Below are 72,089 nucleotides of genomic sequence, written 5' to 3'. Positions count from 1 at the left end.
GGAAAAAATTATAAACAGAATATATATTTGATATTTTTGTGAAATTGAAATTTTAGTCCTTATTATAAGAGTGAATATTTTAATTTAAATTAGTTATAAGAGGGTTACCAAAGGTGTATCTGTTCTGTAAGAATTTGTGACGGACAATTTAGAGATTATGGTTCTATGTGTTGTGTAGATTATACACCTTACATAGTTTCGATGATGACAAAAGAGAAAACTAAGTTAATCATAAACATCATCAATATAAAAGATAGAAGTTATCAAATAGCAAAGCTGGTCAAGTTACAATGTTGAGTGCAAAAATAAGTCAGACAAATTCAAAGATTAGCATCAAGGGAGCTGAAGTTATGAAAGCTCACCCAGTCTCGTGTCTTATTGTTTTATTCCATTTTGATCAGTGGTGTGTAAAATAAGTAAGGGTAATTATTGAAATACTAAGGCAATGCATGCACACACACAAACACTAAAAGTTGTTTTCAAATTTCCATCTATTTCAAAATCTGGTGAAAACTGCTTATGGCATTTACATAATCAATTAAAAAATATGTTTTGCCCAATTAGAAAAGCAAAGTTTGATGCCCATTCAACCAGAACTTGAATTTAATTAATTAAGAATAAATATAACCTCCTAAACAATTAGAAATCCTATGAATCAATTAGAATATGCTCATGGCTTAAGTATTTCCTTTTTTGCTAGGTTTAATTGATTAGTGTCGCATGCTAATCGATTAGAGAACGGCCACAACCCACAGATTATTTCCTTTTTGAGCCACATCTCTTCCTATATAAATGAATCTTATGATCACTTATAAAGGGTGAACTTTCTGATTTACAACTCTCTTACCAGAAAACTATTTTTATTCAATATACATTCCTTTAGTGTCGAGAGAGAAAAAGACGTATATTAACAGTTGTGTATTTCTATTGTTGTGATGGAATTGTAATTTGAGAGCATATTTCTATTGTATCCTTGTAATTGACTTTGAAGTTTCAAGCTAAACATGGTATAAAAAAACTTGGTGTAATAAAGGTTGTTAGGCTGATCCTGGTGTAAAAGATCAAGCAGTTATAGAGAAAATCTCATGAGGAAACTCCTAGGGTCTGGATTAGGCCGTGTGATTTAAGTCCAAACCAATATAAATTCCATATGTGATCTTTTCATCTATATCCTTTATTTTTTAGTATTTTATTTTTCGCTGATTAATCTCTTATTCTTCTCATTTATTAAAATCAATCAACCTTAAAATCAACCGTCTTGTGATTTTTTTATTAAAAAAATCAAATAACACAGTTAACCTCCCTTTTATGTTTCAAGTCTCTTGGTCATCACAAATGAATCACTTAGCCAATGAGATATCGCAAAAGTGACTAATTTTATAATAAGAGTAAATATGGTTGTTCATTTTCATCTTGAATTTGATTAAACATGCATCGTATTTTAAAGGATGAGTATGCAGGTGGATAATATATCTGAATTAGGGCAGTGGAGGCTCGTGGGTTATTTCTAACTGGATCTTAGAGTAGTTTTGAATCTATGACGTGTGGCTTTGAACTCTAAAGTGGCTTGTGCTGATCTTACAATGTTAGGGCATACTTATAAAGTTGGCCAATCCTGACTAGTCACTTGACAATATCATATGCTTTAAGAGTGCATAATGTTAAAGTCAATTAGTGAGGTGTCACTTTAATAATCATGTTAAACATGTACTGCTAATCCTTTCTAGATTAGTTAGATGGTACCACATTCATATGAAGTAGAGGTGAAGGTTTATTGCATTGATATTACTTTTCTTGGATTTGTACATTATAGAATTTTGTTTGGTATTTGGATTGTATGCCCTTGTGTTTAATTTATACCCATTCATGTTATTATCCTATTTACATGAAGTAAGATGTGTTTCAACCTTTCTTTTCCGATTTCTCTATGTACGAATTAATATGCATATTATACTCAAGCTGAGATTGAGGAGTAGTACTAGAGTTATATATTTTCCATGATATGTATGAAAGAATGTATTTTATTTCTCAAACACGGAGTACACACAACAAATAATTTAAATGCAACTTAAAATAAACACACAATGCACAATTTCCAAATACTCTCTTATACTTATTTACTCGATAAAACCCTATGTGTAATTTCTTATTAGGTTTATAGAAAACACACAAGATTTTAGATTAAGATCATAATTTTCTACTAAATAGGAAGAAGAAGTTCCAGACCGATCCTATGAATAAAAAACAATAGTGAAGTATTTGTGTCATTCTGTGTTTGTAAAAAAGGGTTCAGGCACCACCAAAAACTATCCATAACATTATACCAGAAAGATAACACATCTAATGTTCATAAATTTAGAAGTAATTGTTAGAGGATAGGCTACATTCTATAGGGTGTGTGACATTCTGGTATTCAGATCTCAGATGTCTTAAGAGATGTTGAGACATTGATCTCTGAATAACATACAATGGCCAAATAAGCATGATTTAAAACAATACTGGAGAGTAACTGAACACACGGGATTGTTAACCCAATTCGTTGTAGAATAACACCTACTTTGGGCACTACCAAGCCAGAAAGGAAATCCACTATTAGCAGTATCAATTCGAAGCTAAGCAACCTCCGATTTAAAACTTCTCACTTAATCCCTACCCAGTGCAACTTCTACCTAAGAACTTACTAGATAAGAGAAACCCCTCTCACTTCCAATCATCGTAGTGATGTCTCACAATAACAATCCCAGTTACTAATATTGACGACCCTTTACCTCAATCTTCAATTACAAGCAATACTAGATTAAGAACTTCTCAATTAAGAATAATACTTGATCTTGCCTAAAAGCTTCGATAAATAACAATAGCTTGAGAACCAAGAAACACACACTTAGATCAATGTATCAACGATACCTAAGTGACATACAAACCTTCAATACTTAACAACTTATGAATGAATGACAGAACTTACAACTAAAAAAAGCCATTCTCTTCTATCAAGAATGATATTAGAGAGGCTCACAATTAGCACACAAACCCTAACCTATTACACCGTAAGTCCTGCTCTTCAATTAGGTTAGTTGTCTTTTATTTAAAGCACACATCTGGTCTGAATTTGGGCTTCAAAATATAGCAAGGAGACTGCTAAAAATCTGCACAAGATTCTCCATAAAAATAGGTCTTCAATCATTAGTTTCCTAAATATTCTCCATATTTAGAAACTATGAGTACATCTTAAAAACTTATAGAATCTTTAATCTTTTATCCTTTAATTAAATGCCACATTGGATTGCTTAATATTCCCAGAATATTCTACGTCTGTAACAACCCAACCAGATTCCAAAAGCCCAACTATGCACACAGCCACGATGTTAGATAATTTTTCATAGGACATCTGTCTCGACATGTTTCTTGAGTTGCAGTTGATAAAACATTCTGTTCAACATAAATTTGCTGCAAGTTGAAACATCCTATTTAACATGTTGCTGTTTAATTTGTTTTACTAAAATTAATGCCAATCATACAATCAGAGAATTACCAATCTCCCCCTTTGGAAAATTTTGGCAAAAACAAATTTACATATCACAATACGGATTTCAGCATAAAAATCAGAAGTCCAACAATGATCCAGCAGTCCTCATGCACTCCTCAAATAAAACTCTTAACTTGAGACTTTAGCAGCAGACCTAAATTCTAGAGAGTCAGTCTTCTTCCCAATCATATGAAGGTTGTCAAGACTTCATGTTTGACATCTTTGCACAGCATTCCAAACATCTCCATTTTAGCACACACCACAGTCCAACAACCTCAAGAAAGGAGTAGAAAGTCCTGAAGTCATTTGATGTACATGAGGAAGAAGATAATAGACACTCCCCCTCAACCCAAGAACCAATTCTTGCCACTGATGGATAACTCTTCCAGAGGGAATAAGAGTCCCATTAAGCGGCATAAGAAACCCCCTAAGCAGCAACCAAACACCAACCCAGGTAACTTAGAACACACGGCACAGCTGTGTTCATAACTCAGATCACAAGACACAAAACAAGCATGACTCAGGATGGAACATCCTATTCGACATCTTTGTAAACCCAGAAACCCAACTGTAAGAAGAATAACATACTTCAGACTTAGCAACTGAATGACATATTCCTCCCCCTTCTTAGCCAAAAATTGACAAAAAATCCATCACAGACCCATACCCAGACAATACTCACCCAAACACAGACGAAAGCCATAATCTTGTTTGGAAAATAAACAACACAAAATAAGAGAAGTGAAGGAATAACCTCTTTAAATAACTAAGAAGTTACTTAGGAATTAACGATTCTTCGACTGTGACGATGGTCTTGGTCAATGAGAACGCTATTTCAGGAAGATAATAACATAAATAAATATGCACCGTCCAAGTCAGTTTTGAATGGATTTATTGACTCAGATTGGTTCTTCTGAAACGCTAGTTCCAATCAATGCGTATGCACAAACACGTTTTACACACCCTTTTGACGTGTTCTTAATTGCACCGTCTAGAACATTCCCTTGATGTTATTGAATGGAATAAGTCCTAAACAATGTCCTGAAATCCTATCAGACATTGTCTTCCTTCTTCTATTCTCAATACTTCTTCAGTCATTAGTAAATGATGGTTCATAGAGCTATCACGTGATCTGAAGTGAATTCACAATGCCTTTTACTGGACACCAAGTACACTCTTCTTAGTCAGAATAAGTGACACATACCAAAATATTAAGACATCATGTGTAACATCTCCAGTAAAACAATATGAACTCAATTTAGTTCTACTTAACACTTCAGAAAAAATAAATTCTCCCATTCAAAATAATTTCCTTCAAGATACCCCTAAACCACATGTGAATACATGACACAGTCAACTTCCTTCACATGACTAGAACCATCACGCCCTTGTCAAGAGTGCAAACAAGATTACATTTAGCAGTCCTATGTCACGACATGTCATCTAACATCATAACCTTCATAATCTTCGCAAGCTTCATAAGGTCTGCACTATATCAGCAACATTCCAAGGACAAGTACTTAACTCCCCCTATCATGTTCAAACAAGGCTCAAGCTGAAAATGAACATTTGAGCACCAAATGAAATCACATGATGAGCTTCACATTCTCATAGAGGAGAACTACAACTTCGCACGCCTGTGTTTACCCAGAAATATGGTAAACAATCGCTAGTTTCCTTTTTAAAGGTTACTTTTGCGGAATCAACTAGAATATTCCAAGACTGATTGCTTTGATTTGTCTATTATGTGTATCTGGTCTGTATTAAATGCAGTAATAACCTTAAAGTAAAAGTACACACTGAAGTTTAAGACTTTAAAATAAATGAAAACGATAAAATGCAGTAAATGTGCACTGAAAGTAATGCATAATGTAAAATGATTGCATAAATTAAATTGGTACGCATACATACATTCCAAAGTTGCACTCGTCACTCATTTTTGCACAGAGATTTGAGTTTACTTGTGTTTTTGTAGAAAATGCGGACCCTAAACTGTTCATCTGGATCTTGCTTAAATAGTAAAAATAAAATAACTACTACTAACGGTCGACTGATTATTAGCCAACACGTGTCCTCGACATGCAGCATCTTCGTCTGTGAGGCTTCCACGCGTCTTTAGAAACTGCTGAAAAATTGTCTGAAACTGCTTCCTTTGACTTCTGATGTCTTCCGACTTCAAAACTATACTTGGCAAAATGTCTAAGTTTTCTGCATACTTTAGTCGATCATGCATGGCAAATTTTCCAATTTTAGTCGAACCACCCCTGGCAATGATGGCATTTTGTAGTCGAACAGTAGTCTCGACTAAGAAAGTTTCTTAATCAGGCTGCTTTGCCTTAGACTATTTAATAATCTCATATATCTTAGAGATTATTTGCCATTATTTAACAAGTCGAAATCCTAGGGTAACAAATTGCCCCCCAAGCGACTTCTTTCGACTGATTTTTCAAAAGAGAAAGATGGCGTTTCATTTTCCTCGTAGGTTTCGACTTCTGTTATCTTTTAACGCCATGATTAATTTACGCATCCCTAGACACTAATTATTACCTAAATCCTAGGTAGTGGGCTATAACTGCTCTCCACTTTCTTGTACCAGTTTCCAAAGCGTCTTTGACGTGACCTTTGATTCAACAACTTCCTTTCCACACGATTTTACTGACGTCATTATAGCCCATATATATATGTGAGCTTCTTCTCCTTTTTCCTTTCTTCTCTTTTTTTCTGTCCTTCACAAGCATTTTCAGAGCTTTCTTCTTCTCTAACCTTTAAACGCTTGTTTTCCTCTTTTCTTCAGCACATTAACAATGGCTGCGAACACCACAACCAACACAAACACGACAGTCTATGCCACAGGCTCCAACCCTTTAGGGGCCATTATCTCTCGTGAAGAAGAAGAGAAAGGGTTAGATTTCGTCCCTCAACCCAAACTCACAGAGGCTAAAGCCATTATCTGGCAGAATCAAATGTTGATTCCTTTCCAGATTACTGATAAGTTGATGGCTTTCTCAGGGCCTCTTCCAGATCATCGTTCTCACCCAGCACAAATCACAGGTTTCTTCCCTTCGTTTCCAACCACGATGCCTGTAGCATTTGATAAACCACGCCCTCTCGTCCTGAAGTTTATGGATCCTTCAGTGAGGGTTTTTCGTTCGACCCCAACTCCTGGCAACAAGGAGTATCTGGCTTGGCTCAACAAGGTTCAAGCGAAAAAACAACAAAGATGGGAGGAATTAGGTATCTTCGACGCCATCCAATTGTCCAGAACTGGTCATAAGATTTGTCCTCCTATGTTGCTTGCTTCGTTGTTCTTCTGGGAAGGTTCGACTAACACTTTTCATCTTCCTTGTGGGATGATGACTCCCACTCTCTTCGACGTGGCTGCCATCACAGGGCTTTCGCCCTTGGGTGAGATCTTCGACCCAACTCTCCCAACGGAGATGAACTTCAACTTCACCAATGCTACTATCACCAAATATATGCAGGGTCACTATGACAAGTCCACTGAGGAAGTTTCTGACGAAGAACATGTTGCTTTCCTCACTTACTGGCTTTCGTATTACTTGTTTTGCCCAGGGTCGGTCCAGATAGCTAAAGCTTATATACCCCTGGCTATCCAGATCCATGAAGGTCGAAAGGTTTCCTTGGGTGAGCTTTTACTTGCTTATCTTTACCATAGTTTGGGTATAGCGTCTCTAAGAATCAAACGCCTTCATGAAACCCCAAAGCATCTTTCTCTGTCAGGACCTTACTGGCTTTTACAACATTGGTTGAGTGCCACTTTCGAGTCACATATTGGTTATACTGTTTCTAGGTCCATTATAGAAGTCATGTATGACCGGAGGGTCGAAGGCATCAAACTTGCCTCTCAAACTCCTCAAGATGAGTCTAACAGGCCCAACCTACTCAAATATGTGAAGGTGTTTTCTGAATGTAAAACATTCATAGCTTCCATGGCTCCTTTCTCAAACTGGTGTTTTGGACCAACTTGGTTTAAAGCCATTTTCCCTGGAAACACTCAAACCCTTCGAGCTCAATTGAATGCCATTTGGGCTGCATTCTTGACTCCAACACTCCTCTCTTATTGCATTGAGTCGACAGGTAAATGTTATGGGTTTGTGGGTTATCAACCAAATCTGGTCTCTCGACAATTTGGTTTGAGCCAAATGCTGCCAAAAAGCCTGTACACCCATGATGCTGACATCTGTTACTCGTGTCGACCGTTCACAGCTCGTCAACACCTCGACTGCTTAAAATTCCATAATAAACAATCCTTGGAACACCCCACCTTTACTTTCCAAAATTCTTACTTCACAACTAAGGAATTTGGTGAGTGGTGGTCTGAATATTACCAACTGTATGATGGAGACTCTTTTGTCAAGAAACTGAATACTGCGTTCGACGTGCTGGAGGATCAACTTACTATAAGTAAGCATTTTACATCTAACCTCGTTTTCTTTATTACCATTTGCAATGTTCTAATTTCAATTTTAGACCTTTCAGGGCCTGGTCCTACCACTCAAGTCGGAGTCCCTGCTCCTAAACCAGGTCGAAAACGTCCCAGTATGTCGAACACCACCACAACCAAGAAAATCAAAGCTGTAAGAAAGGTACTACTTTTAACCTTCATCTTTTATCAATACTCATTCATTAATTGTTTATTCTATCTTTAGTTGGTAGTTCCTGAGGATTCAGACGAAACCACATCTCCACTAAATCAGGAGAGTGAAATTTTCTCACGACCTCCTCTTCCAACTCCAACAAAGAAACGAAAGGGTGTTAAAAACATTCCTAAAGTTGTCGTCCAACCACAAACAATTCCAACCACAACCCCTTCTTCGTCTCAAATTCTTGAGGTATAACTTAGTATAATCTTCTAGTGTATTTCTCTTACCAGATTATTTTCTAACAATTTTCTTTTGAACAGAATGCACCAACTGTCGACCACACTCAAGAGAAGATCGTCGAGGTTGCTGAAAAGATTACTGAGGCTGCTCCTGACTCCAACCTTTTTAGCCCTCAAAGGACTAACGCTTTTGGAAGCACCACTGATTCAGCTAATACTCCAGGTCGAAGTCGAATGGAGCCCCAAGATAATCCCATCATCGACCAAGCTCAACCTGCAATTAAAAATGTTGAAGTTGCTGACCATGCCTCTCGTCCAGAGCACAATACTATTTCTCAGTCCAAACAACATCTTACTGTTGATGACACTAACTCCAACAGTTCTCTTAGTCGGGAGGAGATTCTGGACTTGAAAAAGACTAATCCTCTAGAGGCTCTCCTTCGACTTCAAAAACTGAGGCCAAGTTCTCTTGACATTCCTGTTCAGTCGACTAATCCTAATGCTGAAGTCGACACTTCCCTTGTCGATGCTATGTGCCAACTACGAGCCCACTTGAATGAACCTGAGTTTCTTACTGTCCTTGAGAGCTCTGAACATCTTGGTGGAGAAATTCGCAAGTTACTGGACTCACTCATTAAAGCTTCTCTTCCAGCAGTCGTTGCTTAATTCTTCTTTGACTTTGAGGCGTACTTCGACCAGCTCTGGAGAGACCTCATCACCAAGAAAAACATTACTCGACAAGCAAAGAACAAAGAGCGCGAAATGGAGAGGGAGTGGGATGCCAGTGCAGCCTCGACTAAGAAGGTTGAAGAGTTCTAGGAAAAAACTTTAAAGTTTTCTGACAAGGAGGGAGAAATCAACCACAAAATTGCTGATTATAAGGCCCAAATTGATGCTCTCAACAAAAAAATTCAAGATCTTGAACAAGAGAAAATCACTTTGGCTCAAACTGAGAAGATTCCTTCGCCTGAAACTATTAATCAAGAGATTTTGAAGGGTCTTGGCCATGGTGAAAATGCTCTCAAACTGGAAAGTAACATTCGACAACTTAGACAAGGCTTGTCTCGACTTGACTCTAAGATTGACTTTGAGTCAGCCAAGCTAGCCTATTTTAGGAACAACTTTCCTACTTTGTAATTTTTTGTTTTTGACTGACTGTCCACGTACTTTATAATGGACTTTTTGTAATGACTGGCCAAATTTTCAGCCATTTTAATATAATCTTTTGGTTTTATTCTATTATGCGAATTTCTTGAAGTATAGGTTTATATTTTTTCAAATATTTACCATTTATCCTCAAGATTCGACCATCTGAATTCAGTTCTTCAATTTCATATGCGTTGTTTGAAAACACTTGCAAAATTTTAAACGGCCCTACCCAACTTGGGGACCATTTACCCAATAATTTATTCCTTTGATCCATGGGTAAAATAACTTTCCACACATAATCACCTACCACAAATGTTTTCTCTTTTACTTTCTTATTGTAAGCTTTCGCCACTTTTTGCTTTTGTCTTATTAACCTATCCAACGCCATTAGTCGTTCTTCGTCTAACTCTACTAATTCATCTAACATCATACTCCAGTATTCATCTGTCGAAAGTTCGCTTTGTCGTTGAATTCTAGCCGACTGTAGATGAATTTCTGCAGGCAACACAGCATCATGCCCAAAAGTCAAACAAAATGGGGTAGTATTTATTGCTTCCTTTGGTGACGTTCGACAGGCCCAAAGGATTTGGTCGAGTTTTTGATGCCAATTTCACGGCTTTTTCCCTACATGCTTTTTTATTAAGTTTATAATAACTTTATTAGCAGCTTCGACTTGACCATTAGCCTGAGCATAATAAGGAGTGGATGTTAGCAATTTAAATCCTGGCTCTGCTGCAAAAGCTTGCATCTTTTGACCAGTAAAGACTGATCCCTGATCAGTGGTGATAGTCTCTGGAATCCCATATCTGTAAATAATATGTTTCTGTATGAAACTAATCACTGCTTCTTGATCAGCACTAACCAATGGAATTGCTTCTATCCATTTAGTAAAATAATCTATTCCTACTAAAATGAATTTTTGTTGTTTAGAAGATGCAGGTTTGATTTCTCCTATTAAATCCAAAGCCCACCCTCTAAAAGGCCAATGTTTGACAATGGCATGCAACTCACTAGCTGGAACATGTTGAATACCTGAAAACTTCAGGCATTCTTGGCACCCTCTTGCGTATTAAATACAATCTTTTAACATTGTCGGCCAATATAAACCTTGTCTAAACAACAACCACTTCATTTTATGGCCTGACTGATGAGCTCCACAAACACCACTATGCACTTCTGACACGGCCAAATATGCTTCGGCTTCACTTAAGCACTTCAACAATACACCTTCAGCCGTTTTCTTGTATAATTCATTTCCCAATATCACATAGTTTAAAGCTCTGTATTTGATCTTTCGATCAGTTCCTCCGACTGGATTATTTAGGTATTGGACTAATGGGTTTCTCCAATCAAAAACTGTCATATTGTCGATGGCAAAAATTTCCAAGGCATACAAATCTTCACTTTTAATTTTGTCTTCTACCCCCCCCCCCCCAAGTTTTGGTGTCACTTGTCCAACACTACATGAGTTTCCTTCTCTTTGATATCGACCATATCTTCTAACTTACTTTTGGAAACTCTATACCCAGAAGCAATCTGTGCCAATTCATTAGCAATATAATTATTAGATCTCGGTACATGCAAAATCTCAACATATTCAAATTTCTCTAACAAGCGTACCACTATTGCATAGTACACTATTAGATTTTCTTTGATGCATTTATACTCTTTCTTGATTTGTCGAATTACCAGCTCAGAATCACCTCGAATTTCAACTCGCTTTGCCCCCAAGTCTATTAGGGCTTTCAAACCGGTTATCAAAGCTTCATATTCGACTTCGTTATTAGAACATACATCTTTCATTCTATAGTGGAACTTGGTTGGAAGTCCTTCAGGAGAAATAATCAAGACTCCAATGCCTGATCCATTTTTATGACTAGAACCATCAAAGAACAACTTCCAGTTAGATTGATCGACCAGATTTGCTGATAGTTCAACTAACCCATGTTCGACTATGAAATCGGCCACGATTTGTCCTTTCATAGCTTTTAAAGGAACATATGTTAAGGAGAATTTAGTTAGCGCCAAGGCCCATTTACCAATTCGACTATGCAAAATTGGTTTAGACAACATATGTTTAATAACATCAAAATGAGAGGACACATACACATCAACAGGCTTTATATATTGCTTAAGTTTATTACATGAGAAGTACAAGCATAAACATAATTTTTCAATATCATTATACCTAGTTTCAGCATCCACTAAGGTTCGACTTAGATAATATATAGCTCTTTCGACGCCATTATCATCCTCTTGGGCTAACATATTCCCAATTGTCGAACCTGATGCAACTATGTACAACTTCATACTTTTTGTCCTATTGGGGGGTAACAAAATAGGAGGCTTAGTCAGATAAGCTTTTATTTGGTCGAATGCCTGTTGATGTTCTTGCTCCCATTTGAATTGATCTTGATTCTTGAGCTTCACAAGTGGTGAAAAGATCTTCGTTTTACCACTTAAATTTAAAATAAATCTCCTCAAGAAATTAATCTTCCCCAACAATGACTGGAGTTGTTTCTTTGTTTCTGGCGCCTTCAGCTCCAAGATTGCTTTCGTCTTGTTCTGGTTTATCTCAATACCTTTCTTGTGAACCACGAAACCCAGGAAATCCCCAGCATGTACACCAAAAGCACATTTTAAAGGATTCATTTTGAGTCCATATTTCCTCATTCTTTCAAAAGACTGTCGAAGATGGTCTAAGTGACCATTCTCAGAATTAGATTTTATTACAATATCATCAATATAAACTTGCATAAATTTGTTAATAAAATCATGAAACATGGAATTCATAGCTCGTTGGTACGTAGCTCCAACATTTTTCAAACCAAAAGGCATTACTACCCATTCATAAGTACCTAAAGCACCTGGGCATCGAAACACCGTCTTAGGTACATCTTCGTCAGCTATAAAAATTTGGTTATAACCTGAATATCCATCTAATAAGCTGAGATATTCAAATCCGGCTGCGGAATCGACTAACATCTCAGCAACAGGCATGGGATATTCATCTTTAGGGGTAGCACTATTTAAATCTCTGAAATCTATGCATATACGAAGGCTACCATTTTTCTTTATGACAGACACTATATTAGCTAACCATTCGACGTACCTCGCAGTTCGAATAAACTTGCTTCTCAGCAATCTTTCAATTTCTATTTTGATTTTTTCCATAACCTCCGGCACAAATCTTCTAGGAAGTTGCTTGATAGGTTTCTTTCCTAGGTTCAAAGGCAATTGATGTTCTACCACACTTCGACTTAAACCAGTCATTTCATTGTAATCCCATGCAAAACAATCTTTATATTCTTTCAAAAGTCGAATCAACTTGGTCTTGAGATCACTTGTAAGTTTTGTACTTACATACGTAGGTCTTTTAGTGACTCTGTCATACCCCAAAATTTGCCCTCATATATTTGCAAATGTCAGTTTATTTCAAATAATTGGCATAGCCCAGTTGGTAAGAATTTGAGGGTAAAAAGTACACGAGTGAGAGGTCTCGAGTTTGAATCCCGCTTACTAACATTTTTCCATTTTATTTCTAACTTTATTTTATTAGTATTTTAAACAAAAAATCACAAAAATAATATTTTTATTATTTTATTATTAATTTTCGTTTTTTAATTAGGTATTTTTAAAAAATATTTATTTTTTACTTTTCATCAATTTTATGCCATTTTAGTCCAAAATTTCTAAAAAAAGAAAATTTAAAATGTTGATTTGTTATTTCAAGCATTTTTAATAGGCAATCAAACAATTTTGATGTGATTGATAAAATATGGTAAGAAATCAAAACCAAATTATATTTGATTTAATTTTTCTGATTATATTTGATTAATTGCTTTATTTACTTGACCTAATTTTTTGTGTATAAATAAGTACTACTTCTAACACTTAGAGGAGGACGAATCCTAACCTAGACTGTTCAGAATACACTAACTTGTTCCTTCCCCTAAACCACTTTTCATTCACAGAGAAAACCTTCTCACCAATTTTATCACCAACAATTCCTAACCTTTTTCTAACTGTATTTCACTTTCACATACAAACATGCCATTCACCATCATCCGTTAAACATTAACGTACCAGGCCTTAACACAACAAAAACCAAACTCAGTAACTTGCAGTTGCAGATTCCAAACCCCTTCGTCATTGAGCGGATTGTGTGTGATTCGATACACATGTTCATCATCAACTCAGAAACTCGCCGAATCCAGCAACGCTACCAAGGGATCAAAGAAACAAAAACAACCATCAGGTTTCATTGTTACAATATTCTACTCAACTCTTAATCTATGCACAGTCAAATTTGTTTTGCAGAGAAGGAGAAAAGAATAAAGCTCCGACGAGGATGCCACTCGAAGCCGCCGGAGAGTCAACACAAAGACACATAGCCAACGACGCTCCGATCTCAGCCACGGCCTCCCTCTACGGATCCGCATCCTTCGACCTTCAATCCAACTTCACAACATTCAACCGCCTCAGTTCGTCCATTCTACGCAACATCAGATTTGAGCTTGCTCCATCAAAACGACAACGCACACCCAGAGTCAGAAACGAGAAGAAGCTAAAACAATAAGGAGCGAAAACTAATCTGAAATCGAACTTACCAGAAGAATTCCGATACGGTACTTTTAGAACTCCTTGTGCTTGATTTTTCTATGCTTGATCGTCTTCATTTGTGTGTTTCCAATTTCTTTGTTGCTGCTTGAAGAGTTTAGTTTTTCATTGTCCATTTTATTTTATTGAGATGAGATGTATGGAGAACTCAAGTTGAGATTTAAGAATGGTTTGATTCTGGAAACAGCAAGAGAGAGAGACCGAGTGAAAAGAAATTGAGTTGGGGGCAGTGCGTATTCCCAGTTTGGGTTTTGGTTTGATTTTAAATTAATTTTTCCATTCTTCTTTTCTTATTTATGTTAGAAGTTAGTAAACAAAAACAAAAAAAATTAATTAATATAAAGATGGTGGAGCGTACAGCTCACCATGTTTCTCTTTTCTTTTTTTTTAAAATTATTTAATTGGTTTTTTCTATCTTTAATTTTATTGATATAAAAAAAAGGGATATTTAATTATATGTTTGTTAGGACTCTCATAAAAAAATCAAAATATTTGTTAATTTTCAATGTTTTTTTTATAACTTATGTGTTAATTTTAGAGTTTTTATTTATTTGTTTTATCATGATTTATTCATATTTTTTGCCATTTGTACTAATATTTTATTTTGTTTGCGAGGTACTACCATCGTGAGTTCAAACATTCATAGCGCATGCATGTATGGATTAATCAAAGATCCTCCGACTACGCGCCACATCAAAAGAACGAAGCTAAGTTCTAAACCCTTCTTTTATTATTATTGTTATTAGTTTTTTTTATTTTGATTAGGGTTTAATTTCCTCGTCAATAGAACTCCTCCTACACTTATATTGTTGTCAATTCTCTGATGATCAGATTCAATGCTTAAGGCTCGAGGTTTCCCGCTAACCATATCAGATCAAATTCGAAGCTAAGTTCTTATTCATATTTAATTTCTCTTTGACATTTTTTATTAAGTTAGGGTTAACTCTAATTCTCACCGAATTAGCCATACACTCACCCTCTTCTGTTTATTCTTCCTTTCCAATTTTCAGGGTTTGATGACCGCCGAAGCTACGAGTTTGGTAACCCTAAAACCCTAACCTTGATATGTTTCTTTGTTTATTATTACTTATGTCAAACCCTATTAAGGGATCCGCTGGTTACAATTTCCCTCCCCCATATCTGTTTTGATTATATTGTTTAAATGCGTGGTTAGTAATCCTAGGGAGTGCAACCTTTGAATTGAACATAGAATCACTAAATTTACAAGATAATATATTTGAATATAATCACATGATTGGTGCACACACGCACACTTTTGGGTAACCTCTCTGTTGCCCTGTTGCCTGTTGCCTTGTTGCCTGTTCCTGTTGCCTTGTATTTTGTGCAGAATAGCCAGTCCCTCGAATACGAGGATACCTCAGCCATGTTGCCTCGATTAAAGGTCATGGTCCCTAATGATGCTGCCTTCGATACACTAACATGACCTCGACCCTCGAAAGTTGCCTACGGAAAAGGCTGAGGTATCTTCTGGTTGCCTACGAAAAAAGGCTATTCTGATCCTTCCTCTTAGACTACCTGCCTCTTTATGGCATGGGTCAGTCTTTGAGCGAATGATAATTCGATGACCCTTCTACCTCCAAACGAAAGGCTTCCTGCCCTCTTATGGCAAGGATTGACCCTTTCATTCTGAAAGGCTAAAAAGAGACCTATCATCTGAGTTTAAGGTAATTGCCCCTAATTGCCTTGCCATGCTCTATTTTCTATATTCTTTCTCAAAATTCTTCAAAAACTGGCTACGCTCATTTTACGAGCTAAAGTCCATCTTTTCCTCTTTCATCTACATTTTCTGAAAACGAGCGAGCAAAGCAATTAAGAGCCCATGGAAAACCATGGATGCAAAGGGTGCCTTACACCTTCCCTTTGCATAAATTACCCCCCGAACTCAGATTTCTTTAAAAGGTTTTTTTTCTGTTTCTTTTAGCCTTTCCGATTTAGTTTGGATAAAATAAAAGTCAGTGGCGACTCATGCTTAACCGCGACATTTCGATTATAAAAAGTCAGTTCACCATATTACAGAACTGGCGACTCTGCTGGGGATAAATTTCGATAAAAGAGGGGTTACCTTAAAAGTTTAGGAATCACTTAAATGTTTTCTATTGTTTGCTTTGTTTGCTTTACTTTTGCAGGGCTGTTTTGGGTATTCTGTTGTGTGAAAGATCCTAACCCGGATCTGAGTACCTTAGGTAAATGGCATGAGATCAATGAGACTGCACATCGTATACTGATGTGGTTGATCTGATGGCCATCGTTAGTGTGACACATTGGTTTGTCCTGGTGTTCCTTGGGATCCGACCTGAGGAAATGCTTGGCTGCCGCGTGGTGTCATTAAGCACTAATTCGCCCTTAGAACCTTAGTCGAACTTGACTTTGGCCTTTTAGAAAGTAGCGAGATGGCTGGCTTTGGTTCCGACTGAAGTTGGTTGATACTCGAAGCTACACTCATATGGACTGGACTTTCAGGACCTTTTCGGTTGGCGATTCGATTGCCAAACTGAGATAAGCGCCTTCGAGAAAGGTCAATGATATGAGCTCCCTAGAACCCGATCTTTATATAGGACAAGTTTGAACCAACTAAACTTCAGGGGGAGGGTACATACCTCTGGACCACGTGCAAGCCTAATGTTGAAAGTATTTGTGGGTAAATATTTTCGGTAATATATCGTATCCACAGGGATTGGTTAATATCACTGCCGTTCTATAGTTGTTTATTTTGAGTTAAGAAATTTGGTTTGGCTTGTTTTATATCAAAAGCAAATAATAAAATAAAAGCAAGTAAAGGACTTTGTGTTAACAATTAAAGAAAGATGTTGAGTCTTTAGGGTTCATCAACCTAATCCTATACAATTATCAATTAATTCTCAATAGAACAATCCTTTGAATCATTATCTTCACTTATCCTCAAATAAGATTCCATGTCTGCAAATCAAATTAGATAACTTTTACCGGTATGAGATTCGATCTCTCCAAATCACAATAACGATAATAGTAATTACGAACGATAATTATGAAAACCCAATTACAATTCCATCTCTGCAAATTGCAATTGAATCAATATAGTAACCTAAGGCAAAAGTTAAATCCTTTCTTTCGATCAAAGATTCAACAATGATGTAAATTAAAAGCAAGGTTTCTTATTGATAATAAATTCAAACAACTGTTCACAGGAATTAATCAATGGTAATGTATATTCATAGGTTAACTACTACCTTAGACTCAACAAGAGGGATTTAGCTCTCCATAGACATGAAGAACACACAAGAATCAATGGAGGAATTCATCTTCATCAATAGAATGTCTTCGATTGGTAAAGAATCCACCTTCAATTGTTGTTCTCAGCTTCAGAATCAGATGGCTCTCCTAATTTCGCTCCCACAAAGTATATCTCACCACTTGGAAAACTAGGGCTTTAAAACAGATCTTTTGGGCTTTTAACGCCGAGGCCGCGGCGCGGCAACGGGCTGGCGCGGCGCGCCCCTCAAACAGAAGTGTTTTCGCGGCGCGCCTAGGAACTCTCGCGGCGCGCCCTTTGTACTTTCCATCTTTTTCTTCAGCCTTTGAGACTTCCAGCTTTCTTTCCTCCTCATGTTCTTTTTAAGTTCTTATTCAGCTCAAAACCTGCAACAATAACACCCACAAGTGATTCGATTTGCTTTACGCACGAACTAAACTTATTCAGTTCAATTCTTAATAAAAACCTATGGATTCATCACATTTTTGCATTGGTTTAGAGAAGAAATCACTTACATTAACACATGAATTTACCATTAATTTACTCCTAACAAACTCTCCCCAACTTAGAGTTTTGTTTGTCCCTAAACAAAATTACTTACCTCCAGCAAAGTTTACCGACAATCAAGCAACAAGTTTTTCAAAAAGTTTTTCTCAAGTGGTTCAATCCAGTAACTAAGTCAAATACTCCTCTTCTACCTGCAAACTCAGAATATACACATGAAACAAACGTTGAAAGCAAATTACCTCCAGAAGTTCAAAACACTACACAATTGTAATTGAATCAGCACTAATCACTCTCATCAAAAAGTATGATGAATAAAAGAGGGGTTAAACACTCATCCAAACAATTAAATCAACAAAGATCCATATCATACGTTCACCAAATTGCTCGCATCAAGTCTTGTGGAATCTGAGAATCAAAAGGTCTTTCTATGGTTGTAATGTGGTTTAGATTCAAAGAAAAGAAGATAATCAAGGGTTGTTCCTAATATAGGGAAGCATCCAATTCATAACTTATTTCTTTTTCTCTAAAACTCTACTTCCTTTACCTGTCCATCTTTTTTCATTCGTAGCTTGGTTTTTCTTTTTCACTTTTTTTCAGCAACCGTTATATTCTAACGTTGTTACTTCTCTTTTTTTTTTCAAGCTACGACTTCTTTTATCTTTCACCGATTACCATAAGTACTTACTCTTCTTTTGAATGTGACTCTCCCCAACTTGGAGATCAACCTGTATTCAGATTATATGAATGCTCCCCTACTTTCTAAAAAGGTCAAAGAGAAAACACATCACCAAATTTTATGGTTGATGGTCCAAAACAAAACTTTTTATTGAGATCAAACTCACCAGGTATTTCCTTGGTGCATATTATGATACTTACCTTGACCTCAGGCTCAAAGAATGGTTAGCAAAGGATCATACTCTCACAGAAGCAAATAAGTTTTTTCATTGGAATAGGCTAAAAGAACTCTCAGATTCAAACAAGTGCCTCAATCACTTTCACAGATTTCCACAAACGATGCAACAAACGGTTTAGCATGATACAAACACGTCAAAATAATTGATGGTCTCCTGCATATAGTAAACAATGGAAAGCTTTCCTCACAATGGTTAAGGCTAAGCCGATCCAACAAACAATGTACCATAAAGAACTTCTGACAGTATTTACTAACACCTTAAGTTTCATTGCACACATTAAGAGTTTGAGTTCAAAAATTCATACCTGCTTTGTTACTTATTGAAAAAGAAAGTGAAAGTGAAAAATTTTTGAACATTCACTTCCTACCACTTTTCATACATGTTGCTTCCTTGTTGATACTTCGCTTGAGATTCTCGTTTTGTTATGGGACTACTTACTCTAACTGGGAGTACATAATTAAATAAAAACAAAAGATTTGAACAATTCAAAAAATAAATAAATCCACCCCCCAAACTTGAACTAAACATTGACCTCAATGTTTCGTAACAAGTCCGAGAGGGTGACTTACAGAGAGTAACGCAATATCAATTGCTGCCTCCTAGCTTTCACCAGACGGGTTCCCTGATTATTTCCTGAAATAAAAGCTAAACAAAACAAAACATTAGAAGTGTGGGTTACCTCCCACAAAGTGCTTCGTTTAACGTCGCATGGCTCGACGGTTCATGCTTTCAAGGAACTAAAAATTGTGCATGTTGCTCCACTCCCCCGAAGAAATCTTTTAACCGTGTTCCATTAACGGTTCTCCTCTCTTTTGTCTTAGGATTCTCTACCACAATGGCTCCATAATTGCATACCTCTTTTACTACAAATGGTCCCGACCATTTTGACTTCCCTTTATTCGGAAATAACTTGAGTCTTGGTTTGCACAAGAGCACCCTTTTTCCAACTTGAATTTCTTTGTGGCTGATGTTTGTATCATGAGATGCTTTCATTTTGTCTTTTTTAACTTGATTTTCAGCATCTTTGAGTTCTTCTTCGGTGGCATCGATTTGGAAACTATCCTTCTTGTTCTTAGGATGCTTCTTGGCTTCGAAAAGATTAAACTTTACCTCTTCATCTTGCACCCTTACTTTCATGATCCCCGCATCCATATCAATCATCATTCGGGCGGTTTTCATGAATGGTCTTCCAAGAATTAATGGTACCTCATGATCTTCCTCCATGTCAACTACCACAAAATCCACCGGGAAAAAGAATTTGTCTACTTTTACTAGCAAATCTTGAACCACTCCATATGGTGAGGTGATAGACTTGTCGGCTAATTGCAATGTCATCCTAGTAGGCTTCATCAAAATATTCCCTAATTTCTTGACAATGGATAAAGGGATTAAGTTGATGCTAGACCCCAGATCAATCAACCCGGCACCAGTGAAGTTCCCTCCAATATTTAATGGCAAAGTGACTCGTCCCGGATCGGATTCCTTTCTTGGAGTAGTTCTTTGGATTATGGCACTACACTGGGCATCAAGCAACACGGTCTCCTCATCTGTGTATTTCTTTTTCTTTGTGATTATATTCTTCATGAATTTAGCATACTTGGGCATTTGCTCCAACGCTTCGGCAAATGGAATATTTATATGAAGTTGTTTAAATATGTCCATAAACCTTGCATGTTGTCTAGCGTTGTCTTTCTTTGAAGGAGCATGAGGATATGGCAAATGTTGACTCGGAATCGTGTTGTTCGCCATCTTATCTTTAGCACTCCTTCTTTTTAATTTCTCCTTCTTGACTTCTCTACTCAAATCTTCCTCTTCATCCCCCTTTCTAATAATTTCATATTCTTCATCTTCTCCATCATGTTTTTCATCTTCTTTTTCTTTATCGTCTTCAACCTCATTAGTTTTCGTTTCATCCTTGCCACCTTTTTGTCCAGACCTTGTTACCACTGCTTTGCAATGTTCTCTTGGGTTCTCTTGAGTGTTGGCCGAGAAAGTTGCATTTGATTGATGAGTTGCAATCTGCTTAGCAAGTTGGCCCACTTGAGTTTCTAAACTCTTTATAGCCGCTTCTTGATTCTTCTGATTTATTACTGATGTTTGAATGAACTGATTCACTGTCTCCTCTAACTTGGATTGTCCTCCTTGCTGTTGTTGTGGTGGTTGAGTGTATGGTTGGAATGCTTGTTGTTGATACCCTTGATTCGGTGGCCTTTGTTGGTACCCTTGATTGTTATATCTTGGTGGATAACCTTGTTGGTATGGCTGGTGCTGATATTGATTCTGCCTTTGTCCTTGGTTATTGTTCATGTAATTCACTTCTTCTTCTTGCACTGGTGGACAGAATCCTGTTTGATGATCTCCCTTGCACAATTCGCACTTAGCAACTTGATATGAATTAGATACCCAGTTCAGCTCCTTGATCTGTTGTGGTAATTTAGACATTTGTTGTGTCAAAAGTTCCACTTGTGAAGTTAGCAATTTGTTCTGAGCAAGTAGAGCATCACTGTTGTTCAACTCTAACATTCCGGGTTTCTTATCTCTTACTGTTCGATCATGATTGCCTTGACGATCATTTAGAGCCATTCGCTCTATTATCTGAGTAGCTTCTTCAGGTGTTTTGGACATGAGAGAACCACCAGCTGTGGCGTCCAAAAGTGTCTTGTTTGTAGCTGTGAGACCGTTACGGAACATATGGATTTGGTCAACGTCTGAAAAACCGTGTCCTTTGCACTTTCTCAACATAGCTTTATACCTTTCCCATGCTTCATTCAAAGATTCATTACTACCTTGAGAAAATACTGCTATTGCTGTTTTTGCTTCGAAGAATCGGTTTTGAGAGTAAAACCTTTCCAGAAATTTTTCTTCCAATGTGTTCCAATTTGTCATCACTACCTCTGGTTGATCCAGATACCAATCCTTTGCCTTAGATAGCAAAGAGTGTGGGAACAACCTCTTAAATAATGCTTCCTCATCAGCTTGAGCGACACCCGTAGTACCCGCTAACTCATAGAATCGAGTAAGATGCGTGTACGGGTCTTCATGGTCCAATCCGGCGAAAGGACTTGCACAAATCAATTGTATGATACCGGTCTTCAGTTCTGTCGGTCGCCCGTTGGCGGCAGTTCTCGCGAACTGAGGATTGAGTCTTGGACTATTAGCACATGGACCATTAGCAGCCATGTTGCCAACAGTAGGTTGTATAAAAACTTCCGGTTCTTCCTCCGTGAATAGTTCGTGAAAGAAGAATCCTTCTTGCGACTCGTCAATGGTTTCAAGTTGTTGTGACGATGTCGCGGTTGCGTTGTCTCTTGCTTTTGCTATGTTCGCTCTTTTTCGTGCTTTGCTATTTAACCTCCTAGCGGTCCTTTCGATCTCGGGATCAAAAAGAAGTTGATCGCTAGAAACTTTGTTGCGCATACACAATTTTCTGCAAAACTAGCAAACACGTGAAACAACCAAATAGAGAAAATAACAATTAAAACTCAAAATAAGAACTATTGCAATGCATGCAATATTGACACCAATCCCCGGCAACGGCGCCAATTTGTTGAAAGTATTTGTGGGTAAATATTTTCGGTAATATATCGTATCCACAGGGATTGGTTAATATCACTGCCGTTCTATAGTTGTTTATTTTGAGTTAAGAAATTTGGTTTGGCTTGTTTTATATCAAAAGCAAATAATAAAATAAAAGCAAGTAAAGGACTTTGTGTTAACAATTAAAGAAAGATGTTGAGTCTTTAGGGTTCATCAACCTAATCCTATACAATTATCAATTAATTCTCAATAGAACAATCCTTTGAATCATTATCTTCACTTATCCTCAAATAAGATTCCATGTCTGCAAATCAAATTAGATAACTTTTACCGGTATGAGATTCGATCTCTCCAAATCACAATAACGATAATAGTAATTACGAACGATAATTATGAAAACCCAATTACAATTCCATCTCTGCAAATTGCAATTGAATCAATATAGTAACCTAGGGCAAAAGTTAAATCCTTTCTTTCGATCAAAGATTCAACAATGATGTAAATTAAAAGCAAGGTTTCTTATTGATAATAAATTCAAACAATTGTTCACAGGAATTAATCAATGGTAATGTATATTCATAGGTTAACTACTACCTTAGACTCAACAAGAGGGATTTAGCTCTCCATAGACATGAAGAACACACAAGAATCAATGGAGGAATTCATCTTCATCAATAGAATGTCTTCGATTGGTAAAGAATCCACCTTCAATTGTTGTTCTCAGCTTCAGAATCAGATGGCTCTCCTAATTTCGCTCCCACAAAGTATATCTCACCACTTGGAAAACTAGGGCTTTAAAACAGATCTTTTGGGCTTTTAACGCCGAGGCCGCGGCGCGGCAACGGGCTGGCGCGGCGCGCCCCTCAAACAGAAGTGTTTTCGCGGCGCGCCTAGGAACTCTCGCGGCGCGCCCTTTGTACTTTCCATCTTTTTCTTCAGCCTTTGAGACTTCCAGCTTTCTTTCCTCCTCATGTTCTTTTTAAGTTCTTATTCAGCTCAAAACCTGCAACAATAACACCCACAAGTGATTCGATTTGCTTTACGCACGAACTAAACTTATTCAGTTCAATTCTTAATAAAAACCTATGGATTCATCACATTTTTGCATTGGTTTAGAGAAGAAATCACTTACATTAACACATGAATTTACCATTAATTTACTCCTAACACCTAACCATAAGGCAAAATTGTGTGACTTGTGTGACTTGCGTGACTTGTTAGTGTTTGCTGCTAACCTTCGTTTCCTTGCAGGTTTTGTTAAAAGGACTTGTTTGTCCTTACTACCCCACACTATGCCTAATGAACTGCATTTGCATAACTTCATGACATCATGACATCATAAGCATAACATGATTTAACTGACCCTTTCAAGGATCTTAGGGATTTAGGGCGCACCATTTCAGGTGCTCTTATCAAGGACTGAATTCCTATCTAGGGGCAAGAGGATTTATTTTCCTCTGGCCACGTGCCTTCCAATTCAGAGACTCGATACCTATCAAGGGGCAAGAGGATTTATTTTCCTCTAGCCATGTACCTTCAAATTCAGAAGTTCCCGAATCAGAGGCTATGACCCACTGGATATGGTGAGCTTGATTCCCATAGAAGAACATCCAAAAAATCAGAGTTCTTCAAACGAAGAAGCGATCGAATCATGTTCCAATGTTGCTAACTAAATTTCTAAAGATCCTTGGAAGTATTGCATCTGCATTCATAACATTGCATCACAGGTTTCCACCACAGGTTTCTTACCACCTTGCTGTTTATTTCAGCATCATGAATCTCGAGCAATCAGTCAAAGACCTTCAAGCTCAGAACGCCCAGTTTCAAGATCTGATCCTGAACCTGTCCAAGGGGCAAGATGAATTGAAAGCACTCCTGACCAAGAAGAAGAAGAAGGGTAAGAAGGCTCTGGGGAAAAAGCTTAGACCGATCTTGCAACTCAGGGATGTTGAACCCTCTGAAGACAGTGATGAGGATGAGCAAGATGATGATGCTAGTATCAAAACTGATGCAAAAAGTAACCATGATTCTACCAAACCCTCTGAAGAAGAAGAGGACTATCACCATGAGGATGAACATCCTGATGACAAATACAAGATGTTAGAAGAGCGTCTGAGAAGCGTGGAAACTCAGAAGGTACCTGGGCTGGATTTTGAAGAGCTTGGACTCGTTCCTGGGGTCGTTATTCCTCCAAAATTCAAAACTCCCTCCTTTACTAAGTATGATGGAGTCTCCTGTCCTAAACTACACTTGAGGTCTTATGTAAGGAAGATTCAACCTCATACTGTTGATAAGAAGCTTTGGATCCACTTTTTCCAGGAGAGCTTATCTGGAACTCAACTCGAATGGTACTATCAATTGGAGAGTACCCACATCCGTACCTGGGAAGATTTGGTTGTTGCTTTCTACAAGCAATACCAATATAATTCCGATCTCGCACCAACTCGAATGCAACTACAAAACATGTCTATGGGCTCTAATGAAAGTTTCAAGGAGTATGCTCAGAAATGGAGAGATCTAGCTGGAAGAGTCAAACCCTCTCTAGCTGACAGAGAATTGGTCGATATGTTCATGAATACACTGACTGGTCCTTTTTATAGCCATTTGCTGGGAAGTTCATCATCTGGATTCACTGAACTCATACTAATTGGGGAACGTGTAGAGAGTGGCATTCGAAGTGGTAAGATTCAAGTGGCTGCATCCTCAGGTACTACAAAGAAGCATTTCAATGGGAGGTCAGATTCCAATGCTGTGTATGGGCAGAAAAAGATAAACCATGATCAATCTATTGGGGCAATCCTGAGCTCCGCACCGGCGCCTCAACAAGGCCGTCAAAACAAACAAGATACACCAAGACGACAATTCACAAAGATCAATGTCGTTAGCTCAAGCTTTACAACATCTGCTAAAGGCAAATTTGGTTACCCTGAGGGATCCTCCTAAGAATCCTAACACCTCTGCTCCTAGCTACAAACCCAACGCAAGATGCGCATATCATTCTAATAGTCCTGGACACGACACAGAGAATTGTTGGCCGCTGAAGAACAAAATTCAAGATATGATCGACGCTGGTGAAATTGAGTTCGACTCTCCTGCAACTCCTAATGTGATCACTGCCCCCATGCCTAATCACAACAAGATTGCTAATACTATGGATGTCTAGAAGGATGAACTTTTTAGATCATTAGATTTACTTTTGTTTGCAATTTCTATTCTGTTTGTTTAAACATTCGACTTATGATAGACATTATCTGTTTTAATAATTATCATCAGTGCATTGCATATGTTTGTCTTGAATACATTATTTCGTTATCATTCATTTCAAACCACGTATTTACCTTGCATATGTTTTGTGTTTATTCAACTCCTGCTAAGCTGTAAGCCTTTTGAGGGAGGATGACGAAAACGATACCGCAACCTCATACAGTATGCTTTTGAACGGACTATGTTGACGATGTACAGGCATTATTTCAATTCCTAAACAGTGGAGATATAAGGATGATAATCCCTCGTTAACCCTTTTGAGCCTAAGTTGTAGGAGTTTTCTTTCTTGAATAATTGAAAACCTTGGATCATAACCTGGGGCAGGGTAGTTCTCAGTTAATTTGGCTGTGCATTCTATTTTAAGAGAACCATTCAGTACACCTTTCAACAAAGGTTTCAATCACAAACGTTCAACCGCACGCATCAAAGAAGTGTTGGAAATGTCAATCAAAAGACAATGACGGTTCATCAATCAAACAAGGCAGTCAATATCTTTCAAAAACAAAAAAATGAAAAAACATATATACAATGAAAAGCCTGCTAAGTCAAAAATCAGAAAGATGACTTAGGCAAAAATCAAGGCATCCCGCTGACTGTAAGCTCAAAATAGACAGTTCAGGCAAAAGTTAGGGATATCAAAAAGATGAAAACAGAGAAGTCAATAAATTCCTGAACAACACAATGTTGTGACTACCAAAAGGAAGAAGTGACTGCCATCTCAAAAGTTCTCATTACTTGCGAACCATCAACATTATCGAAGGCGCAAATCCATAAGTCTCTTGGAACCTGTATGCATAATTTGAATTAACTGAGCTTAGGACTGAAGATCATCACGAAGAGGGGTGGGTACAATCAAATTTTGAGCCTTTATCTTTTGTTTCTTAAACCGTGAACCAAGCCACGTTACAACCCTTTAAAGTCCTAATTGAAGCATGGTTAGTTCGAAAGCATACTGTCACCAAAAGGTATCCTGACTCCTTAAGGTTTACCACAAATGCTGAGTTGATATCCTGTTCTTTACAAACATCACGTTTTATAAATATCACGCTTTTACATCTCTTGTTTTAATGTTTTTCAAAAACTCAAGACAAACGTATGCATTGCATCTCATGAATTCATTATTAAACAAATTTTGCTACATAATTTCAAATGTTAGAAACAGAAAGAATTTGCACAGGGTACAACTAATGACTGAAAGTTATCCCGACAGACAATATTACTCCAAAAAGCAATGTCCCCTACGTATACAAGGGGCATGACACGTTTTTCCCAATCAATCTGGGGCAATCAAGTCAAGATTCCAAGAATCTCTCAAAATCCAAACAGTCAGGGGCATCACCCTAAGTTTACGATTACTAGGGGCATGTCACCTACAATATACACTTCATAAAGTCCTCACTAGCAGGGGCAGATCTATGCAAGTCCAGTTCAACATCTTGATCAATACTCAGTGGCGTGTCCTGAATCGAGTAGTAAGTTACTATGATACTGGGGGCAACTTTCAAGACACCCACATCTCCCCACAAAGCCAGGTTCATAAGATCATATCCCCACAAAGTAGTCATTAAGAAGATGTCTTCAAAAGTTCTCGTCCCGACACAGATATGGGTCCCCAACAGAGTTTACATCTTCAACACTGTCGTTTCTCCAACACTTTGCTCTTCACCAACATGGTTTATTAATGTCTTTATTCCCAATCAGGGTACATCAAGTTACTGATCATCCCCAAGCAAGAATCATAAATCCCCAGCTGTACTTCTTCAAGACAAAATCAAACGACAAAACCACAATGATACAGAGATTTATTTTCTCAAGATACTCCAAATAGCATAAATCACTTTCATACATCATGTGTCATAGTAAATTCATACATAACATACATACGCCTCATTGCCTATGCATAACACTTTCATTCATAAACATTACAATACATGCATCACAACATTGCATAAAACTAATGTTCCTTTTTTAGCCTACTTCTACAATCAAATAAACATTGTCTTCTAGATATAGTGCAGAGATAATCAAATCAAAGATTTAATTCTGACGCTCATTCAAGATGGAGATTTAGTTCTGATACGTAATTTTGGGTATCCTCCAAAGATAGTTCAGAGATAATCAAGATAGTTATTTAATTCTGACACTTAATTTTGGGTATCCTCCAAAGATGGTTCAGAGATAATCAAGATAGAGATTTAATTCTGATACTTAACAGTTCAGAAATGATCAAGACAAAGATTTAATTCTGACACTTAATTTTGGGTATCCTCCAAAGATAGTTCAGAGATAATCAAGATAGAGATTTAATTCTGATACTTAACAGTTCAGAGATAATCAAGATAGTTATTTAATTCTGACACTTAATTTTGGGTATCCTCCAAAGATGGTTCAGAGATAATCAAGACAGAGATTTAATTCTGATACTTAACAGTTCAGAGATAATCAAGATAGTTATTTAATTCTGACACTTAATTTTGGGTATCCTCCAAAGATAGTTCAGAGATAATCAAGATAGAGATTTAATTGTGACAATTATTTCGAAAAAGTTCAGAGATAATCAAGACGACGATTTAGTTCTGATACTTAGTTTCGAGCATCCTCCATGAATAGTTCAAAAGACTTAGATCTAATTCAGTTACTATGAACGGTGCTGACATGATCAATCTCCAATAAATTTTCTCTCAAGGCCTGGATGGCATCTTTAAGCCCATCTCCGACAAAAGTCCCTACTTCAGCTAGGGCAAATTTCTTGGTATTCTAGTGTTCAATCATCTTCCACCTTCAGATACCGACTGGCATACAAACCACTCTACATCTTCAGGTTTAAGATAATTGAACAGGGGCAGCTGTCATACCCCAAAATTTGCCCTCATATATTTGCAAATGTCAGTTTATTTCAAATAATTGGCATAGCCCAGTTGGTAAGAATTTGAGGGTAAAAAGTACACGAGTGAGAGGTCTCGAGTTTGAATCCCGCTTACTAACATTTTTCCATTTTATTTCTAACTTTATTTTATTAGTATTTTAAACAAAAAATCACAAAAATAATATTTTTATTATTTTATTATTAATTTTCGTTTTTTAATTAGGTATTTTTAAAAAATATTTATTTTTTACTTTTCATCAATTTTATGCCATTTTAGTCCAAAATTTCTAAAAAAAGAAAATTTAAAATGTTGATTTGTTATTTCAAGCATTTTTAATAGGCAATCAAACAATTTTGATGTGATTGATAAAATATGGTAAGAAATCAAAACCAAATTATATTTGATTTAATTTTTCTGATTATATTTGATTAATTGCTTTATTTACTTGACCTAATTTTTTGTGTATAAATAAGTACTACTTCTAACACTTAGAGGAGGACGAATCCTAACCTAGACTGTTCAGAATACACTAACTTGTTCCTTCCCCTAAACCACTTTTCATTCACAGAGAAAACCTTCTCACCAATTTTATCACCAACAATTCCTAACCTTTTTCTAACTGTATTTCACTTTCACATACAAACATGCCATTCACCATCATCCGTTAAACATTAACGTACCAGGCCTTAACACAACAAAAACCAAACTCAGTAACTTGCAGTTGCAGATTCCAAACCCCTTCGTCATTGAGCGGATTGTGTGTGATTCGATACACATGTTCATCATCAACTCAGAAACTCGCCGAATCCAGCAACGCTACCAAGGGATCAAAGAAACAAAAACAACCATCAGGTTTCATTGTTACAATATTCTACTCAACTCTTAATCTATGCACAGTCAAATTTGTTTTGCAGAGAAGGAGAAAAGAATAAAGCTCCGACGAGGATGCCACTCGAAGCCGCCGGAGAGTCAACACAAAGACACATAGCCAACGACGCTCCGATCTCAGCCACGGCCTCCCTCTACGGATCCGCATCCTTCGACCTTCAATCCAACTTCACAACATTCAACCGCCTCAGTTCGTCCATTCTACGCAACATCAGATTTGAGCTTGCTCCATCAAAACGACAACGCACACCCAGAGTCAGAAACGAGAAGAAGCTAAAACAATAAGGAGCGAAAACTAATCTGAAATCGAACTTACCAGAAGAATTCCGATACGGTACTTTTAGAACTCCTTGTGCTTGATTTTTCTATGCTTGATCGTCTTCATTTGTGTGTTTCCAATTTCTTTGTTGCTGCTTGAAGAGTTTAGTTTTTCATTGTCCATTTTATTTTATTGAGATGAGATGTATGGAGAACTCAAGTTGAGATTTAAGAATGGTTTGATTCTGGAAACAGCAAGAGAGAGAGACCGAGTGAAAAGAAATTGAGTTGGGGGCAGTGCGTATTCCCAGTTTGGGTTTTGGTTTGATTTTAAATTAATTTTTCCATTCTTCTTTTCTTATTTATGTTAGAAGTTAGTAAACAAAAACAAAAAAAAATTAATTAATATAAAGATGGTGGAGCGTACAACTCACCATGTTTCTCTTTTCTTTTTTTTTTAAATTATTTAATTGGTTTTTTCTATCTTTAATTTTATTGATATAAAAAAAAGGGATATTTAATTATATGTTTGTTAGGACTCTCATAAAAAAATCAAAATATTTGTTAATTTTCAATGTTTTTTTTATAACTTATGTGTTAATTTTAGAGTTTTTATTTATTTGTTTTATCATGATTTATTCATATTTTTTGCCATTTGTACTAATATTTTATTTTGTTTGCGAGGTACTACCATCGTGAGTTCAAACATTCATAGCGCATGCATGTATGGATTAATCAAAGATCCTCCGACTACGCGCCACATCAAAAGAACGAAGCTAAGTTCTAAACCCTTCTTTTATTATTATTGTTATTAGTTTTTTTTATTTTGATTAGGGTTTAATTTCCTCGTCAATAGAACTCCTCCTACACTTATATTGTTGTCAATTCTCTGATGATCAGATTCAATGCTTAAGGCTCGAGGCTTCCCGCTAACCATATCAGATCAAATTCGAAGCTAAGTTCTTATTCATATTTAATTTCTCTTTGACATTTTTTATTAAGTTAGGGTTAACTCTAATTCTCACCGAATTAGCCATACACTCACCCTCTTCTGTTTATTCTTCCTTTCCAATTTTCAGGGTTTGATGACCGCCGAAGCTACGAGTTTGGTAACCCTAAAACCCTAACCTTGATATGTTTCTTTGTTTATTATTACTTATGTCAAACCCTATTAAGGGATCCGCTGGTTACAATTTCCCTCCCCCATATCTGTTTTGATTATATTGTTTAAATGCGTGGTTAGTAATCCTAGGGAGTGCAACCTTTGAATTGAACATAGAATCACTAAATTTACAAGATAATATATTTGAATATAATCACATGATTGGTGCACACACGCACACTTTTGGGTAACCTCTCTGTTGCCCTGTTGCCTGTTGCCTTGTTGCCTGTTCCTGTTGCCTTGTATTTTGTGCAGAATAGCCAGTCCCTCGAATACGAGGATACCTCAGCCATGTTGCCTCGATTAAAGGTCATGGTCCCTAATGATGCTGCCTTCGATACACTAACATGACCTCGACCCTCGAAAGTTGCCTACGGAAAAGGCTGAGGTATCTTCTGGTTGCCTACGAAAAAAGGCTATTCTGATCCTTCCTCTTAGACTACCTGCCTCTTTATGGCATGGGTCAGTCTTTGAGCGAATGATAATTCGATGACCCTTCTACCTCCAAACGAAAGGCTTCCTGCCCTCTTATGGCAAGGATTGACCCTTTCATTCTGAAAGGCTAAAAAGAGACCTATCATCTGAGTTTAAGGTAATTGCCCCTAATTGCCTTGCCATGCTCTATTTTCTATATTCTTTCTCAAAATTCTTCAAAAACTGGCTACGCTCATTTTACGAGCTAAAGTCCATCTTTTCCTCTTTCATCTACATTTTCTGAAAACGAGCGAGCAAAGCAATTAAGAGCCCATGGAAAACCATGGATGCAAAGGGTGCCTTACACCTTCCCTTTGCATAAATTACCCCCGAACTCAGATTTCTTTAAAAGGTTTTTTTTCTGTTTCTTTTAGCCTTTCCGATTTAGTTTGGATAAAATAAAAGTCGGTGGCGACTCATGCTTAACCGCGACATTTCGATTATAAAAAGTCAGTTCACCATATTACAGACTCCATCACCCAAGTCAATTTCTTCAAGAGGATCTTGAGCCTGCATTATTTTTACTGATCCCAACGGATCCATCTTGAAGCCTAAAGGTTCGTCATCGTATATCCCATCAAATCTTTTGACCTGGTGATCGACTTCTTGATTGTTTTCACTTTTTACCATCATGGCCTCGAAAGCCATGTTTTTCTCCAATTCGGCTTCTAAAGCCGTTTTTCTCTTGTTTTCGGCCAAATAAGCCGTTATTCGAGCCAGGTATTCTGACTCAGTGGTCATCATCTTTGACTGTTGTCCTCTGCTCTGGAGGACTTTCATGATTCAATGGTTCATTGGGATCTTCCTTATTCCAAATGAAACCATAACTTGGGTCCAAGTTCAGATACTTAGACACACTTTCATCAGAAGAGTACACCTCTTCTGCTTTGTAGCAAGGGGCTACATTTGCTAGATGCTGGTCGAAATGCCTGCGACCACTCTCAGTTTTATAATAGCTTTGGTCAGCCTCAACATTTTCAACTATACCATCTGGCCTCCAAATAGCCACACGCTGATGCAAAGTAGAAGGAACTGCCCCTATGCCATGGATCCATTCTCGTCCCGGGAGTAATTTAAAATTTGCCTGGGATGCAATCACCATAAAGATGGTTGACCTGACAGTCGAACCAACAACCAATTTTACCTGAATTACTCCAAGTATTCCACTTGTCTTGCCCTCATAATTAGACAGCACCATATTATGGGGCCTTAAATCTTTGTCAGACTTACCCACTTTCTGAAGTGAAGAATAGGGCATTAAGTTCACAGCAACCCCACCATCAACAAACACTTTGTTTATTGGAACACCATCAACCTTTGCTCTTATGAATAAAGGCTTCAAATGATACATCATTCCTCGACCTGGCTTTTCAAACAAAGCCTTTTGTTCTTCCACTACTCCTTTTCCCATTACATAATAACAAACAGGTGTTTCTTCCACATTTTCGTCTGGAAGAAAATCATCTTCATTCTCAGACACCTCAGATATTCTGTCGAACTCTGCTGGAAGTACAGATACAATTCCACAGTCAATTAACAACTCATCTGATTCTATGTCAAAGTTGTCGTCGACCTCTTCGTCCGACAATGGAGAATACTCAGCCTCTTTTCCTGTATTGAGAGTCGGAGTATCATCATCGATTAATTCTTTGATGAGCTTCTTTCCCAGGATCATTCCTGCAGCTAGTCTCTCATTTGCCACTTTCGCTTGTTCTTCAGTCAACATCCTCTGAAAAGGTTTTGGCTGATAATGAGAAAAACCTGCTTGCATCATCTTCGAAATTTCCTGCCCATTCTCATGGCTTATCTGATAACGCCTCCACTGTGTTCGAGTCATAGGATTCTTTCCTTTGTAGTTTGGAGATATGTAATCTTTCCTCTTAGATCCACTATCAATCCAAGAGCCTTCAGCATTTGCTCCAACACGTTGGATCTGCCATTCTGGATGTTTGCCTCCTCTGAAGTTAATGGGTTTTACCCGCTTATCCTTAGGGACATCCGTCTTGGGGCGAAAAGTCTTTGGCTTTTCGAATAGCTTCCTGTATTCTCCAGTCCTTCGACCACTGTTTTCTCCTGTATACATGAACTGACGATTCTTGCCTCGGCGAGGGTCGAACCTCACCCTATTTGCAGCATCAACGTTGAAAACAGCATCACACCTTGGACATAATCCAACTTGAGAGTTGTTGTTGTGACACCTCTCAAGGAATTTCAAAAGGCTCTCTCTTGGTTCAAGATACACCATGTTCAAGACTTTGCCATCAGTAGCACCGTCTTTCTTTTCACCGAAACCATCAGTAGTCTCTGTCATACCCCAAATTTGTCCTACCCCTTTAACTTCTAACTGGCTTAAGCATTACATTTCATCTGCATACCTTCATTAGGACATTTGCATGGCTTTGCATCCATTCATTAAATAAAACATCTAAAAGCATGAGCTCAAGGATCATGAAATGAATTGAGGTCTCGCATAGGTTTTGGCACAAAGTTATCTATTTCTTCAAAATGGGGTATCTTGCACTTAATCAAGGATTGGGTTCGACTTGGTCTTTTGAAAGACAGGTGATCAGAGGGTTTCCAGTTACAAGAGGTTCTTGATCTAGGGTTTACTTCCCTATGCTCGATGATCTTCATGGTGTGATGGTTAGGAGCATTGATTCATTTGGATGAATTAGTTATGCTACAAGCATTGGGCCATTCAAAGTGTTCATGTCACTGGTTATTGACTCGACTCATCTAAGTGGATTGTGTTACAAGTCGTTGATCAAACGGCATCACTTTTGCTACGAGTTATGGGTTTGATGTCGTTTGGGATATTAAAGTGCAAAGTGTAGAAAGTTGAATCTCGAAACATCATGACTTCAAAACCCATTATTTATATTCAAATCCAATTGTTCATGTGTTCAGATCCATTCAAGTTTTATTATAAAATTACACAAAAATGTCTTTGGCCTATTGCCCTTATCTCTAAACATCATTCATGTACACCATTACATTGTCCAAATCCTATACATCAAAACTAAACTCAATTGCATATTACACCATTTAAATACAAAAATTATTCTAAAACATTTTTGCAGCCAAATCTTGGTCCCGTTCTTGTTCCATCTTCAAACCATTTCTCTTCATTTCTTCATAGCAAACTCTGCATAAAGACCAAACCAAGACTGCATCACCCCCTTTCAAACCCATATGAACAGATTCTGCAGCAAAACAAAATCAATTCACCTGCATAATCAAATAAAATCCAGCAGTCGTCATCAATACGGTTCAGCATCAACACAAATATAAGAAGCCTGCAATCAGATAATCATGACAGTTCAATGTACTACAATTCAGTGCAGCCTATTATGTTCACAAAGCAATGCATATCCTTCAACAGAAAATTTTACAAGCTATATTCAGTTCATATTTACACAGGGCTTCACCTTCACGACAGCTCTACACACAATCTTCATGAAAATTCCAGAAAGTTAATATATTATGCACAAGAAATCAAGAGAGAACTGAAGTTCGAAAAGGAAATTGAGGGAATAAAATCACATAGCAAGTTCAGAATAAATTCAGCAAGAAAAGGAAAACAATTTCATACACTGTCATATAAATCCAAGAAAGAAAAAGACATATTCCCATCAGCAGCTTCTATCTAACATTCACCCCTACATTCAAAAACCAGGTGATCATCAATTCCCAGCCATACATCATACACATTCAAGACCATATACACTCCATACAAAAAGAACATCAGCCCTGCAAAGTTCTTAGCTGTGCTACAAAGTTAGTTCTGTACCAGTGTCTCTTTTTTAATAACTTCTAACCTTCACTAACCGAATCACAAATGTAACCAACTGTCAAACAGAATTCTAACTGCAACCTAACAGAAAAACCAACCCTCTAACCTTCATAACTAACTTCCTCTCCCTCATAACCAACATAACTAACCCTCAAATCCTCACCCTTCAATTCATAACAGAATCCTCCCAATCCAAGGGTTCTAAATCACTCTCTAACTGAATCTCTTCAACCTTCTCACCTATATATTCTCCTTTCCCTCCACAATTCATACTTCACACCATTGTTACCACCCTCCTTCATCCTCCACTTCTCAATTTTCTCTTAATCTTCATCCTCTTCCTCTCACTCTCCCATCTTCATCACACTCTCACATTCTTCTCTCATTCATCTTCATCACCATCTTCCTCACGCCATTTTTCACTGATTCATCTCCTCCACCATTGTACATACACCATCACTTCACTCTTCTCTCAAATCTCCACTACATTCTCTGCAATATCTCGCTCTCCACCACTTTCCCTGAACTCATCCTCACAAACACATCAATCTCCATCTCAACAACACTGCATAACGCCTTTAATCACACAGAAATTCAGAAACAGATTTGAAATTCAAGAAGAAGAAAATCGGAGAAGATGATAGAAGAAGGTTCACGAACAAAAACAAGGTTAAGAACGGACTCGGAATTTACCTGAAGAACTTCATCATTCTTCCTCTGCTGCTCCGCAAAAATCGTCATTGCGAAACTTCGTCACCTTCAATCATCTTTAAGATCAACTCGTCAACAACAACCTCCATCGATCTCATCGTTCAATACTGGAATCTGCACCAACACTTCAGCAACTCGAGAAATCCGAATCAGCACCTTCTATTGCATCACATCATCCCCGTGGTTGTTCGTGCTTCATGATTAAGAATGAAGAAGAAGGATAACGTCTAAGCACCTCTTCGTAGTTGAATAATGCGTGTGCGCGTTGTTGCTCGGTTTCGGTGATTGCGAAAGCAACGATCTACAATCGGAAACAAGAGAGAGCAGGAGGCGAGGTAGGGATGACATTATCCACCGATTGATCACGGTGGCGATCGGAGAAGCGAGGCGCCGTTCCGTCTGAGCGTGAGAGAGGAAGAGGAACGTCTGAGAATACCAATCGACACAAGTAAACGAACCCTAATTCCTTTTTCTACTTTTTCTTTTTTTAATTTATTTAATTAATTCTGTTAATTGAAAAACATTGAAAATCTGAAATAAATTTAATCTGGATCTAATCAACTTGGGCCTGCGTCCAAAAGTGCTGTTAACAAACCTCCCCTTGGCCCATGTTGCACCATTTTTGACCAGATAACTGAATTATAAACACTGCTTTTCACACCACAATTTCTGACTCTACACCCCCATAGGCCCACAACATCATTTCTGGCCATAATTGAAACTGAACAAAAACCCCCTGGGCCTATTCTCTGGGCCTGCGCCCAATCACTCTCTTCACCACCAGTTTAGCTTTCTTACCCCCTTGTTTTCTATTTTTTTTTAATTACTAGAATTTAGGTTTAATTAGTTTTTTCTATTATCCTTTAGGTGATAAAATACTAATTTTTCTCCTATATTTTTAGACATTAGTACTAAATTTTGCATAGAAAAGGTTCAATAAAAAATACTAGTTTAGGCTCATTAAAATTTAGGTTTTTAGGTGTAAATTAGGTTTGAATTGGAATTCCGTTAATACTCAAAAAACTCACAAAAATAGTAGTATTTTTTTTAGGTTAATCTTACACTAATACTTGAATCATTTTCTATATGCTTTGTACCATTTCCATGCTATTTTTTGTATAATTGTTGTGTGATTTGATTACTTGTTCTTCGCCATATTTTTGGCCTATTTTGTAGATATTCACATAACTTTAGATTTAGACTTTTACAAGATCAATAACAAGTAGGTTTAGAAAATAGGCTAGTCTCCCCCATTTCATTTCTTTTCCTTTTCAACATCAAAACATCTAATAACTATCAAAATAAAACCCCTCTAAAAAATACAAAGAAAACACTAAAAAACATTAATAAAAAAGTGAAAATCATTAAAAAGGGAATGAAAGCTTGAATCTCCCTTGCTTTAGGGAATCATTCGAGTGCTTGGATCTCCCTTGCTTTAGGGAACCATTCGGGCGTAAGTTCCCAAATTCTAAAAGACACAAACCAAAGAGTAACTCGAGTTTCCCTTGCCTTAGGGATTTCCTCGAAACACTCAAACTCTCTCTTCTCTCCTTTCTTAAGGGCATTGTTATCTCCGCTCTATTGCATCCTAGGCGATCCCTTATGCAAGAGCGCGAGCGTTAACTCCGCCCAACTAAAAAACACAAAAACAAACAGGAAATCGTGAGCCGAACTACGGCGCTCTGATTCCTGAAAAGGATACGTAGGCATCAAGTCGCGGGGCTTGAACGAGCACATTTGTAAATAATTCCTTCTTTTCCCCGTATTTCTTTTCGCATTCATTCGCATTTATACATAGACATAGATACACCCTTTAGATAGAAACAAACATAGGTGGATACCATCGAGTACGATGGGCGTGAGGGGTGCTAGCACCTTCCCCTTGCGTAACCGACTCCCGTACCTTGATTCTCTGGTCGCAAGACCCTGTTCCTCCCTTGTTAGGTTTTTTGGTATTCCTTTCCCTTATGGGATAAATATATTAGTGGCGACTCTGTTCATTTTTCGCGAGCGTGCGACAGTCTCGACCATCATCACATCAGCAAGCTCAGTATAGTGAGCTTCTTCGACCTGTAAGGGATCAGAATCAACTTGCATTGATGACTTTGGTTTTTCTCCAAACTGTAGCCTTCCTTCTTTCAAAGCTTTCTGCACCAAATCCCTGAAAAGGACACATTGAGAAGTCTTATGACCCAAGAAATTATGAAATTTACAAAATCCTCTTTTTTTTCTTTTGTTCAAGAGGAGGATTTTTAAGTCCTGGGGGTACTATGATTTGCCCATCAGTTACCAACAAATCAAATATCTCATCACATTTTGTTATATCAAACGAATACGTTTTATTAGAAAATTTCTCATTTTTACTTTCGATCGGATTTTTATCTTTTGAAGGCTTAAGTAATTTACAGATATAAGGTGGTCCTGGCTTCAATTCAGCCACATTAACCTCTCCTTCCTCGTATTCACTATCACTATCAGAGTCGAACTCATTGGTAGTAACATAAGCTATCTTTTCTTTTTTATGATATTTGTTAACTCTGGCTTTTTCAGCTTTTAACCTTTCGACTTGGCGCACCCTGTCTGCCAGTTGTGCCATATCCCTTAGATGTTGGGTATCTAATTTATTCCTTATGGAATAATCTAACCCACCTACAGCCATTTCGATTAACTCATGCTCAGGGATTTGGGTGAAACATCTGGCTTTCAATAACTAAAACGGTTTAGATAATCATCGACCGCTTCTGTACCTTTTCGCCTGACTCCGGCTAATTCTTTCAAACTGATTTTCGACTGTCCCATATAAAACTGCTCATGGAACAATCGTTCTAACTGGTTCCATGAAAACAAAGATTGTGGAGGTAAGGTCGTAAACCAAGTAAAGTCATTTTTTGTTAGAGAACTTGGGAAATATTTCATCTTTAGATTTTCGTTATTTGCTAATTCCCCCGCTTCTGTCTGAAATCTAGCAATATGTTCGACTGTCGACTCGCCAGTCTCACCAGCAAATTTGGTAAATTTTGGGATTTTCCAACCCCTAGGCAATTCTGTTTGCCTAACATACTCTGACAATGGAGAAACAAAATTAGGTCTATGTAAACCTACATTTATTCCATTCTGAACTAAAATTTGTTCGACTACATTAGAGATATTGTTGTGTCCAACATTGACATCTTGCTGGATATTTCTAAGAACCTGATCAGCATTTTGATGCCTTTGTACTACTCTAGGGATCTCTTGCTCAATTTGGTCCCCATGTCTCGTAGTTTCGACTACTCTTACATTCGACCCTTGTGGAGTCGAAAGGTTTGGTTGTGGGGGTGCTCTAAAGAAGTCTGCTATTTTGGCCATTTGTCCAGCCAATATTTCATAACTTTGGTTCGTATTGTTTATCATGGGAGTAAAAACAGTTCCCATTTGTTGAGTAAGGGCATTTACCATTTCATGGTTGCTTTCGTCTATTTGTTGTCGGATTGACAACATTGACGTAGTACTTAGAGATGGCAAAGCCTGGTTAATGTAACCTATGCCCATAGGTCGACCCCCTGGATTTGATGTGCTTGTTGCCATCATATTGTCGGAATATAATGAAGGATTCGTGTGCAAACCTTGCATCATAGAAGTGGGCATTCCAAACTGAGGGTTAAAACCTGGCGGAGGTATCATTCCTTGAAACGGCGGTCGTAATGGGTTAAATGGTGACCGTACATTCATTGGTGATGATACCAATTTTGCTGCCGTCGATCCACCAGTACTTGTTGTTATAACTGGGGACGAATTTGCAACATTTTGTGATGTTGTTCCGGTTAGAACAACTCCTTGATTTCCAGAAAGGTCAGAATCATTTGTATTAACTTCAGACATGTCAGTTAATTTTCGACCACTTCTTAGTATCATACATAACTTTTACACTGACAAATATGAAACAAACAGCAATTAACGGGTCCCACCGGGTGTGCCAATTTGTTTACCCAGAAATATGGTAAACAATCGCTAGTTTCCTTTTTAAAGGTTACTTTTGCGGAATCAACTAGAATATTCCAGGACTGATTGCTTTGATTTTTCTATTATGTGTATCTGGTCTGTATTAAATGCAGTAATAACCTTAAAATAAAAGTACACACTGAAGTTTAAGACTTTAAAGTAAATGAAAACGATAAAATGCAGTAAATGTGCACTGAAAGTAATGCATAATGTAAAATGATTGCATAAATTAAATTGGTACGCATACATACATTCCAAAGTTGCACTCGTCACTCATTTTTGCATAGAGATTTGAGTTTACTTGTGTTTTTGTAGAAAATGCGGACCCTAAACTGTTCATCTGGATCTTGCTTAAATAGTAAAAATAAAATAACTACTACTAACAGTCGACTGATTATTAGCCAACACGTGTCCTCGACATGCAGCATCTTCGTCTGTGAGGCTTCCACGCGTCTTTTAGAAACTGCTGAAAAACTATCTGAAACTGCTTCCTTTGACTTCTGATGTCTTCCGACTTCAAAACTATACTTGGCAAAACGTCTAAGTTTTCTGCATACTTTAGTCGATCATGCATGGCAAATTTGCCAATTTTAGTCGAACCACCCCTGGCAATGATGGCATTTTGTAGTCGAACAGTAGTCTCGACTAAGAAAGTTTCTTAATCAGGCTGCTTTGCCTTAGACTATTTAATAATCTCATATATCTTAGAGATTATTTGCCATTATTTAACAAGTCGAAATCCTAGGGTAACAGCCTGTTGAACATATTCACACATTATAGAATCAATCCTGATCTAGATACTCTAGCTCCTTGATAACACATTGTCATGACTCTTCGGATGGCGAAGATGCCATGCATACTTCGTTGAGAACACAAATCTCAGCTTGCTTGCACCACAAGAACTAGATTGACACAATCTTTTCAAACGATGCTTGCATCAAAGAAACTCACCTCCAAGAAAAGTACATAGATCAAATCACTTATCTGATATACTTCCCTTGCACCTATTAGCATATGTAGGTACATGTGCGTTCTTCATACACACCTGAATGCCATAGAGAGAAATAAAATCTCTTCCACTTTCTGATTGATACCTACACACCTCCCTTCTTAAATTGGGTAAGATGTCTGACATCATTCATATGCACAACCTTATGAGAGAAACCTTTCCTCATGATTCTTCCTTAGAGGGTGCATTCAATAGCTAAGACTACCTCAATGGTAGTACACTTGATCTGACACCTCTCTTCTGCAAGCCATTAGCATATAGTGATACAACCAGATGTATCTTATTAGTCACTCCACAAGCCACATCAACTATGACCAATGACTTGACTTTACACCTCAATAACCACACTATAAATAAATGATTCACCCCTCCCTTAAGATCACTTAAATGATAAATTCAATTGTTCACTATCTACAAACACTTTGTCTTACTTCAACATTAGAGTATCTTTGTAGGTACACTTATTATTTTGGAGAAGCAGCATACAAACAAAGATGTGGAATCCCGAGTCTTAACATACAATTCATCAACACCAAGACACAAAGTTCACATCGTCAGCTCTGACGATCAACCCCATATGATAGAAAGTGGTTATTAAATATTAGTTAGATATTTAATTAGTATTTTAATATAATAATTAATATTATTTATGTTAGTTTGTTAGGGTTCCAATTCTGCTTTCTAACACCATATTTCACACAAAATAACAATTATATATATTTTTTAAATTTTAAATATAAAAGTCTAAATCTAATTAAAAGATCTTATTCATTCCTCCATTCAACTCGAGAGGCCTCTTTAAACCTTTTACTTTTATTTAAAATTTTAGATAATATGTATTTGTTGTAAAAATTTGTTCAAATAAAACCTCATACATAAATTAGTTTTTATTTAATATACTTTGTTGACTCAACTTTTATTTATTCAAATACTATGTGTCTCTTTAAGACTAAGTTTAGAGACATGTTTTTTTACATGTCAAAACATTTTTAACGTGAAAAATAAGAAGTTAACTTTTGTAACTTTAACTAAAACGTGATTTTTTATGTGATTTTTAGAAACTTGACATTGACTATAATTATGTTTATTGGATTATTAATTTTATTAAAAATTTATTATTTTTTAATATTAAAATTATAAATTTGACACTCAATCCATAACGAGATAAAATTCAGTTCGATCCAATCTACAAAGAATTAAATCTTCTATAGTCACAACTCATAAGCTTATCTTCACAAGTCTTTTATTTAAAAAAAATAAAACAAAATTTATAATTAATTTTTCTTTGACTCATTTTCAAAAAGTTACAAAATAAAAAAATAAAAAACTCTTTTATAAATATGAGTTTCTAGATTATGCTAATCTAAAAAGTAAAAATCCACCTTCTAAAAAAGTAAAAACGAAGCTGAAAACATGTGGTTTGATAATTGAAAGCAACCTAATCCACTTTCCATCCTAATCAGATAGATAGTACCACTGAGCTGGCTTTTATGTCGGGAACATAAAAAAATAACAAAAACCAAAACAAACAAACAAATCGAAGTCCAACAAGGACAACAACGAACGAGTACGCGTGCCTGTACATTAGAACTAATACCCATTGGATTTCCATTTCCCAATTCAATTCGTCTTTCCCTTTCTCTTTATATGTTGTAAACCATTTCAATCTTTCTACTTACTGTTTCGTTTTCGATTTCAATTTCATGGGTCTTCGGTTTTCTTCCTTTTTATCTTACTCAACCGCTTCTTCCGGTCCCACTCTCGGTGATTTACCGGAGAGTTGCGTCGCTTCCATTATCGGGTATATGGATCCTCCTCAGATCTGTCAACTTGCGACATTGAATCGAGCTTTTAACGCTGCTTCTTCTGCTGATTTTGTTTGGGAATCGAAATTGCCGACTAATTATCATCTTATCCTCAACAAAATCTTCGATGGTTTTTGTATTGATTTGGGTAAACGTGATATTTATGTTTCGCTTTGTCGTCTCAATGATCTTGACAAAGGCACTAAGGTGAATTGATTACTTCTTTGGTTTAATTTTGAAAACCCTAATTTTTGGGGAAATGGGATTTTTAGGGTTTAGTTCTGACGAGTTTTTTTTGTTTGCAGAAAGTTTGGCTTGATAGAGGGAGTGGTAAGCTTTGTTTGGCTATATCAGCTAATAAGGGACTATCGATAACTGGGGTTGATGATAGGAGATATTGGAATCATATTCTTACTGAAGAATCTAGGTGAGTTTTTTTAACATTTGTGTTATGAGAATGTAGCACTGTGATTGGTTTTGTTTCTTATTATATGAAATTGAGTTTTCTAGATTATGGTGTTTAGCATGAGTTTTTGTTGTTTCATTGAATGGTTTGATGATGATGGGATCGTGAAGGAGAGAAGGAAGGGAATAGGAAGGAATTGAGGGATGGGGGGTTAGATTAGATGTAGAAACCCGCTTTGAATACAGCGATATATGATTGACATTGTTGAAGTTTCTAGATTTGGTGGAGTTAATATTTTGTAATTTTCATTAAATTTAAGTTGGGTTTTTCAATCAAATTTGAGTTGGAACTCCACCCTAGCCTTTCTTCACCGACGTTTCTGCACTTCAGCTGTTCCAAAGAAAAATCACAAGTTCCTTCCTCACCTCTCTGCACTTCGTTCTTTCCTATGCACTTCGTTCTTTCCTCTGCTCTTCATATGTTTATAATTATTATTCATGTAATTTGTCCAAAAATATGATCAAATAGCAGCCACTCCACTATATGTTATCACATTTTTGTACTCAGCCGCTATGCGCGGCTATCCAGGATTGACTACTCTATTCTGGTACAGCGTTTGAAAATGGAACAATTATTTTTTAACTTTTTTTATATTGTGTTCCTCTGCTACTGAAGCACTGAGCACATATAGCTGAAGTTACATATATAAATCTTAGTCAGTACTATTGTGAAGGAAAATTAGTTGAATATTGTTAAGATTGAAGTTAAATCATACTATTAAACATGCTTCCTTTTCTTTAATTTTCCTAGTCGATGATGCAATTTGTGAAGCTCATTGTTTAGTAATTTGATTGCGAATATAAAAAATCAGTTTTAGTGTAGCTTTGGAATTGAATTGTGTTATCTCTGCAGATTCAGTACTGTCGCATACCTTCAGCATACTTGGTGGTTTGAAGTGGAGGGGGAAGTTGACTTTCCATTTCCAGCTGGGACATACAGCTTATTCTTCAGAGTACACCTTGGGCGAGCCCACAAGAGGTTTGGACGTCGGGTCTGCAACACTGAACACGTTCATGGGTGGGACAAAAAGCCTGTGCAATTCCAAATTTGGACTTCTGATGGGCAATACGTTGCCTCCCAATGTTTTCTGATAGGACCTGGCAATTGGACTTTTTACCATGCAGGCGATTTCACTGTTGCAGATGGAAATTCATCAACCAAAGTCAAGTTCTCTATGACTCAAATTGATTGCACACACACTAAAGGTGGTCTCTGCTTGGATTCTGCTTTTATTTACCCAAGCGAATTCAAAAAGAGTAAGGCATTTTTAAATTGCTCCTGACCATTTCAGGCAGAAAAATTGTACATCATATCTGTGTCTAGTATGTATAGAACTTAGGTTAGAGAATCAAGTTTTTATATGATTCTTTAGGATTAGAGTTTTGTTGGAGCTAGGAGGGAGTTAAGATGTGCAATTTGAGTCATTTCATTTGTTAGTTAGAATGGATTGTCCTGCCATGTTTTTGTATGGTATATTTATTATTGAGAAAGTTGTATGTTTGGGGAAGATTGAATGTTTGCGACCATTTTGATGACATTGAAACTCAAACCTGCAATTTTCCTTGCTGGATTTCTTTATAGATTGTGACAGATTTTGTAAAAGTTAGTTTTCAAATTTTATGCCGTGTCAAATCTTGTAAAGAAGAGCTTTGTTGAGATGAACTCATTGTATGGTGTGGTATGAAGAAGAATTCAACTCAAACTGTGGAGAGAATGCACACTAGCAACATAGTTTACTGAACCCTAACACACCACTCAACAAGGTCTAAATAGTCTGTGTCACATGACAGATTTCATCAAGTAAACACATTTCATCAACGTGTTGATTTAATTGAGTGCTAGTAGCTAAAACATAAAGCAAACTCCATAGCCAAAGTTTTTCTCTAAGAAAGAAAATGATTGTCGTGTCCTGAATCTCCAATACTTAAGGCACCTTCATCCTTAAAGCAAACAAAGTTTCGATTAAACAGCCTTTCTAAAACATTAGAGCTTACAAAGCACTGAAGCCCATAACAATAATATGAAAATTTATCTTGCCACCCTCCAAATTAAATATGGCACCCCAAGTAGGACGTTTTTACCAAATTATCTCTGTAAAAATACCGCATTTTTTGAAATTTTCGGTACCGTACTGGAAATTTTGTTGGATTTACCAATTTACCATGCTTGATACTACATACCGAAAATTTAAAATTTTCGCTACTGGATATTTTAAATTTCCGGTATGTTTATTTGAATTGTTTTGATTTACTGGAAATTTGAACACGTAGCAATTTTCGGTATTGGAACACATAGGCAGTTACACCAAGGCTGTTACGCTTGAGAACACATAGGTCCACACCAGAAATTTTAAATTTTCGGTATTGATTTTCTATCGAAAATTCGTGAAATTTCTGAGACGGGTAATGAATGTTGTAAAATTACCGGAATTTTTAAAATCTCTGGGAAATCGCACCAGAAATTTTGAAATTTCCGGTAAATAGATACCGGAATTTTTTAAAAATAAAAAATTTTTCCGGTATCGGTAAAAAAGAGATACCAGATATTTGCTTTTTGATGATTTTGACAACAATAATTGTTTTTCTTCAAAAAAGGTAAACATTTTGAGTAATTCTTCAAAAAAAGGTAAACATTTTGAGTAAATAATGTCAGAGACATTTTGGGAATAACGTAAAATGAGGGGTGGCATGTATAATTTGGGGGTGACATGTATAAATCTCCAATTATAGTTGCAAGGAAATTTCTTTTCCCAGCCTTTCGGTGTGGTTCACATTTCTGAAAACTTGAAATTTCCCTTGGATGTTTTTTGGAGATGTATCTATGACGCACTTTAAATCACTTTATTTTTCATAAATCAAGCCGCCGCCTCATTTTTGGTAAATATTAGTCCGGAGATGCATCTTCGAAATCATTTTTGAATACTATAGAATGTATTCAATGATGCATATCTGAAATATACCAATTATACATCCAGAGATACAATTTCAAACTAAAATTAAATATAATAGAGACGGCTCACTCATTTGCGTCTAATTTTGTGAAAAATGAATTACATAAATTTACTATCATTTAATCATTATTTAATCAGGTGTTATGAAATTGAAATCTTTGACTAGTTTCTCATCTGGGTGAGTTCTATGTTTAATATCTGTAACATCTTTATCCATCAAATTTTTTTTAAATTTTGATATCATGAATAACATTAGGATATATGTTAATTGAACTACCTTGTTGTTCTATTTATCTTATTTTATATGAATCTAACTTTTTTTGAAATACTTCCTTATGATAGACATTTTTTTTCAATATAAGATCTAACCGATATTTATATGTTCAACAAGTTCCACTAGTATTATCTTTTTTTTCTATAGCCGCATCCACAATTAATTTTTTTCTCATAATAATTATATTTTTTCTTTATCGTTCATCTATTATTATTGTAGTAACATTTTCTACATTTGATTAGATTTTATAGGAAATAAAATGTCTTCTTTGTTATTTTTTTCCTAGGCTTAGCAACAATTTTTACACAACAATGTTTTAACGAGTTGCCAAAAATATAAAAGAATATAGTGAATGGATTTTTTCGCACTCAGCAATAACATTAAAAACATGGTTTTTTCTTTACCCACCTCCCTATGGGTGTCACCCCCTGCGAAAACCCCACTTTACTCCTACTTCAGAAATGCATTTCCGAAATATTTTTTTTTCTAAATTTTTTCAGACATTGGAAGTGCATTTCCGAAAAAATCTCAAAAATTGGAATTTTGATTAATTCGGAGATACATCTCCAAAAAAAACAAAAAAAATTTAAAAATTCCAAAAATTAATTTTAAGATATTAATTAATTTACATATCATAAATTTGATATAATTTATGAGTAATGAATAATAATAATTATATATTTTGATATAATTTATAAGTTATGAATAATAATTATTATATATTTATATTCTGATTCATATTTTAAAATTGAGTAATGTTGAATGTCGCGAAAATAAGTATCACGAGACTTTCACGATAAGGTACCTACTTGACTGTTATTCTCTCTTGCATGATTTTTTTTTACAATCAGGCTTTTACTATCTCAGTTCTTCCATCCATTAGTACAGCTCCTTTTATGAATCTATATGAAATTCTATCCTTACGAAATACATGAACATGGAAGTGAATTATATCCAAAGATATCTAAATGAATGGATGATATATATTTTACCATACTTAAGGTTTACGTATATTAGATTGTATTGAATCGTTGAAATGAATTTTTTAGCTATTATACAATTGATTTTTATTCCATGCTTTAGGTATTATACAATTGATTTTTATTCCATGTTACAAACTATTGACAATTCCATTTCTTTAATTATTTAAAGAGAAGTATTTATTCGTGAAATTCGTGAATTATTTTATTCGTCATATATAGCAATGCTCTTTAAAATTTAAAATAATTTTAATTAAAAAATTAAAATAATTTCACTTACAAAATGAGTTATAATTTTTTATTTATATATTTATAATAATTATTATATATTTACAAAAAAAAATTAAAAAAATGAGTGTTTTAATTTATATATTTATATAATAATTATAATAATGATTATATATTTATAAAAATTATTATATATTTATATATTTATATATTTATATAATAATTATTATATATTAATTATAAATATATTTATATAATAATTAAAAAAATTAAAAAAATTAGTGTTTTAATTTATAATAATTATTATATATTTATATATTATATATTTATATATTTCACTTACAGAATTAATAATTATTATTATATATTTATATATTTCTATTCTGATTCATAATTAAAAATGAGTTATAATTTTTTATTTAGTTTACAAAAATTAAAAAAAGATTTTGTCTTAATTTTATTTTATGAATAAATTTTATATTTAACTCTATATAATTCAAAATTTACTTATGAAATTAAAATGTTTTTGATTTATATAAGTTAGTAAAATAATTTTTAACTTTAAAATTATTTAGGAAATTTTGATTCACCTTGATTTTATTGATTTACCTTCATTTTATTGATTCACCTTGATTTTATACCTATTAATTGTATTGATTCACCTTGATTTTAATTTTTTAATAATTATTGAATTCTTTAGGAAGTGTATATCCGAAACATTCCAAGACCAATTTGATCTTGGAATATTTCGGATATGCATCTCCGAAGACACCCCTCTCCCAAAAAGGGTGTTTTCGGAAACGCATCTCCGAAAACTTAAAAAAGGGGTGTTTTCGGAAATGCATCTCCGAAAACACTTTTTTTTTTTCGTGTTTTCGAAAATGCATTTTCGAAAACATTTTTTTTTCAATAAAAGTACGTTTTCGAAAATGTATTTCCGAAATAAGGGGTATTTTGGTAAATTCGCCAGAGGTGACTAAAAAGATTAGGAGATGGGTAAAGAAATTTTAAAAAACATAATCCTCCCATTAAAAAAAAAAAAAAAGAAAATTGGATAAGAATTCTAACAAATCAACAAAAATTCTAGCATAATATTCAAATATATTTTACTATTAGAGCGTTTAACTTTCCATAGACTGTATTTGTTAGAGAAGATTTTTTTCTTTCAACACCATCCTTTCATGAAGAATTTTCTTTTGTAGGATCAAGACCAATGACATAGTCGTCTCCTTATGTAATGTTTATAGCTATTGCAACCCCTTTAAAATTGGATAAGAAATTTTGTTCCAAAATCTGTCGGTCAATTATGCTAATTGAATTGTAAATTACTAAATTGTATATATAATTATATAATATTATAATTACATCAATAATGTTATAAATACATCAATGATTCACACATTCAATTTCATTATAAAACAAAAATATATCGAATAACTGCAATACAACTTAAAAGTTCTAAACTTATATAAAAATTAAATAAATTATCTATTAGAAGACGAAAAGGTTTTGAAAGTGAATGATTGTGTTTTTTTTCTTTTATTATGTTGGAGTATGTTTTCTTTTAACCCTGTGATTTTCATTTTTCAAAAGAGAAAAAGGAGAATAATAGTGTGTTTTTGACTGTTTGTCATAGATTTTTAGAAAAGTGAAGTTTTTTTTTTTTATATTTTTAAAAATAAATTTATGATGTTTTCAAAACTAATAAAAGTTAATTCAAACTCGTTTTTAAAAATTAAAAATGAATTAAATATTCATTATTACATTTTTGACACAATTAAAACCACGTAAGTTTTTTAAAAAATATATATTATAAAAATAATTTTTAACAGTTATTCAAAATATTTTTGTATGTAAGTATTTTTAAAAAAAATTGATTTAAAAAACAATTCATAACAAAAATATGAAATATCTAAATAATATTTAATAAAAAAACTTAATTTTTTTAATAATAAAAATATATAATATTATAATTTTTAAAAAACTAAAACAAACCGATAAAGAAACAATGCGTTTTGATTTGGGCTTCGAAAATTAGACAAAATTTTGAAAATATAGCAAAAATGAAAAGAGATATCAGATGAGAAAATTGCACGAAAGATTTACAGAACATCAGCCTAACCACTTAACCTACTCATCTCTCCAAAAATTTATTCTTGAGAACTTTCATTATAGATACAAGCTTTTCACATGTTAGGCCCATAAACCATCTTATAAATAAATTGGAATTTTATATTGGCTATACTCCAAACTAAACATGAGATTTTACACCAAACTAATCTCGGAAGCAAGAGAGGCTTTTTATTAGGGATGGCAAAATAGACAGTGGGCCGCGCATCCGTAAAAAAATGGCGGGTCGGGTTGGGATTTTCGCTCCATCGCCCACCAAAGCCCACCCCACCAAAGTACGCCGCCCTCCTTATTTGTTTTGCTCGTCCCGCCTTAAACCCGTCTTTTTTAGTTAATTATGGTAATTCTAATTATTGATGGTTTTATTTGATACATTTATTTGTGAAAATGTGCAATATTTTTTTAAGTAAAATTTGTTTAAAAGATGCTTTATAAAAAATTGTTCTAAAAAACAAATGAAAAATCTAATTGAAAGGTAAAAAAGCCTATTAATCTAATAGAAAAAAGGGTTAATGAACTTTTTGGTCCCTCTAAATATTGCAGATTTCGTTTTTAGTCCCTCCAAAATTTTCCTTTAAGAAATCGTCCTTTTAAAATTTTTCGTCTAAACTACTGATCCCTAACGTCAAATTTGCTAGAGATTAGCTACGACTTTAGCCATTGATTAGCTACGAAATTTGACGTTAGGGACCAATAGTTCGAAAGAAAAATTTTGAAGGGATGATTTCTTGAAGGAAAATTTTGAAGGGACTAAAAACGAAATTTGAAATATTTAAAGGGACAAAAAAGTTCATTAACCCTAGAAAAAAATAGGCTGGTAAGCCCGCTGCCCGCCAACCCGCCACTTTGACGGGACAAGCTAGATTTTTATGCTCATTTCCACTTGGTGGACTTGCCCTTCCCACTCTTTTTTTGTCCTCTCCGTCGATTCTTCAACCATCATAGTTATCTCTTCTTTGTTTCACTTTCATCTTCCTCTCTCATTGTTGTCTCACCATCTACTCATCTCTCTCTCTCTCTCTCTCTCTCTCTCTCTCTCTCTCTCTCTCTCTCTCTCTCTCTCTCTCTCTCTCTCTCTCTCTCTCTCTCTCTCTCTCTCTCTCTCTCTCTCTCTCCCTCTCTCCATATAGCCTTCATGCATTGCTTTGTTCTATGTTTTACTTTGCTCTCATTGATTTGATTTGATGCTACTAGAGGTGATTTTACCTCTCTTCTAAATTTCTTATATTTGCATGATAATCATGCTTAAAATTTAAATTTATCTCAAACCAAAAGTATTAGTGATAGTAAAATAAATTCACTAAGCATATATAAAACAACTTGCTAAAGAATTTAGTCAGAATTTACAATTTAATCTCTATCAAGTACTTTACCTAAAAAGTCTCAAGGTATCTTGAGAAAACTCCCGATTAAAGGGAATGCCATTGCACCACCGAATCACGATACTTGGCTCAACTTTCTCAAGAGAGATAAAACCATCATAACGAGTTTCACGTCAAACTTCCACGAAGTTTCAAGATCGTCAAGATCATCAGAGCCATTAAAAAATCTCTTGATCAAAGACCATAAGCATCAAATCCATATTTCTTATGGTATACTCAAGATATATTCATGCTTTGCACAACTTCTTTAAATTTTCAATTAGCTCCTTCAAAGTTGTAAAGCATTGTAAAACAAATGATTTTTTCACCTTTGGTTCCCAAATATTTATGGGTCCTGGTGTCTTAGTGACTTTAAGAGGTATAGAGTTATTTCCTTTAGACCTTATTAATTCATTTAATTTGGTATAACAATAAGGTCCAAATGACCGATCTTATTATAAAAATTGCATTTAAAAGCAAGTCGATTTGATATTTTTCCTAGCATGACAAATATTACTAAATGAACTATTAGGTTTATAGCCTAAGTTATTTTTATTGTATAAATCTCTTTGATTAGGAAAAAATTAAATCTAATTTATCTTTAGCCTTAGTAGATTTCCTCAAGATTTCGTGCAAACTGGTTACTTCATTTTTTAACAATTTATAGGTTTCATAATTATCCAAGTTGAAAGATTGATTTATAATTTTAGCTATTTCTTCACCAATAATTTTATTGTTTATTTTCAATAAATTCAGTATACTCTTTAAAATCAACAATTCTCTTTTCCAATTTCTCATTATCTATATTGAGCTTAACAATTAACATAGAGATTTGCTCATAGGTTAGATTTGTAACCTCATTGTCTTCATCTTCTTTAACGATTATGAATCACACATATTCCTTTTTGTCATATTCCTTTATTTGAGAGGATACTTCATGAGAATCTTCTAATTTTTTGTCGGGGATATTATTGAAGACATTTTTGCTTGAGTTTCTTGAGGTTATATCCTCTTCAAGTGATGACGAATCTCCAAACGTTATTTCTGACCTTTCTAAGATTCTTCTAAATGAAGCATTACTTCTTCTCTCAATGATTCTACTAGATAATTTTTCTTTGAATCTTCTAATAGATGAAACTTCTTAAAATCTTCTATTGAATGAAGCTTCTTCATCCTTTTCATCAAAACTCTTCAAATGATTATTCATCTATCATGATTATTATTTCAAAAGACACCTATGTTGTTGATCATTCATTGTTTATTCTGTTGATGAATATAATGACTATTATAATGTTCTTGAATTTATTCATTCATCTTTCAACACAAGGATAACTTTATTGAGTTTCTCAATGATATACTTTTTCTTGTGTTTCTTCTAAAACTCAACAAACGCAATTCTATCTTTTGAGTCAAGGATTAGATAAGATTTCTAGCCCCAATTATGGAACCATAGATATACATTAGATATAAAACTTTTAACATAACCTCAAAGAGTTATGATATTTGAGCACCATCTATAAAGATGTCCTTCATGTTCATTCCGTGTTTCATATTTTTAGACATGTATGTTTATTCTCTCTTGTTCAATTTTAGGAAAATATCCATAAATCATCTCAAAAGTGTCAAATACTTCCTTGGCTGAAATAAAATTGAAACTCTCTGGTTCTAAGAGTTTCAATTTTACTACTTTATTATTAACACAGTAAAAAGAATAATGGATCATCAATAATATAATCTCATATTTCAAAACCATTTACTTTAAGAAATTTTTTCACTCTTCCTTTCCATGATTCAAACCTATCGCAATCAAACGGTGGAGGTGTATTCATGAAAATATCTTTGTTAAAAATAGAAGTGTTTATAGTCTTCATTCAACCTCTTGAGACGATGAGTATTATAATAGAAGTTAGACTTTAATGCCATTTATTGGACAAGTGACTCCAAACACAAGAGTGAGATTGAATTGTGTAAGTTAAAAAACTGATGCCCAATTAAAAATTCTTTGATAAAAATGATTATTTAAAATAATTTTGTAAAACCAAACAAAGAGCGGGAAACAAAGTTAGTAAAGAAAAGGAAATTAGATTAAAGGAAAGATGAAAACATAGTGGAAATAAATAAATGCAGAAATATAAAGAGATAAGGGTTGAAATAATTGTACAAAAGAATTATAGAGGTTCAACCTAACCATTTGGATTATTCCTATCCCGAAGAATATCTTCAAGAGAGTTTCTACTATATATGTGAGCTTTTGAATAGGTTATACCTATGAAACTTTTTATAATTAAACAATAGTTTTACATTGGTTATCCTCGAAACCAAACATGAGATTTTACATCACACTAATCTCGAAACCAAGTGAGAGCTTTTACACTGTGCTAAGCTCACAAATTAAACAAATATTTTGACGGACAATCCCATAAACTAAATGAGAGCTTTTACATCGGACAAAACTCATGAATCAAACATAGATATTAATGGATAATCTCACAAACGGGACGAGAGATTTTATTGGTTTAGCTCACAAACCAAATAATAACTTCTCACAAGAGATATTATAAAAGAGATAAAATCCTCTTGGATAAATTACAACACTAGAATTAACTAGAACCTCACTTGATATTTTCACTCTCAAAAGCACTAAGGCAATTTGACAAAAAGATAGAAATGAAATAAAGAGAGTTAGAAAATGAGGAAGTATATAAAAATAAGTTTTCTAGTATATTTTAAAAGTGAGGAGAAGCCCACTATTTATAGGAGAAAACTATGGTTAAAAAAGGAAAAAGATCCACGGACCTTTAAATTTCATAATGGGTTAAGCCATAGGTTTAATGGATTATGAGCTTAGAACATATGACAACTCAAATTTCCAAAAACGAAAACCTACAACAGTTAGTGTCTTAATTGATTAGGAGTTTTCTTAATCGATTAAGAAGCTTTATTCATTTCTCCAATCAATTGGTTAAGGGCCTTAAATGATTAGAAAATATATACAAACTTCCTAAATGTTTAGGAACATCCTTGATCAATCCCATAAGCCCCTTAAAGTATCCTCTATAGCCTTTAAGGTATTTTAGAAAATTCATAAAGGTTTAATACACTTTTAAGTGACTATGTGTATAAAGGTTCAATACTCTGATCACTCAAACATAGACCATACGAGCTTTTACATTTTCTCTCTTTCATAACCTTGAAACTTCAAGGTCTTTTTGCTTTATTTATCAATGCTTCAATACTTCATCCGGGCCTTGACTTCTTCTAACTTATGAGACTTGAATGAGCTTCTTGATCTCAAGAGCATAATCAACCTTATCATCTTGATTATAACTTCAGATGAAAACTTTACATCATGGTGTTGTCATCATTGAAACCATTGAGATCATATGATTGTTGCAGACATTGTACCTGCAAGCACATAGATCTACAAATAATATTTTTTTATTAGTATTTTTCCTTCTCATGCAGGTTGTTTCATATATTATTGCAGTACTTTGCTAGGAATTTTTCTTTGTTTTCTCTAGCATGTATGTGATATATGCATTATTATTGTATGGGCTAAATGTTGTAATGACTGTGTGTTGTAAGGTATTTGTCTTCTCTACAATGATTCGTTATGAATTCCTTCTTATCGAAGAGTATACTAAGTTTTGTTTGTCTTTAAGTAATGTTGTGTTTTGTTGAGTCTGGTTTTTTTGTATTCATTACTTTAGTTTGTGCATGATTCTCAGTTTCCAAATTACCTTTGATGATTGAATCCTTCTGTCTGCGATTAATTAGGTCTTGAACATGTTTAATGTTACCATGTGTCTACAATGTTTTAATGTTTGCTTGTTGCATTGGTTGATTAGAGATGTTTATATAATGATGACCTTATGTAGAAATTCTTGAATATGATTAATTATGTCTTGATCATGTTCATGAATGTTGTTTCGTGTGATTGATTATTGCATTAATTTGTTCGAGATAATTTTAGGATGTTGTTTAGCTACCATATATGTGTAGATTTCCTTTGTTGAACTTCATCATGTTTTTGTAGGTTTAGTCCAAGAAGTGTTGTTGCTGCAGCGGTTAGAAATACTATAGAAAATAAATTTCGGGGATCTTTCAGTCGCTATAGTGATCATACTCGAAAAAATATTTAGAGTAAGACATGTAATTTAGCAATTTCGGGGAACATTCAATCGCTATTGTGATCTTATGGAAAATAAAATATTTAAACTAAGACATGTAATTTATTTTGTAGTAGTTTGATTATAATGTAAGATAATTTGATTTGATTTGATGACCTTGACCTTATGTAATTTGATGACCTTATTTAATTTAGTTCTGAGGTGAAAAAAGCTGATTTTGAGTGAATTGATTATGAAAAATTGATTTTGGATAAAAGTGAGTTAAAGGTAAAGTGATTTATGTTTAGAGAAATTTTTGCAAAAATGAGTTGAACAATAAATTTTAGTATAAAAATCACATTTAAAAATCACGTTTGATCAAAAGCTACAAATCCTAGTTTCAAGTAGAATCAATTATGGAAATCAAAATCAATTCTGCTAGAGATCAACCAAACACGTCAAAATCAATTCTGCTAGAGATCAACCAAACACGTCAAAATCAATTCTGTTAGAGATCAACCAAACACGTCAAAATCAATTCTACTAGAGATCAACCAAACACGTCAAAATCAATTCTAGACGTCCATAATAAATTTTAGATGTCTTAAACGTGAAACCAAACATAAACTATATGATGATCTAGGAAGAGTGGGAATAGTTATAGCTAGACTAAAACCTGGAGGATGTGCGGTTGTAAATAAATTTGTTATTTTGGTTTTCTACTAAATTTAAATTATATTAAAAATTTATTTTAACAATGATATGAATTAATCATATATATATATATATATATATATATATATATATATATATATATATATATATATATATATATATATATATATATATATATATATGATTCTCTCGTCTTTTTGATACTTATCTTTGATTTAAATATTTGATTTTAAATATATATATATATATATATATATATATATATATATATATATATATATATATATATATATATATATATATATATATATATAAGAGATCAACTTACACCTGACGAGTTATACTCGCTTATAATTTTATTTGGAATAAATATTTTTTAAAATCAACCGTTAGATCATATCTATAAAGTTTGAAATTATTCTATAACAATTTACTACGTCATTGAATTACATCAAAATTAACGTTATATGAAAGTTTATTTTGAGGTTAATCTTTGGATATTTTGATGGTATAGCAAATTGTCATAGATTAATCTCAAATTTTATAGGTATGATATATCTATATGATAGTATGTTTCAATTCAGCGGTTGATTTAAAAAAATATTAATCCGATATAATATTATTGAGCGAGTGTAACTCTTTGGGTGTAATTGATCCCTCCTCATATATATTTAGTGTAAAATAAAATTAAAAATTTATTTGTAATTATTGTCAAATAAATTTTTAATAATTTAATGAAATTTATGTCTATTTTGTCAAACTTTAGTTATTTCAAAAATAAAAAATAAAAAATGTCAGTTTCTATATTAGTTTAATTGTTTTTTAATAAAATATTATGATTTTATTTTTATATTGATTTATTTCACTCACAATGATGTAATAACGATATTAATAAGCATATGCAAGATATGGTGCAATTTGCAAATTATACTAAATAAGTTATGGCGGTGGTTCAGACAAACACAGCTACATTTTTTTTAAAAATATGAGCCAAAATTTTGTCCTAATTCCAACCCAATGGTTATCCATTTAGTAAATTAATTTATTAACCTACACCTATAACGAAAAAACATGATACATGCGTGCATGCTGACTTAGACCTTAATGCCAAATTGCATTTCTTTGTATATATAGTACTACAAATCATATACAATTATTATATCATGCATTGCACATTTCGTGGTGTGCATTTGGACAATTTGCATGGAGTATTAGGTTACAAACAACGTTGAAAGAATTTGGATTATTATTTAATTAATAACATACACGAGGGGAATGACACATATGATGGACCATAAAGCTTCAAGATTTTGTGGCTAAGATGTTAGTTAATCTCGTGATTTGACTTCAATTAAACTATATTTTATATTTATATGAAGCCGACTTCAATTAAACTATAAAGAAGGCCTTTGGATAATATATGTTAGAATTTATAAATATCATACTTATAGAAAAATATATTATTTTTTTGAAATATCATATTAACAAAAAGAAATCAAGACAAATGTAACATGCCAAACAATATGAATGAACCTTGCAAATTGTTATTCGACCAAAACTATTTTGTGTGTCTTTTTCTTTGCACCTACCCATTAGTCAATTAAACTCTTTATTTTATATGATATTACTGTTTGATTAAATTAATATGTGAAACACACATGTCACTTGCCCCTTCTACCAAAATTGACACTAATTAAACATGGTAGCTACAGCCGTCCCTCAATATTATATATATATATATATATATATATATATATATATATATATATATATATATATATATATATATATATATATATATATATATATATATATATATATATATATATATATATATATATATATATATATAGAGAGGGATGCTATGCTTACACCATAAAGCTTACACCATGTATTTACACCCAATCAAATACAAATGCCCATGTGTTTCTTTGTATCATAACAATTAAAAAAATAATGATTAAATACTTTAGAAAAACAAAACCGTATAATAATACGGTGTAGGTGTCAAAAGTGGGTGTAAGGATATCTTTTCTCATATATATATATCACTACAAAAAAAACTCTGATATGCTAGGTGGATAACACTCCGCAAACCCAAAATTCACCCTGCAATTCATCAATTGCGAAGTGCACAAAACACCCTGCAAAAACAGTAGTCGCAACTATTTGCCAATATAAAATCACTCCGCAACTTTGCCAGGTGATTATCACCCCGCAACGTTGCCATGTGAATGTCACCCCGCAACACGTTTTTCTAGACATGCACGCAGTAGGACGTAGAGCAGAGCAGTTATGCACAGAGTTCAGAGCAGAGCAGGGACCACAGACTGCAGAAAATTGCGGGGTGAATAACACTTAGCAAAATTTGAAATTTGAAATATTTGCAAATTTTTTGAATATACCAAAAAAAAAAATATTTATATTATTCTAAATATTAAATTAATATTTAGAATAATATAAATATAATAAATAATTTAAATTCAGAAACATTTAAAAATGCTATATTTATAATAAATTTTAAATATTTAATTTCAAATTTAATTTTAAAAAGTTCATAATTAGATAAATTTATAATTAATCCAAAATATTTTCATTTAAAATGACATTTATTCCGGATCCGAAGATTCTTGGTTGTTTCCATTTTCTTCATTATTCTTTTATTTCAACATATTATTATACATAATAAAATCATACAAATTCTATAAAAAAAAATTCTAACATATTCTACACAAATCTAAACATAATTATTGCTATCGTACAAATTATTCTACACAGTTCATACCAATCTAACTAATTCATACAATCAATTTATATGTTAAAATAACAAAATATTCAAAAAAAAAAATCCTAAGAACTTTTGATACTTCAGATATATATTCAAAAAAAATCCTAATAACAAAATATTCAAAAAAAAATGTACTTTCCAAATATATACTCCTTATATTAAGGAAGAAATTTCACTCACAAGAGTTTGAAATTTTTCATCCAAAGAGCTCTTCCAAGGCGCTTAGATTGCTTCCTGAAGTGAAATGAACTGTCTTGCATTGTTGTTGTCTTGCATTGTTCATATTAAACTAACAAGAGCACAACTTTCTCTGTCATATCATTAACCTTTGCAAATGGAAATGATGAAAATATGAGAGCAAAATCCAAGGCCAACAATAAATTTGAAAACTTGGGGTTTTTATTTTGTGTTGAGATTTTAAGATTTTGGAGATACATTGAAGGTTTGAGACTGTTTTGCAAGAGGATGAAGAGATAAAGATTTTCTAGAATGCAGAAAAAGAAGAATGCGTTGGGTGTATATAAAGGAAAGTAGTGAGGTGGAAATCACCCCGCAAATGTTATGACCATTGCAACTAGCGAGGTGGAAATCACCCCGCAACATTTATTGTCAGAATTGATCAGAACGTCTACCTGCTCTTCTGTTCCTAATCAATGCTTTTCATCCACTTTTTCAAAAAATAGTTGTGTCGTGGGATGCACCCCGCAAACTCACAACTTGCAACATGGAATACACCCCGCAACTTTTATTACTGTTGAGACCCATACTTTCCCCTGCCATCTCTGACCCATCAATAATTACCCAAATATATTTCCCCCAAAATAGTTGCCGGGTACAACTCACCTCGCAACTTTATTTTAAAAAAATTTAAATTTCCCTCCCTCACTAGCGAGATGGAAAAGGTGGAAAATTGTTTTTTTTTTAAAAATTTTGTTGCGTAATGATTTTCACCCCGCAAGTTCTATTATTTGCGAGGTAATTTTCACCTGGCTAATTCACCTGGCTAATTGCCAGTTTTCTTGTAGTGTGTGTGTGTATATATATATATATATATATATATATATATATATATATATATATATATATATATTTATCTTTGTGCAACATTCTAACTGTACTGGTTGGTACATGTTTTTTATTGGATGATTCTCTGTAACATTTTTTAATATGTTTTCTAAATTCTAACATAAGAAAATTTCTTTACCCACCTCCCTATGGGGGGTCACCTCCAGCGAAATTCCCAAACTACCCCTGCTTCGGAAATGAACTTCCGAAGCGCTTTTTTTTAAAAAAAATTTCCTTGATTCGGAAGTTCATCTCCGAAAACACCTCATGGGGGGTGCGTTCGGAGATGAACATCCGAAAACACCTCATGGGGGGTGAATTCGGAAGTTCATTTCCGAATTATGCAGAAACTGTGTTTTTTTTTAATGTTTTTTCTTAAACGCAACCGCATTTTAATTAAACGTTACCGGCAAATAAAATAAACAATAGATAGACTGAAAACACTAATATGATAAATAAACAAAAAAAAATACTAATCCGATGAAAATAATATATACAAACCGAAACAAATAAAAATAGTGTGCTAAAGATACAATCCGAAAACAAAAAATAAATAAACCCGACCTCTACTGGGTGTGCCTAACCCTCTCACCCTGGGCCCTCCTCTGCCGCCTGTATGTCGCCGCACGGTCCGCATCAAGGACGATCATCTCCATCACCGCGACTGCCTCTGGACCGCCCCGCTCCACGATACCTCGATCCAACGCGTCCCGCCCAATCATCGATATCCGCTGACAGATCGGCATGAGATCAATGGCGTGATCATCCTCGGCCTGCTGGTTCTCCAGGATCTCCTCGTGTGCTGGCCTAGGAGCGCCGGGAACGTCGGGTCTCAAGAGAGGATGGGACACCCGGTAGAACCATGTGACGTATCCCTCCACACTGTGCCAGTCCTGGGTGACCCGCATGCGACGGTACTCCAGCGGTACCACATGATCCTCCCAATGCTCCCATATGGCAGTGAGCTGCACTCTGGTCACTGTGTCAGGAGCAGCCTCGAAGGGTGACCTGGGTATGATCTGCACGAATCCGAACTGACGCATGCACCGCTCCGGGAGATACCGAACCATGATGCCGGTCCCGCATGCCAACCAGCCTGAATATAAAGCAACCCCGTCGAAGGGGACAATCTGAGCGTAGTTGGCGAACGGCCTCCAAGTGACGTCGTCGTGCATCGTGCGGTCCAAGTACAGGCGGTATGGTCCCACCGCATCGTTCCCCCTCTGGAGAATGGGGTCCACATACTCAGGATCGATGTGGAAGCCGTGGATGCGGGAGAAGTAGGAGATGATCCAGCTCTGAAACAGAAATACGATAATGTATTAAAATTAAATACGAAACATAAATAAATAAATAAATAAATAAATACGAGAATGTGTTAAAATCAAACGTACCGTAAGCAGAGTGCAGGATCCGACCAGCTGCCTCGTCCGCCAGTTGGAGGCCTCATTCAGCTTCTGGTAGAGATATGCCAGAGTAGCTGCCCCCCAGTTCCACTGGTGAACGGTATCCAGGTCCATGAAATAGCGGAGGTAGGTCACGTCGACGTACCTGGCGCTCTTGTCCACAAAGCATGCAGCGCCTACCACATGCATGTACCAGCACCGGAGAGCGCAGCCGCGGTGATACTGTGTGAATAGCTCGTCACCCGCCTCCTCGCCTCGGCCGCCGCGTCCAGGTGGAACTCAAAATAGATCTTCAGTGTAGTGAACCGGACATGAGGCCCACAAGTCGTGGCGCACTCAAAGTGAGCAACCTCCTCCTCCATGCCCAGATAGAGCGTCATCCACTCAATGGCCTCCACCCTCTGGATCTTGGAGTGGGTCAACAGCGGCCCCCTAATAGGCAGGTGGAGAAGACACTGGACGTCATGCAAGGTGATCGTCATCTCCCCATCCGGCAGGTGGAAAGATGACGTCTCCTTGTGCCAGCGCTCCACAAATGCCCCCTGCATGCCGGTGCTGATGGTGGTGTACCCCGTCATGCAGAGCCCGCTGAGCCCTGAACCTCGCACATGGTTGTTAAACCACTCAGCTGCTGGTTTAAACAGACCGAAAATCTTCCTGGAGTGGTTCACCATTTTCAATGGCTCTCTCTCCTGTTACAAAAAAAAACAAATAAGCGAGAAATAAACGGTAAAATTATAAAAAATGGTGACAAATAAACGGCTAAGTTAAAAAAAATACCTCTCCCTCCCAGATCCGCCGAGCGACGTGATCCTGGTAGTGAATCAGCAGGGAAGTGTCAAAAGGCCCTCCCGGATAGCTATCCACCTCCTGCTCCTCCTGCTCCTCCTCCTCCCCGACTGGAGGGTCAACATCCGGTATGACCTCCTCCTCCTCCTCCTCCTCCTCCTCATCATCATCCTCCTCCTCTCGCTGGCGGGAAGAAGATACCCGAGCCAGCCTACTCCTATAGCCCGAAGGAGATGAACTCTCCACCAAGTCCTGCTGAACGCGCACACGGCGTCCCCGGCCCCGCCCGCCTGTCGACGCCAGCTGCGCCGCCGCCCGCTCGCGTCTAGCCGACGCAGTCTGGGACTCCCTCCCCTGTCTGATGCGTGCTGGCTGGTTCCCTGTCATGTTCCTGTAAACAATCGAAATCGAAATCGATTAATATGCGAGACAAATGAAAAAACAAAAAAAAAATTGCACTTCTGATACAGTTCGGAAGTTCATTTCCGAAACTGGGATGGAGGTGTTTTCGAAAATGAACTTCCGAAACACCCCTGCGCAGAGCTTTTCTGCAACCTTCAATGGCAGACCCCAAAATCAAAATTCAAACCTATGTATACACATTCTAAACATCCTAAATATCAGTATAAACCTAACCTAATACATTTTTTGCTATTTCTAAACACCCTAAAATACATTATAATCTTAGATCTTAAAATCAAAATGCTTACCTATTGAATAGATTGGAGGACTTTAGAATGTAATAGAGCAAGTAGATGGAGCCTTTGAGGTAGCTTGGAACTGGTTTGCACAAAAATCTCTTTGGGGTTGAGTTTGAAGAAGATTAGGGTAAATGATTTGGGGGAGGGGGCTGTTTTGCTTAATCTGCAAAACGCGCAGTATTTCGGAAATGAACTTCCGAAATGCTGTTTTCGGAAGTGCATTTCCGAAATAAGTCAAATTTTTAAAAAAAAAAAAGCGCTTTCGGAAATGCATCTCCGAAAACACCTTTTTCTTGCATTTCGGAAGTTCATTTCCGAAGTCAGGAGTATTCTGGGTTTTTCACCAGAGGTGAGCTAGAAGGTTGGGAGGTTGGCAAAGAAATTTTCCTAACATAAAATAAGATCATTTACAATTATTCATGCATGTTATCGTTTTAAAATAAAAAAAAAATTGATTATAGTATTTTTATCTCGTAGAAATAAAAAAGACTTTTAACTATGCTTTAATTATTATTTTTGGAATCTTAGTTGACAGTCTAATGCCACTTACATATTTATATATACATAGCTAACGAAGCCGGCAAGGACCTCTGTCTTTTCAAAACCGATTCTGTTGGATGGCCAATCAGCAGAACTTATCTAAAAATAATATTTATTTTTTCTTTGTTAATCTTCTTCAAAATTAATTAGTTTTTCCAGAAGCACTAATGGAATCATGAACCATGGTTCTTTTAAATTATTATTGAAAAAAACATGCAAGAATCTATCTTCCACATGTCGCTTAGACAGTAGGAGTACTTGGGAAGGAATAATTGTCTATATATATAATACTATAAATTGTTGTGTTTTGCATTGTAATAATCAACCAACTTATGAATTCAATAAAGTTATGAAGTGTGAATTAATAATTATACAATTAAAGGGTTATATATAAGGTTGCCTTGGCCGTTAGGTGAATGGGTTAAAAAGCAACTAACCGAAAAGGATGGTTGAACTATTAATGAAAATAAGATATGATTTGGATGATATCCGCAAACATTTTGAAGTTTAAGTTAGTGTTTGATTGAGTTGGAGTAGGGATATTGAAGTAGAATAATGATTTGTTTCAATATATAATTTATTTGTATTTTATAATACGAATATTTATTAAAATAAGTGTTTTTCTTTTATAATGTTTACATAATAATTTTAGAAAATTTTAAAAAATATAGTAAAAAAATTTGTGAAAAAATATCATAAACTATTTTGATAATATTGTTAAAATAACATCACCAAACTTATGTCAGGAGATAAATTCAAATAAAAAGACCGTTGAAATAGACCAATAATATGCTTTTCCTAGAGTTTTACAGGATCTATTTAGGGGGAAAATCTTGAGGAGAATAAAAACATACTCCCTCCGTCCTATGTTATAAACAAATTTTACGTTTTTAGATTCATTCAATAGTTAATGTATCTAGTCTGTATACAGACTAGATACATTAATTATTGAATGAATCTAAAAAGGTGAAATTTACTTATAATATGAGATGGAGGGAGTATTATATTAGTATCAATCAATTATTGTAAGCCTTCTTTCAAACATGCAATCCCATCCCTACACAACCTCAACATCCCTCTCATTGTGATGTGAATTCGACGACCACTCCACGCCCTCTTCGGTCTCGGTTGTTACATGTCCACCAACTTCCGTTTGGTTCTTCCCCGAACCACGTCGTACTGGGAGAGGTCTGACTTTGATACCATTTGTAACGCCCTAGATTGCTTTCAAGATTATCAACTGATTCCAAAAACCAACATGAGTCTTTTCATCATATTTTATCCTCACTCACACATTTTCCGAGAAACTTCCCTCACTCATCCAAATACTACTCCAAGTCAAGCATGCTTAACTATGAAATTCTTATTGGTTAGGCTACCCAAAAGAAGATGAAATTTGTTCAATCAATCCTTATAAGCCTTTCTACAACCATGCAGTCCTATTCCTGCACAACCTTAGGATTTTTCTCATTTCGATGTGAATTCAACGGCCACTCCTCGCCCTCTTCGGTCTCGAGTGTTAAGTGTAGATTTCCCCTCTTGTGGGTCAGTAAAGAAATTCACAAGAGAATTTTTATTTACAGATACCCTGGCACGCCGAAATATATCAAATAAGACATTCCTAACAAAGTCATGTCAGTATTTAAATCCTAAAAGCTTCTTACAATGAACTGTATGTTCCCCAAATGTATCCAAGCACGCTTTGCACTAAATAGTAGACAATAAGGAAATTATAAGTCAGTAGTTAAGGATGGCACGATACTCTATTGGGGACATATGTTGGCCAAGACCATCAATAGGGATAACGAGGAGAAAATATTAAGCATGTGCTGCATGGAAACAATCAAAAACCACTTTCTGTCTTCTGGTCATGTCAAAATTTACATCCATATCTTGGACACTTTTACTAGAAAGGCACTCGTTAAAATATATTGTGCTTTATGAGGGACGATTATAACAACTTGACTATCTTTAGGTGTGGAATATGGAGATTTGTATGATGGATATTGGATTTAGATCATTTACACTCTAGACTAGGGTATCATACCTGCTGTATGAGTAACATAATAGATCAGTTGGCTCTTTGAGCCATAGTTATTGGTCCTTTTGACCGACACAGTACATATATGTTTTTGCTTTTCTATTTCGAAAAGTTTGCTATTCTCTCTAACATAGGATTCCTGAATAAATACTATAGAAGATTTTCCTAAATTATGAGACATTGTTATAGAAATGAAATCTAGCCATATTTACAATTTAACACCACTGAAGTCTTCACCAGCCACAAATATGTAACATTAACGTTCACCAAGAAACTCTTATGAAAATTAACCTTGAGAATTGAGATCATTAAAGAGTATCAAAATCCCTTTCACATATATAATATTTTCTCAACTCTTATGGCATAAAATTAAAGTGTCGTCGCTGAATTCTAAGGGGAAAACTTTGAAATAAGAGGTTGTACTGATCTTATAACCTTTAAAAATACTAAAGTTTACTGAAGTGTACATCATAACATTCAGGCCTTCTTTTGAACTAAAAAACAAAACAATAATAATGGATTTCCCTGCTTGAGACCTTTCTTCTTCATAAATTCTTCCAATGGAATTCTTTTAACAAGGATTGATGTTGAAAGAGATTGGGTACACTCCATAATCCAATGTATATATCTCCTTAGAAATCTCATCTTTTCCATTACATCATCCAAATACTGCTAATCTATGTAATCATAAGTCATCTTAAAATATACTTTAACATGATTAACTATTGTTTCGTTTCTTTACATCATATGCCCCTTTGCTCTCTATAACAATATCCTCTAAAATTTGTCAACCTTTCACAAAAGCATATTGGGCATCAAAGATAACATACCCTTAACCTCTTTCACTCTAATATTATTTGCGATAATACAATTATTCCTTCTTCTACAAGACATAACTATATAGAAACAATTGTGAGTTGTATAATCTCACATTGCTTGGAAAAGTGGAGGTTTAGCATTTTATAAGTGAGAGGACCCATGCACTCGTTATCTTAAGGTTTTTGGTGAATATATGGCGTCTCTCTCATATGTTTTGGTGAGTTTTTGACCTGTAGGCGAGTCTTTGACCCGATGTGAATGCTCCCCCCTCAATGATGATCCATCAGTAATATTAGAGTCTGGTTTGAGTAAGGAACTACCTTCTTGTATCGTAAGTCTTCTTGACAAAGTAGTGGTCAGGCAGCGTGTCCTGTTGAAGTGTCTGTGACATGGTAAGAGTGTTTGTCAACGACAGTACAAGTATGTGGAAGAAAGAGCTTCCACTTGAGAGGAAACATAGTGGATGGACTCACACTTGAGGGAGAGATTATTGAGAAACAAGTCTTAGTTGTAAAAGTCCTACATTGCTTGAAAAAGTTTGAACATTATAAGTGAGGATCCATACATCCGTTGCCTTAAAATTTTTGATGAATATGTGGTGTCTCTCACTTGTTTGAGAGACTTCTAAATTTTTAAGTAAATTTTTGACCCAATATAAATAATTCTTTCTCAAGATTAATCAACAATAACTGTATAAGATATATATTTTTTTAATTTGCACCCTCTTTAGTCAAAACAATCTTTATCTTCTCTTGTTGCATACCAACAATACATCTAGAAAGAGAAAAGTCTACGTAAAATTTAAACATTTCACAATAATTTTCTTTATTTTCTAGCGAATAGATACTTTCATGATACATTTGAATTGTCAAACTGTAAATTAAAATATCTAACCTAAAGAAAGTGTAGACACACCACAGTCATAACTTTCACTAAATACAAGACACATCTTAGAGGCAAATTAAGTTGGTCAAACCAAGCCATAGAACATTCTAAATTTGTTTTCCATAAAGAACACGTCAATTTTTTTGGATATGGAATATTTATAATAAAAAAAGGGACACCTGAAGGGGTCAAGTGAGACTAATGAAAGTAGGATTTGTCAATTTTGGTACTTAAACAACCGACAGAAGTCTCCAGCTGCTAGTTTAATTAACGCGCAAATCCCACTGTCCACCAACCATTTTATCCGCACAAGACGGCATGGATCAAACATTATTTTTCTTCTACCTTTTCAAACACACGAGCTGTATTTGTTTTTTTTATTTCTCCTTCCTGTTTTGGCATTTTCTCCGTCACCTTTTCCTTTTTAGAATCATTATTTGGGGGTTTGAAGCAATGATTTTAAATCGCACCATTGAGTAATTACATTGTTGGTCGGATTAGTGAATCATTGATCGAATCAGATGACTTTTAATAATGTAAAAATATAATTTTATTTTTGTTTGATGACAAATTTTCTTTTCAAAATTTTGGTTAATTATAATATTATTATATTATAATATTCATTTTTAAATTTATTATATTATTTTATTGTATAAAATGTTTTATTTTGTAAAATATATAATTCTCTTCTCTTCTCTTGACCAAAAAATCTATAATACAGTTGGCAAAACTATAACTCTAATTGATCTGGAAGATGATCAGAACTAAAAGGTGGGTCAGAGACGTCTGCATGGTGTTGATGAAGAGGATGAGGGGGTGTACCTACAAGACACTCCGACGAGCAAGTAAGTAGGAGCACATATACGTTTTAGTGTTTCAAGGTTTAGAAATTGTGTTTCCTGACTCTCTCAAATGAGAGAGTTTTTATATTGTCCCATAACGCTTGGCAATTGGTCCACGTTTTGGGCTGGATCGCGGATCTAGGCCCAAAACGCGTGACTGTTAGGATCCTAGTTGTAAGCTTATGAATCCTGGGAGGCTGTCCGAAACTAACCGTTGGTCGGGTAAAGGAATGTTCCTGGTCGACATGGACGCTTAACGAGCAGAGTTTACTCTGCTCCTCGACGGGGAGCAGGATGTCTTCCTTGTTGCTGGCGCGGAGGCTAATTTGGTCGAGTTCAGTGATGGTAAGCTGTCCTCAACATGAAGGGGGAGCGAGCCCGACAGTGGAGAAGGTGAGATGGCGTTCCTACTGACCTTAGGTGATTGGACCAAGGCTTTTGGGCCGCCTTGTGAGCAAGAGTGGATTGGGGACCAATCATTAGGCCAGTCCAGAACACTAATAGTTTTAAAAGGTTTCAAATCTGATTCTTAAAAGTTTACAAAATTTTATTATTATTATTATTATAATTTTAACACTATTTATAATTTACATAATAATAAATATTAATAAAATTAGATTTTAAAATCGGAGCACCAAAACTGTGAAAAATGAAAATAGAGAAATCAAAATTATAATTAAGTTAAAAAAATAAACATAAAAAGATCAACCAGTCAAATCAAGAAACTCACTGATTCACTGGTATGACCGATAAACGGGTCAGGTCACACCAATTCTCACTGGATCAATTGCAACTATAGTCTAATGACCATACTAAACCGATCTACCATCAGGTTCATGGTCTAGCCTGTCCAACCGACCGAAACTGTTTGAATTTTAAAACACTGGTTTGAAGTGGTTTGTTTAAATATCTCATTATATAACTATTTAATAAAATACAACATTTAAGTAATTCAAAAAGAGATTATTTGAAATACACTAACAGTATAAAACTATTTTACACGGTCATTCAATTAGAATTAATTATTTTGACACATGAGAAGAAAGAAACATGAAAGAAGTAGGTATTAAAATGATTAATTTTAATTTATTTATAAGATAAGGTGTTAAATGTGCAATGCATCTATAGCCTTAAAGCTCGCATTCAATCCACGCCATAGACGTTTATTCACAATTATATACTATTTAACGGTTCTCCATGCTTCACGGCGAGAAGCATGGTGTGTCTATAAATGTACCTCATATATAAGGCATTCCATGTGAGACGTGAGATAGATTCTAACCATAACTTACTCTACTCTTTTACTACTCATTCACTAACTTGATTATTAGAGTGCTAACCTTGCAGTTCCACCCCGTCTCCTACGTACCAGAAACTTACTACGCTGCCCCAAGACTCTATTACATCACTACCATACATTTCTTGTTCCCTAATATAAATATTGCACCATATATAAGAACGACTTCTGATTTTTAGGAATTCCACGATAATATCTCTCTGATTTAAAAATTATGAACTGCTACAGCGAGCTCACTCAAAGAAGATGATGGTGACTGATCCTATTGCAAAGACACCACATGTTTCTCAACCTCAAGACCTCTCATTTTTCTCTCTATTAATTCAATCAACGATGGGTCGTCTATTGAGAAAGAATGTCCACTACAAAGCTCCATTAATTCATTAATGGCGAATGACAAAAATATGACAAATCTATTTTAGGGTTTCACGATTGGGAGAAAGTGGATGAGACTCATAATGCGAAAAATTCAGTTGTCATAACCATCACCATAGTAAATAAATAGGAATTAGAAATACTCATTGCTGATGAGATCTCCTACAGTTTAATGCACATTGGAATATTCAAGAGATTAGGGTAACACGGTTGAGATTTAAAGTCACTAAGACAGAAATATGTTAGCATTTAATGATTCCTTAACTCTTCCATGTGTAACTATCGAGATGTTAGTCTCTTTGAGGGAAGGGGATGAAAACAGAAATGTGAACATGCACTTCCTCGTGATCCCTTGTGAAAACCTCTACAACAAAATCCTTGAGAGGTCTTTCCTCGGGGTATTAGATGCAGTCGCCTCTTCGGCCCATTTGAAGATGTAATGTCACAATGATGTAGGAAAACTAATTGTCATTTCGGCTGATCTGCACAGAGCCCGCCTATTACATAAAACCATACTAAAAAAATCCCTTGTGACCGTCGTCACTTTACAGAGAAAAAGGAAGAAGATTCGTCAAGTTGTTAGTATGGCTAACCTTAGCGTGTAAGAAGATGAAATGGTGCGACACAATGCTCCTCCCAACGATGAAAGTCAAATTAAAAAACTTAAGTATTATTCCAAAAGGAAACTTTAAGATCATTTATCTCAACGATAATCCCACACGGTCAGTCTATATAGAGGATGAGTTATCGTCTGTACTGAAGAAATGGATCATTCAGTATCGTAAATTTAATGTCGACTTTTTTGTAGTTTCTCTAGACAAGATGACCAACATAGACACTAGCATTTCTTGCCACTTGTTAAACATCGACCCCTCTATTCACTATGTGGCTTAACGGAGGAGGTGACAATCATTTGAGAAGACCTAAGCAACCAAGAAGACACTATAGAGACTATTGGATTCCAACTTTATATATAAAGCAAGGTATATTTAATGGTTTTCCAGTGTTGAGTTGGTCAAGAAAGCTAATGGGAAGTGGAGAATATGCGTCAATTCCACAGATCTCAATTAGGCCTGCCCGAAAGATTCATACCCACTCTTGAACATATACAAACAAGTAGAAATAATCCTATTTACAAGGTGTTATTATTAATGGATGAATAACCAAATACCTATGTACGAGGCGAAAGAGATAAGGCAACCTTCATGACTGAGAGACCTAACTATTGGGATAACATCATTCCTTTTGGGCTCAAAGTGCGAGGGAACATACTAGAGAATGATGAATAAAATCTTCATGGAAAAGGTATACAAAAAGTTAAAGGTCTATATGAATGACATGATCGTTAAGTTCGTCATTGAGGAGTTGTACGACGAACACCTAACATGTGTGTTCTAGAGGATCTGACAATATAATATGAAGCTCAACTTAGAGAAGTGTAACTTTAAAGTCAATTCGGAAAGTTCCTAGGCTTTAACATGACAGAGTTAGGCATAGAGTCGAACCTATAGTTTTATAAACAATGTGAAACTTTTAATTATCAATTATAGCACAACAATCTTCGGCTTAAGTGAGTTTATTCGACACACACAATTAACCAATAGTTTTTTAAACGATATGATACTTTTAACTCCCAGTTGTAGCAGAACAATTTCTCGCTTAAGTGAGTTTATCCATTTATATATTCCTCCCCTGAAGTAGAAAGTTTTTCCACCCACACACTTATACAGTCGTTGATGCTCACTTTTTTAATAGGACAAGTTGTCTAGCGACATATTGTAAAAAAGACGTTTCGACACATGAAATCGGTCTCTTAGTTGAACAATCAACTATGATACCACTTATTTAGTAAAAGAGATTAAATCATATTTTCATTATTGAGCTGGTCTTATATAGATCCAAATACATTACAAGAGTCCAATTGGTAACATTTAAGACAAAGAACAGTGTTTAAGGTAAGGTAGTAGTAATATATTTAATGGAATGAATCTGATTTTTAAGTCTCTTACATACCAATATCTTAATTCAAGACAGACAACAATGTTTTATATTCTCTAACAAAAGGATTGAGAGACAAGTACTAAAACTTAACTATAGCGTTGGAGGCACACTCCATACAAAAACATAGAGAACGACAAGAAATAATGTATACCTTCAACAACATAATTTTAGATTATTCTAACACAAACCTTAGTTAATCTAGTTTTTCCAATAATAAAAAACTATATGTTGTTGATCCCAAAGATTTTAATATGTTCATACATCTGTGTTTCAAATCACTCAAGTTGGTTAATCACTCGTTCACCCAAACCTACATACATGCATGCTAAAATCTATAAAACTTACCAAAATTTCTTATAGCCTCAAATCTAATCATCATTAACTTCTCCTTAACTTGTTTACAATAAAAAAATTACTACAAAATTCTATAGAAAGAATGAATTTGTTCATCATTTAAACCTCAATGTAAAATATAAAAAAATTAACCCTCAATCAAACTAATGAATCAGAACACTCTTTTGTGTCACATGAACTCACAAATCCTTTCTCTTCTTCTTCTTCTTGTTCTTCTTCTTCGCTCGAATCCGAAGATGTTAACTCCTTCGCTCGTTCTACTTGATTTTCCCAATTCGTCCGAAACAAAACAAACAACATTGTCACCATACAAGAACCTTGAGCAGCCAAAAGGCCAAACCACAAACCTTTGAAATCAAATCCAGCAACAAAACTCAACCAAACCGCAACAGGCATTCCCACGAGATAAAAACATCCTAAGTTAATATTCGCGCCCAACTTCGGCCGAGCAGTCC

At 35.2% G+C, this 72,089-nt stretch overlaps 3 protein-coding genes across 3 annotated transcripts in view; 1 reads left to right on the top strand and 2 right to left on the bottom strand.

Annotated features, from left to right (window-relative positions):
• Positions 1-35,935: 35,935 nt before the first annotated feature.
• On the bottom strand, positions 35,936-39,216 carry LOC131650309 (uncharacterized; the record flags this gene model as incomplete). Its single annotated transcript, XM_058920020.1, has 4 exons — positions 35,936-36,064; positions 37,834-37,993; positions 38,043-38,370; positions 38,472-39,216. Coding segments are annotated over 4 exons (1,362 nt in total), but the record flags the coding sequence as incomplete, so codon positions are not given.
• A 3,043-nt stretch (positions 39,217-42,259) lies between these two features.
• On the top strand, positions 42,260-44,626 carry LOC131652429 (F-box protein PP2-A12-like). Its single transcript, XM_058922277.1, has 3 exons — positions 42,260-42,765; positions 42,864-42,985; positions 43,877-44,626. The coding sequence occupies exons 1-3, from the start codon at positions 42,457-42,459 to the stop codon at positions 44,304-44,306; spliced, it is 861 nt and encodes a 286-aa protein (XP_058778260.1). The 5' UTR covers positions 42,260-42,456; the 3' UTR covers positions 44,307-44,626.
• A 26,897-nt stretch (positions 44,627-71,523) lies between these two features.
• LOC131647032 (protein DETOXIFICATION 49-like) overlaps positions 71,524-72,089 on the bottom strand; it is a 2,171-nt gene continuing 1,605 nt past the window's right edge. The window contains exon 1 of the mRNA XM_058916947.1: positions 71,524-72,089. This exon is cut by the window's right edge and continues 1,605 nt beyond it. Coding sequence (XP_058772930.1) covers positions 71,773-72,089 — 317 coding nt within the window. The 3' untranslated portion in view covers positions 71,524-71,772.

The sequence above is a fragment of the Vicia villosa genome, linkage group LG2, assembly GCF_029867415.1.
Source record: "Vicia villosa cultivar HV-30 ecotype Madison, WI linkage group LG2, Vvil1.0, whole genome shotgun sequence".
Lineage (NCBI taxonomy): Eukaryota > Viridiplantae > Streptophyta > Magnoliopsida > Fabales > Fabaceae > Vicia > Vicia villosa.
Note: the sequence above shows the minus strand (reverse complement) of the source record. Positions and strands in the feature narration are given on the sequence as shown.

What these genes read in the sequence shown, in the direction of transcription:
- LOC131652429 (XM_058922277.1), top strand. Translation starts at nt 42,457, where the DNA reads ATGGGTCTTCGGTTTTCTTCCTTTTTATCTTACTCAACCGCTTCTTCC. An exon ending in ATCTTGACAAAGGCACTAAG is followed by an intron (nt 42,766 to 42,863) that starts GTGAATTGATTA and finishes TTTTGTTTGCAG; the next exon opens with AAAGTTTGGCTTGATAGAGG. An exon ending in ATTCTTACTGAAGAATCTAG is followed by an intron (nt 42,986 to 43,876) that starts GTGAGTTTTTTT and finishes TTATCTCTGCAG; the next exon opens with ATTCAGTACTGTCGCATACC.